This window comes from Pipistrellus kuhlii, unplaced genomic scaffold, assembly GCF_014108245.1.
Source record: "Pipistrellus kuhlii isolate mPipKuh1 unplaced genomic scaffold, mPipKuh1.p scaffold_m20_p_16, whole genome shotgun sequence".
In the NCBI taxonomy this organism is placed as follows: Eukaryota; Metazoa; Chordata; class Mammalia; order Chiroptera; family Vespertilionidae; genus Pipistrellus; species Pipistrellus kuhlii.
Genome location: NW_023425471.1, coordinates 25130152 through 25202240, shown reverse-complemented (window position 1 = coordinate 25202240; position 72089 = coordinate 25130152). Strand labels below are relative to the sequence as shown.

General features: G+C 37.8%; 1 protein-coding gene and 2 pseudogenes across 1 annotated transcript; 1 reads left to right on the top strand and 2 right to left on the bottom strand.

The window, feature by feature from the left end:
* Positions 1 to 8331: 8331 nt before the first annotated feature.
* Positions 8332 to 11466, bottom strand: LOC118720221 (annotated as a pseudogene).
* A 30333-nt stretch (positions 11467 to 41799) lies between these two features.
* Positions 41800 to 66540, top strand: LOC118719963 (putative P2Y purinoceptor 10). The gene is made up of 2 exons (XM_036439850.2): positions 41800 to 41901; positions 65490 to 66540. The coding sequence occupies exon 2, from the start codon at positions 65537 to 65539 to the stop codon at positions 66515 to 66517; it is 981 nt and encodes a 326-aa protein (XP_036295743.1). The 5' UTR covers positions 41800 to 41901; positions 65490 to 65536; the 3' UTR covers positions 66518 to 66540.
* On the bottom strand, positions 55602 to 56484 carry LOC118720220 (annotated as a pseudogene).
* Positions 66541 to 72089: the final 5549 nt, after the last annotated feature.

Genomic DNA, 72089 nt, shown 5'->3' with positions numbered 1-72089 from the left:
TTTCTCAGGAAGTGAATGAAAGCATTAATTGTGCCTTGAACTGAAAATCCAATAATTTTATATTAAGTCCAGACCCCATAATTTGAAGTTAATTTATTCATTAATTCAATAACTATTTATCAAGTGTCTGTTGTGTATCAGACTAGGTGCTAGAGATATCAAAGATGATATGATACCTCTTGTTAGGAAACTACACATCATAGTTGGAAACACATAACAATAAACAGATATTTGCAAAGTAGTAGTAAAAGTGTTATGCTATGGAAGATTCAAGATTCCAGAGGGTCATAGAGATACTAGTACATGTAACCAAGCTTACGAACTGGAAAAAGGTCTCTATTATAGCTGGAGATGAGAATATGAGATGGAATTCATAAGAGATAAAACTGAACATGGAGTATTGGTCTATGTCATGCAGAAACTTACAAACCATGCTAGGAAGTGTGTGCTTATCCTAAAGCAACTGGGAACCATTGAAAGGTCAGAAGCAGGGAAGACAGTGAAGGAATCAGTCTTTTCTGTTGGAATCTCTTGGGAGGCAGTTACCATTGGGTGAATGAAATTTACCTGAAGTAGAGTGGTGTTGGTGGGAATGAAGAAAAGTGAATGAAAGATGAATTTAAGAGACATTTTGGACGCCTAATTAAAAAATTGATGATTAACTGGGGATAATAAATGAATGGAGGATAATTTCAGATTTCTGACAGGAGCAACCACAATGTATAAAAGTGCCATTGATCACAGGAAGAAAAGAGTTTTGGGAGAAGATGGTAAATTCAAGTTTCAACATATTGAATTTGACTTTATGTGAGATACCCAAGCAGAATTTTTTAGCTGTTACTAGTTAAATATGAATTTGAAATTTAAAAAGGATCTCTTGAATATACAGGTTTGAGAATCCTTAGTCTATAATAAACCTTTCATATAGTAAAACATATATATTAGTGTTTTAAGCATCTCTCTGTTTCTGATTATATTTGACTCTATAGACTAGTCTATATAGTCAGAATGCAATGTGGAAGATTGGAAGAAAAGAGACTCAGGTCTTACATGAATTCACATAAACAAATTACAACTCTCTAGATACCTTTTTCTTCATCAGTCAAAAAGGGCAAACTAAAAGAAAAAGGGCAGATATTTATAATTGTGTTTTCCTTATTATTAGGTAATGCTATGTTTAATATATTAATAGATGAAAAGGTCTTCAAATAGTTGGTACTATGTCAATAGTTTTGTTGAATTAGAGTTCCATGAATATGCCTGCTACCCTAATTTAAGATAGCAGCAGTTGTGCCAGAATTGTTTTACAACAGAGAACTATCTTGTTGAGTATCTTTTCATTCCTATATTCATAAACAATTAAGTGAGCATTTGCTAAAAGTGGAATTATTTGGTCAATGGATATATGCATTGAACATATTTTTTAGATGTTGCAATATTGCCCTTCAAAACATTGTCTGAGTATAGCTTGTTTTCCACATCTTCACCCACACTGGGTATTATCAATATGGTCATCAGTGATCTGATGTTTTGCCCACATATTAAAATTTCCATGAAATTCGCTAAATTTTCTGGGAATGAAGGTAAAATTTTGTTGAAGTAATGATTGCTTATTAAGAATGTGATGGTATAAAGCTTAAATCCTGAAAGCTGAATAGACTAAACATTTGAAATGACTGTTTTGAGATATATTGAGTATTTTAGAGTTAGGAAAATTCTCTTTGAATAACATTTCAGTACCGTGAAATACCATCTACATACAACTAATATGAAGTAGGCTCCTTGTCCTTTCTGTGACTTTCAAAGATTTTGAATACATATGAAAATCTCCATATTTTATTCACCAAACCTAATTCACATAAGGGTGATGAGATAAATGATTAAATTACTGGAAAACTATTTTTAAGCTGCCAGATTCTATGGTAAATTCTTGAATCAGTAAGCATTTTTCTCCCCATGAGAATCGGGTATAAGTTACCGCACAGCTGTAAGAGATCTGATCAAGGAAAAGAACCAAAGATGATCTCAGCATAAGTATTACTGGCTTCCTGTTTCTGTATACTCCAAAATGTCATTAGGCTGAAATGCAAAGAGCTAGAGAAAACACTTGGAATAAAACTGGATTCAGATTTACAAGCCAGACTGACTTTTGGCAGTTTAACTACTTTGTAACTTAATTGTTTATTCTTATTTATTATTTGGTTGCTAAGATGACTTGAACAGATCAATCGTTCTGGGATATATATTCTTCAACCAAAGAAGATAAATAACAACCTTATGTGACTTAATCTAAGTATGATGTTTAATAGGTTATAATGACCTAATGTTTTTATGGAAGATTAGCAATAGCTGACTTCAGTGTCTTGTTTTGCTCTCTTTCAAAGCCATTACTTCACATGTATTCATGCCCTTTATTCTTGCAACAATATTCTGAGGCAAGGGTTATTATCTGCATTTTATAGAGCAGAACTGGAGCCAAGCTCATTTATCTTTTGTCCTTTCCCCTAGACAGATAGAAGAAACCTTTTGTAAATAAAGGCATGACAGTTGCTTTGTAAATGTAAAAAATAGGCTTAATGTAACTTGACTACAAAATAAGAAATTAACATAGTATAATTACAAAACACTTAGGAACTTAGAAAATTTACCTTTTGAATTCAGTGGATACAAAAAGTGTCCTCTAAGTTTGGATTAATAATACAATAAAATAGTGAACATTTACTTTTACGAGTAAAAGTACTCTTAGGCTAAGAATCCAGATATTTTATATTTACCTATTCTTTCCTAAAAATAGAAGGTTCCCAGGGCCATACATATATGGGTCTTGACTTAATGGCTATCAGATTCAATTCAATCCAATAAAATTAATGAGCACATTTCATATATGTGACAATAACTTAAAATCTAGTGGTGCTCAATAGATAAGTAAAGTACACATAGAACTAAAATGTCAAACAGAATATAAATGCTTTTTAAAAAAAATGCTTAATATGGTTGTGGTTCAGAGAATGTAAGGTAGAGCAACGGAGTTTGGGTAGAGCTTTGACAGATGTTAACTGAAAATAGAAAGGACAAGGAGACTCCGTAAAGATACATTGACTTATACAAAGTCTGAAGATAATGTCTAATGTGTTTGGGGAAAAGTGAGAATTCAGTTTGCTTGAGACACAGTGTAGCTTTAGGAGCATGGGAAGAAAGATATTGTAGAAAAGTAAAGACATATTGAGAAGGTTTGGGAATCCAAGTAGAGGATTTAACATGGAGTTGGAAGATAGTGAAAAATCACTGATGGATTCTGAAGAAAAGGGGCATGATTAAAGATGAACCTGAATTAAATTAAGCTGACTGCTCTGTCTAGTAGATGTGGAAGAACACTGTGTGAATAAATGGGAGACAGTTACGTACAATAATTGATCTGAGAGACAAAAAAGGACATGAGTTGAGGTAGTGGCACAGAGCAGACATAGAACACTTAAAAGAAAGAAGCTAAAGAACTTTACATCTGATTAGATGGAAGTGGCAGAGTTTGGGATTTTGAGAAGGGTAAATATGCAAAAATGATGCTAATATTTCCAATCTCAAAGAGTGTGAAACCAGTAACAAAAATAGAGAGCTTGATAAAAGATCTGGTATTGAGAAAAAGGTGATGGGTTTGGAGGGAACTTTGGAAGCATTATACTTGTCTATACTTGAGAGAAAAGTACTCCAAAAATAGACAAATGTCATTCCAACAGAGAAATAAGCACTGTAATAGTGGTGAAAATAGTGGTGCTAACCAAAAGGTTAAAGTTCTTGGTTTAGTAACTTATGACTGCTGTGAAGATAAGGCTTCTGTTTCAGAACACAAACCTAAGGCAATAGAGACAAAGTAAAAATGGCAGATTAAAACATCAGAGGCTAGAAGAATCAAGAAAAGACAAAATGGGTGCAGGAAAAAACATTTTCAAATAGGAGAATAGAGATGCATTCTGAGAACTGAGTATCCACTTCATTTGGATCAGTTTAAGCATTGCTTAGTGTTTAATACAAATTCAACAATATGAATAAGAACCAAGAGGAAATGAAGAAGAACCAAGAAGAAATGAAAAAATGGCATAACTGCTGTAAAGAACTCAATAGAAAGCATCAAAAGTAGACTAGAAGAAGCAGAGAACCACATCAGTGAGCTAGAAGACAAGATGGGGAAAAAATACCCAAGTAGAGCAGCTTCTAGAAAAAAAACACAGAAAAAACAACAATTAAAAAGCAGGAGGAGAGCCTTAGGGAACTTTGGGACAACACAAAACAAAACAACATCCGCATAATAGAGGTCCAGAAGAAAAAGAAACTGAGCAAGGGATAGAAAACTTGTTTGAAGTAATAATGACAGAAAACTTTCCTTGCCGAAACCGGTTTGGCTCAGTGGATAGAGCGTCAGCCTGCGGACTGAAGGGTCCCGGGTTTGATTCCGGTCAAGGGCATGTACCTGGGTTGTGGGCACATCCCCGGTGGGAGGTGTGCAGGAGGTGGCTGATCAATGATTCTCTCTCATCAACGTTTCTGGCTCTCTATCTCTCTGTAAAAAATCAATAAAATACATTTAAAAAAAAAAAAGGAAGAAAACTTTCCTGATATGGGGAAGAAAAAACCCACACAAATCCAAGAAGCTCACAGAGTTCCAAGCAGAATGAACCCCAAAAGACCAACACCAAGGTACATTATAATTAAAATGGCAAACACCAACGACAAAGTAAGAATCTTAAAAGCAGCCAGAGAGAGACAGAAAGTTACATACAAAGGAACTCCCATCAGACTAGCAACTGATTTCTCAACAGAAACTCATCAGGCCAGAAGGGAATGAAATGATATATACAAAGTCAGGCAAAGGAAGGGTCTGAATCCAAGAATACTGTACCCAGCAAGGCTATCAATCAAAATTGAAGATGAAATCAGGAACTTCACAGACAAAAAAAGGACTAAGGGAATTTATCACCACCAAACCAGCAATGCAGGAAATGCTAAAGAGTCTGCTATAAAAAAAAAATAAAAAAAAATAGGAAGCAAAGAAGAAACACAGGAATATAGAATAAATATGGTGACAAATAAATACCTATCAATTGTAACTTTAAATGTAAATGGATTAAATGCCCCAATCAAAAGACATAGGGTAACAGATTGGATAAGAAAACAAGACCCATAAATCTGCTGTCTACAAGAAACCCACCTCAGAAAAAAAGACACACACAGACTGAGGGTGAAGGGATGGAAAAAGGTTTTCCAGGTGAATGAAAATGAAAAAAAAAAGCTGGGGTAGCAATACTTATATCTGACAAATTAGATGTCAAAGTGAAGGACATAACAAGAAATAAGGAAGGCCACTTCATAATACTAAAGGGAGCAATCCAACAAGAAGAAATAACTCTGGTAAACATACACACCCAATACAGGAGCACCAAAATACATAAAAAACAATAAAAAACAAACAAACAAACAAACAAACAAAAACTCCTTAAGGATATCAAGGGAGAGATTGATAGCACTACAATCAAGGTAGGAATTTTTAAAAATATATATATTTTATTTATTTTTTACAGTGAGGAAGGGAGAGAGATAGAGAGCTAGAAAAGTAGATGAGAGAGAAACATCGACCAGCTGCCTCTTGCACACCCCCTACTGGGGATGTGCCTGCAACCAACGTACATGCCCCTGACCGGAATCAAACCTGGGACCTTTCAGTCCGCAGACCGATGCTCTACCACTGAGCCAAACTGGTTTCGGCAAGGTAGGAATTTTTAATACCCCAATATCACCACTGGACAAATCCTCTAAGCAAAAAAATAAGCAAAGAAACATCAATACTAAATGACTCACTAGACCAGATGGAATTAATTGACAGCTTCAGAACATTTCACCCCAAAGCCACAGAATATACATTCTTCTCAAGTGCACATGGCTCACTTTCAAAGATAGACCATATGTTGGGACATAGACAAAGTGTCTCCAAATTCAAGAAGGTATAAATTTGTCAGATGGCTACCATCAACAAATCAACAAAAGACAAGTGCTGGCGAGGATGTGAAAAAAGGGAACCCTAGTGGGAATTCAGACTTGTGCAACCATTATGGAAAATAGTATGGAGTTTCTTAAAAAAAATTAAAAATTGAGCTGCTCTTTGACCTAGTGATTCCACTTCCAGGAGTATATCCTAAGAATCCCAAAACACCAACCAGAAAGAATATATGCACCCCTATGTTCATAGCAACACAATTTACAGTAGCTAAAATCTGGAAACAGCCCAACTGCTTATCATTAGATGAGTGTATAAAAAATGCTGTGGTAAATTTATACAATGGAATACTATGCAACTGTAGGATCTCTTACCCTTTGAGACAGGATGGAGGGACCTGGATAGTATTATGCCAAGGGAAATTAATCATTTAGAGAAAGACAAGTGTCACATAATGCCACAAATATGTGGAATCTAAGAACAAAATAAGCTGAAAAACAAATAAAGATCCAGACATAGAAGCATGGAACTGACTGATGAATCTCAGAGGGAAGGAAGCAGCAGGTGGGTGAGAAGGTGGGGAGATGTTAACCAAAATAACTTATATGCATATTATAGGCCCAGTGCATGAAATTTGTGCAGGGGCAGGCGCCTAAGCCCAGCCTATACCCTCTCCAATCTGGGACCTTTACAGGGATGTCAATTGCCTGTTTAGGCCCGATCCTGGTGGGCCTAAATGGGCAGTCGGACATCCCTCTCACAATCCAGGTCTGCTGACTCCCAACTGCTCCCCTGCCTGCGTTCCTGATGGTCCCTATCTGCTTCTGCCTGTCAGCCTTATCACCCCCTAACCACTCCCCTGCCAGCCTGATCAATGCCTAACTGCTCCTCTGCCAGCCTGATCACCCCCGACTGCTCTCCCCTGAAGGCCTAGTCACCTCTAACTGCCCTCCTCTGACAACCTGGTCACCCCTAACTGCCCTTCCCTGCAGTCCTGATAGCCCCCAACTTCCCTCTCTTGCAGTCCTGGTCCCTCCCAACTGCTCTCCACTGCTGGCTTGATCACCCCCAACTGCCCTCCCCTGCCGGCCATCTTGTGGCAGCCATCTTGTGTCCACATGGGGGTGGCCAACTTTGACCACATGAGGGCATCCATCTTGTGTGTTGAAGTGATGGTTAATTTTCATATTACTTCTTTATTATATAGGATACTAGGGACCCAGTGCACAAATTTGTGCACCTTGAAAGAAACTGTGGACTGCAAGGTTGCAGTAGGCACAGTGGCAGTTCGCAGCCCATCCTCTGTGCCTCCACCTGGCCCCTCCCACTGTGGCCCTCAGTTCCCTGTCTGTCAGCAGCCACCCTCCAGCTGCTGCACCCATGCCCTGCAGGTGCTGGCCCTACTCGCACCTGATGCTGGCACCATGGAGCAATTGGGGCTGGCACTAGGAGTGGTTGTGAGTAGGGCGAGTGCTGTTAGGGAGTACGAGCAGTGGCTGCTACTCTGATCATCCCTCAGGAACAGGGGGAGGTGGAGAAACCATCAGGGACAATCAGGGCTTGCAGCCGCCACTTGCAGCTGCTGATGGTGCCATGATCGGGATCAGCGCCAAGCACCGGCAGTGGGAGTGAGCAGTGGCTCCTGCACCAGCTACAGTACAAGCTGGACCATCACTGGCAGCAGGTGAGAGCACCGTACAGGACTGCACTGTAACATGTGGAAGCAAATAATTTTCAGTAACCACCAGAGGTTTGCCCCTATGACAGCAATCGGTGCCCTGCCTTGGTCTGGCGCCCCTGTTCACCTGCTCTACATCTTGCCATGACCAATGCCCACATGTTCTGTACACGCCCTCTGGTGGTCAGCACATGTCATAGTGACTGGTTGTTTGGTTGTTCGGTTGTTTGGTTGTTCCTATTGTTCCACAGTTTGGTCTATTTACATGTTAGCCTTTTATTATATAGGATTCGTCTATCTTCAATTTAACTATATACTTACCATCACCAATGTGTTTTATATTTTCATGTTTCTAATAAGCATTCTTTCATTTAAGTCTAAAGACCTCCTTTAACCATTTCTTTTAAGTTGTGTCTTTTGGTGATGAACTCTCTCAACAGTTTTTGTGGGGAAGGAAGTCTAAGAAAGTTTTTCTCCTTCATTTCTTCTTTTTCCTTTTGAAGTAATAAACTAATATGCCAATTTTATTTTTTTAAACAGCACTCATAAAATAATGAATGCTTAGCTGATTTAATGACTATGTTCTTATATATGAAATTAAATGGGTCTCTAAAAAATAATCTGAGAGTTAGTATATCCTCTGTAAGTAGCTTAATTTACTTTCAGATCAGAACATTTTCAATGTTTCAATTTCATCTCATATTGCAGCTTTAATTTTTAAAGTATCACATTCAAACTCAAGCCAAGGCTAACTCTACTTCTGAGCATCTTTCATTTGGTCTTCAGTTAAATAAAGATAAAATCTGATTCCTTTAATATTGAATTTTGGACACTCCCAGAGTTTGGACCTAGTTTTAGCTTGGGCTTCATTTTTACTTTCCAGCTGATTAACAGGAACTTATGTGCTATATTGTTGTACTATTGGCTTCATATTAATATCAAAAGTGATGTGTTCATGAATGGCATCTTGTAAGTATAGTAAGTCATCTTCCAGCCATTTCTGTAATTTGACCACTTGAATTTCCTGGATTTTAGGATTATAAAGTTCAAAGCAAATCTCAACACTTTGTCCTTTAGTAATATTTCTAAGAATAAAAATAGCTCCAAGTTCTGTTCCTGATCTCTGGATGTTAATCCCTAGAAACTGATCTGTTTTTTCATTGGCTTATCAGTGAACCGTAGTAACACAAAGAATGCTTCCAACATAGAATTCTAGAATGTGGAGTTCTTTTCTTCTTTCTAACACATTTTTTTTTTAAATATTGAAAATATCAGAGAGTTTGTTCTTCCTCTGGGAGGAATTAATTCAAGACTCAAGAACCTGGTTTCCTGGTGCAGGGGTGGAGGGTGAAGGTGGCACTTGTCTATGATGACTGGTTTTGGAGGCAGCTGAAATGTGCTGGGCTGGGAAGGTCCAGTGCTCTGTTGTTGGCCTGGCCATGTGTAGGCCTTCAAGTGACAGAGGCCAACGCAGGGAGAAGAACTCTAGTCACGACAAGCTCTAGATCAGGCCCATTGCTGCTGCACAGCCCCCTGAATGGAGGCCACCTTGATTGCTCCTCTCCATTTCTGATAGTCAAATCGCTGGGTAAAATATTCCTGTTTGGCACTTTGTGTTTTATTTTTTGTTTAATTGTTTGTTTGTTTATTTGTGTTTTTAGGCTTTTGAATACATTGTTCTACTCTCTCCTGGGTTGTATTAACCTGTAAACTTCTTATTAGTTGAGAGCTATTGATGGGTAGAGATAGCTATTCCTTACTTGTATATCTTCCCTGTATTGTCTTCCTTGTGCTTGGCATAAAGCAAGTACTATGTAATACTTTAATCAATAATGAAAAACATAAATAAATATTTAAAAAATCTTTGTATTTACTTTTTAGTGTCATTATAATGTCATTATAATGAGTCTTGGAGAATATATTTTTTAAGTCTAATATTTATTCCGGAATGTAAAGCTCTTTTTTTAAAATATATTTCAGAGAGAGGAAGAGAGAGGAAGAAAGAGATAGAAAAATCAATGGAGAGATAGAATCATTAATTGGCTGCCTCCTACATGCCCCCCACTGGGGACCAAGCCTGGGCATGTGCCCTGACCAGAATCTAATCGTAACCTCCTGTTTCATAGGTCAATACTCAAACATTAAGCCAAACCAGCTGGGCATAAATATTTTTTTAAGCATAGTGACATACAGTATTGGTTCGGGTGTATAATGTAGTGAGATTTCACATTTATATCACCACAAAACGTTCACTATCTATCTGTCACCATACAAAATTATTGTGATATTACTGACTGCATTCCCTGGGCTGTATTTTATATCCCCATGACTATTTATGTAATAAGTTTGTACCTTTTAATCCCCTTTACCTTTTTCTTATGCCCCCACCACTCAATCCTCTGACAACTATCAGTTTTTCTGTGCCTTTTCATTAATTTGTTTAATGTTTTAGTTTTCACATGTAAGTGAAATGATAGAAGTATTTGTCTTTATCTAACTTATTTCACTTAGCATAATATCCTCTAGGTCTATACATGTTGTCACAAATGGCAATATTTTATTCTTTTGCATGATTGAGCATATATCTATATCTATATCTATATCTATATATCTATATCTATATCTATATCTATATCTATATCTATATCTATATCTATATCTATATCTATATCTATATCTATATCTATATCTATATCTATATCTATATCTATATCTATATCTATATCTATATCTATCTATATCTATATCTATATCTATATCTCTATCTATATCTATATCTATATCTATATCTATATCATCTATCTATATCATCTATCTATATCATCTATCTATATCTCCAATTCTTCATTTATTAATCTATTGATGAACACTCAGGTTGCTTCCATATCTTTGCTAATGTAGATAATGTTGCAGTAAACAAAAGGATGCATATACCTTTTTGAATTAGTGTTTCATTTTCTTTATCTAAATGCTCAGAACTGGAATTGCATATCTTATACCTTATTTAATAAAAGTTTGTAGATTTTTCTGGTGACCTTTATTCTAATCCCCCTATTGTTTTTGTTTTTGTTGTTGTTCTACAGACTTTTATTATAAATAAGGTATAAGATATGCATTTCTTATAAGGTATAAGATATGCATTTCTTATACCTTATTTAATAAAAACTAAAACAACCAAGGGATTAAAAAAAAAAGGACACCAGACAATCTTTCAGTTGTATTTCCTTATTGTCTCAAAGGAGCCCTATTTATGTGCTTATAATGTGTGGGGAAGGAGAATAATTTTTTAGTACTATAATTACGTTTTAGTATTGTAGTGAGCCTCTGTATCTGTACTGTGGATTTTGCAAGTGCTTCTTAGGTTTGATAGAATGCTAGGAGTTCTAGAATTGGATAATTCCATTCCCCAAGATTGCTTAGGTTCTGGAAGAGTCCCAGTTTTTCAGACTCTGGTACAATAGTCTCTCTTGAGTGCAGGCCTTGTTGAAAATAACAAAATGATCTGGGAATATTTCCAAATAGCTACCTCTCCCTTCCATCTGCCAAAAGTCTGAGAGAATTTTTATTGGAACCTTACAATGAGAACCTGATAGAGCTCCTGATTGTAAATCATATGAAGGTATGAAGAGCTTCTCTAACATTCGTGCCCAACCCCAGGTTCTTTAACCTCTCAAGTTTTTTCATACTTAGTATTCAGCCACTTGTAAATTATAGTTTAAAATTTCTTACCCTTGTACTGCCTCCAGTGGTGGTTTCTGCTCTCTGGTGTCTGTTCTGTTAAGCTGTGATTCTGTGCAGCCATCTTCTGTTTATCCAATATTAAAGGTATCCATTTTCCCTATGACTTCAATTCTCATTTATCTAATAAGAGTTGTTCATTTTTCAGTGCTTTCAGCCTTTTTTTTTTTTTTTTCCTTTTTGTGAGGATGTGAGTGATAACTTCTAAGTTGCTTGTTGGACCAGAGAGCCAAAGTTCTCCCATCATATTTTTTCACAATTTATAGTAAAATATCTGCTGGAATAAAGGTTGATTTTGAGTCTACTATGATATGAGGAAAATTCAGTATCCGAGGAAGAAGAAAGTGAAATGGATAATTTAAAGGAAGAAAATGAGATCAAGAGGGAGGGAAAGTCAAGCCAACCATATAAAGTGATGCTTTTATTTTCTGTCACTCAGTTTGCAAGTCACAACCTTTGTCTTTGAACAATATTCTCTTTCCAGCTGCTCCAACTTTGTTCCACCCAGTTCAACTCTTGTACTTTTTTATTTTATTTTATTGATTTTTTACAGAGAGGAAGGGAGAGAGATAAAGAGTTAGAAACATCGATGAGAAAGCATCAACTATCAGCTGCCTCCTGTACACCCTCTACTGGGGATGTGCCAGCAACTAAGGTACGTGCCCCTGACCGGAATCTAACCAGGGACCCTTCAGTCCACAGGTTGACGCTCTATCCACTGAGCCAAATTGGTTTCGGCAACTCTTGTACTTTTGATGATGACTTATCTTCCTGCCAGAAAATGCTTGAGGTGTAAATGGTATTGAGCTTGTAACAAATGGGAACAAAGTATCACTGCTTTTTCTTCCTTTACAGACACATGCTCTATTCTTGCCCTCTTGACAGACATATTTTTGTTTCCTCCCAAATCATTTCACTTAACTTTGATCTACAGCTTTAAACTGATGTGAATAGATGTGCTGCTGGCACAGGATGGATCCCCTTGGAATGTAGCGTGAAGGGTTGGAGGCTTTTAGGAACAATCACCCTGGTCAGGTTCCTCCCTCTTTATATATCTTGCCTTCTATATTTAATCATACATCTCTCACTACCATTCCCTCTTTTCCAGCCCTACTATTATTCTCTTAATTAAGATGTTTATTAGATGACTGATATAATTTTGTTCAAACAGACATTATATCTGATTTCTGCCATCTGACTCTTCTTAACACTTTCCTCAGATTATTCCTCCTATTATCCTCGTGTCAGCTTATCATAATAATCAACTTAAAACACTGCTTCTGTTATGTCACTTACATGTTTTAACTATTTCAAAGGCTTCTAATATCTACTCTATAAATTTCTCTACATAGACGAGAGTGTTTAAGACTCAGGGTAAAAGACTCTCATTTACTAAAAGTGGGATTTGAGGAAAAATCACAGTAACTCTCCTGAGTTGCAATAAGGATAATAACATACCTCATACATTTTATTTATTTATTTAAAATATTTTTAATTGATTTCTTACAGAGAGGAAGAGAGAGGGACAGAGAGTCAGAAACATCGATGAGAGAAAATCATTGATCAGCAGCCTCCTGCACACCCCTACCGGGGACGTGCCGCAACCAAGGTACATGCCCTTGACTGGAATCAAACCCGGGAACTTTCAGTCCACAGACCGACGCTCTATCCATTGAGCCAAACCAGTTTTGGCAATACCTCATACATTTTAAAGAAATTTGCATGCCAATCTCGTCAAGGATGACCAGTATAGAATTTGGCAAATGAGAATATTCTTCCACCTTTCTTCTACTCAACTGTATAGTCAAATTTTCTCCAATAAATTATTTACATATTTTATAGTATTTAAGTGTTATATTAAGTATAACAATTAATTTTTTGATATATACAATAGAATGCAAAACTTTCTTTAAAATTTATTGTATTTTAATTAAAAATTAAGTGAAATAAAGCATCATTATGAAGATTTGGTGCTTGTGCAGGGTAATATTGTATATAACAGTCTGGTTATCTTACATTTGTAATTTCTACTTCTGGAGCAACAAGAGCTTACTGTAAAAAGTAGTCATGAGGGGGGGTTGGTTGAGGTTCGACTTCAGATGGAATGAATTAAATGTGTCAATAATAAAAGAAATAGAAAGATATTGGATTTATGAGAAAATTTTAATATTCTTCTTTGGTTTGTTTACAGTAAAAACCACATATAATGCACACATACTATACCAATGTTAGGGGATTGTGAATTCCAATCCCCTGAGATGCTACTTCTTAAAATACATTTTTTTTCTTTCTTTCTTTCTTTTTTTCTTTTTCTTTCTTTTCTTTCTTTTTTTTTTTTTTTTTTTTTAAACAAATGAGGCTTGTAGCCACAGTTTTTTTCATAGTATTTAAGAAAGAGAACAGGCTCTGGAATAAGAGAATTGAGGGTTATTAAAATTATGGCCCAGTTACTTAATAACTACTTGAGCTGTCATAATCTCAATGAGCTTCTTGTATGAAATATGTGTCTTTTGAAATTTTTGCAAACCGAACTTATTCAGCAAGTATTATGTGATGTCTACTATGTGCCAGGTACTGTGCAAGACACTCAGGTAATGCCTTTCCACACTTTAAAGTCAAGAATATAGACAGAACAAGTCAGAAAACAAAAGTACATACAAAGTGTGGTGTTATGAAATAAGCCAACATGTTGCTATAGATATTGGGAATAACATAAATAAGGAACATTTGGTCAATGTAGACATTATTATATGCTATGTCGAACTCAATCAGAGAAGGGGCCAAAATCTAAAATCCAGCCTAAATCGCGGGCCGAATGGTTTACTGAACAGTCATAAACTGTCATTGTGATGGAAATGCAGCGGAGTGCAGTGATGACAGCGCGGTGCGGGCCACATTGCAAGGCCTGGCGGGACGGATTTGGCCCGCGGGCCTTGTGTTTGACACATGTGTTATAGCATGTACTTGGGTTTAGGCAGCCAGTGCAGTGAAGAACAGATCTTGGATTAGAGATGAAGAAACCTGGGATCAAATCCTAGCAATGCTGATTATTTGTTAAATAATAAAAATTATTTATATTTCTCTTTAAATAATAAAAATGAGGCCTCAAAGACAAGTTCACTGGCACTTATATTTTGACATCCCTTGAGATTTTGTCTTCTTGGTTCTTCAATGCCCCTTACTGAATCACTAGATCAGATGGAATTAATTGGACATCTTCAGAACACTTCACACCAAAGCTATGGAATATACATTCTTCTCAAATGCACATGGGACATTTTCTTTTCTTTTAAAAAATATATTTTATTGATTTTTTTTTATAGAGAGGAAGGAGAGGAATAGAAAGTCAGAAACATCAATGAGAGAGAAACATCCATCAGCCTTCTCTTGCACACCCCCTTCCGGGATGTGCCTGCAACCAAGGTACATGCCTTTGACCGGAATCGAACCCAGGACCTTTGAGTCCGCAGGCTGACGCTCTATCCACTGAGCCAAACTGGTTTTGACCACATGGGACATTTTCAAAGATAGACCACATATTGGGACACAGGCAAAATCTCTTCAAATTCAAGAGGATTGCAATCATATCAAGCATCTTCTCAGACCATAATGGCATAATATTAGAAATAAACTACTATAAATGCAATCAGCCCTGGCCGGTTTGGCTCAGTGGATAGAGCATCGACCTGTGAACCGAAGAGATCCAACTTTGATTCTGGTAAGGACACATACCCAGGTTTTGGGCTCGATCCCCAGCAGGGAACTTGAAGGAGGCAGCTGATCCATGATTCTCTCTCATCATGGATGTTTCTATTTCTCTCTCCCTCTTCCTTCTTCTCTGAAAGCAATAAAAATATATTTAAAAAAAACAATAAAAATGTCAAACATTTGGAGGCTAAATAGTATGCTATTAAATAATGATTGGGTTACCAAAGAGATAAAAGAAGAATAATGTATTTATCACTCAAGGCAGAGTAACATGGAAAAGAATAATACTTCTCTCTATGCTTACCATAAAATTGTTTTATAAAGATTGAAAATTATCTTTATAAATGTGTGCCTGTCATAAGAATTTACCACAAACTGGCTCTAAACAAGATAAATTTATTTTCTCATATTTATAAAGAAAAGAAGTCTGAAATCATTATCATTGGGCTGAAACAATGGTTACTATAGGCCATGCATCATCTGGGGACTCTAGGAGAAAAATCTGTTCCTTGCCTTTTCCAGCTTCTGCTGGCTGCTGGCTTGTTGACATGTTATTCAAATACTTATTTTATTTTTTAAGTATGGTTTTTAATGTTATACAGAATTATTTTTTGAGTTAAGTGTTTACAGCTGAGGTAGTCACATCTCCTCTACCCCATCCAGATAAAAGGACCTTGTGGTTTTGGTAGTTCAGCAAAGAAACTGTCACTTTGCATTATAAACAGATAAGACAGCAGCAGCCTTTGGAAGTACTGTAAAATGTAAGTGGCTGCCCAACACTCTCTCCCAATTTTTTATTTAATCATTAATTAAAATTTACATAGAATATTATTTGGTATTTGTTTCAGGTTAGATAATCATATACCTTACAAAGTTGCTTACATTCATCTGATCTAGTGAGTCATTTAGTATTGCTGTTTCTTTGTTGATTTTTGTCTACAGGACTTATTCAGTGATGTCAATGTGGTATTGAAGTCCCCTACTATGATTGTATTGCTGTCGATCTCACCCTTGATATCTTCCAGGTTGTTTTTTTTAATGTATTTGGGTGTTATTGCATTGGGTGCATATATGTTTACCAGAGTTATATACTCTTGTTCTATTGATTCCTTCAGTATTATGAAGTGGCCTTTCTTATATCTTGTTTATAGCCTTCACTTTGAGGTCTATTTTGTCAGATATATGTATATCTACACAGCTTTTTTTTTCTTTTTTTTCCCCCCCAGGTAGACGTATTACTACCACAGCTTTATTTATTTATTTTTATTTATTTATTTATTTTTTTCATTTGCCTGAGAAATATTTTTCCATCTCTTCACTTTCAGTCTGTGTAAGTCCCTTGTTCTGAAGTGGGTCTCATGCAGATAACATATATGGGTCATGTTTTCTTTTCTTTTTAAAAAAATATATTTTATTGATTTTGTACAGAGAGGAAGGGAGAGAGATAGAAACATCGATGTGAGAGAGTCATCGATCAGCTGCCTCTTGCACACTTTCTACTGGGGATATGCCCTCAACCAAGGTACATGCCCTTGACCAGAATCGAACTCGGGACCCTTCAGTCCCCAAGCCGACGCTCTATCCACTGAGCGAAACCGGTCTCGGCAGGTCATGTTTTCTTATCCATTCAGCCACCCTATGTCTTTTGATTGGAGCATTTAATTCATTTACATTTAAGGCTATTATTGATAGGTTCTTGTTTGTAGCCATTTCTATTCTTTATACTTGTGTTCCTTCTTCCCTTTCTATTTCTTCTTTTTACAACAGTCCCTTGAGCATTTCTCTGATTGCTGATTTGGTAAGTAATAAACTCCCTTAGTCCCCCCCCCCCCCCCCTTTTTTTTTTTATAACTATGAAGCTCCTGATTTCCCCTTTAATTTTGAATGATAGCCTTGCTGGATAGAGTAGTCTTGGATTCAGTCCCTTGTTTCACATCACTTTGTATACTTCATTCCACTCCTTTCTGTCCTGATGTGTTTTTGTTGAGAAATAATTTGATGATATAATGTGAAATCCCATGTAGGTAACTCTCTGTCTTCCCCTTGCAGCCTTTAAAAGTCTCTCTTTGTTGTTAATGTTTGCCATTGTAATTATGAGGTGTGGATCTTTTTGGGTTCATATTGTTTGGGCCTCTGTGTGCTTGTGTGATGTTTTCTTCCCCAAATTAAGGAAGTTTTTTTGTTATCCAGCCAGTTTAGAAACTGTATGACTCTTACTCTGAATTCTTTTTCTGACATATATCATGCTTCTCTTACATTTACTTTCTTTTCTGTCTATTCCTCCTTTTCTTTTCTTTTTCTTTGGGAGTTATTTCTTTGTCTCCTCATTTTCGCTCTCCCCAAATGGTTTACACACTGAGTCACATGGGGACTGTGGCTGAAGGGGCAGGCTTGGCATGAGGGGAGTGCACTCTGAGACTCATGGAAGCCTGAGACTGGTCAGGCTGGATGTCTTTGGCCATAGTGGCTGTAGGGTCCAGAATGGTGTCTGAGGCCAGTCTGGGTGGTGGTTAAGGCTGTACTCCTAGTCACAGCAGCTTTCTCCATCAAGATGGCATGGTTTCTATGCCATAGCCAGTGGCTCCAGGATTGCTTGCAGTACTAGCAGGGTCTCTCCATCTAGTAGAGCCGAGTTTGCTATCCCTCAAGACTCCTGCAGGACCTAAGTGTCACACACACACACACACACACACACACACACACACACACACCAGACACATCCACATATTCCCCTTTTGCTTCCTCACTCATTCAAATTCTGTCCTCACTGCCATTCTGCTGGTCACTATCTTGACTCCTCCCAGCATTTTTTCATATGTCTATTGGTTATTTCTATGCTCTCTTTAATAATAGTCTATTCAGGTCTTCTGCCCATTTTTAATTGGATTGTTTATATTTTTGGTGTTGAGTGTTATTAATACTTTACATTGGATATTATCTATTATCAGATACTAGTATATCATTGGTGAATACGTTCTTTCATTAAGTAGGTTTTCTGTTCTTTTTGTTGATGGTTTCCTTTGCTGGGAACAGAATTTTTGTTTGATGAGCACTTATTCATTTTTCTTTTGCTTCCTTTGCCTTAGAAGATATATCAGAAAATATATTGCTAAGAGCAACAGCAGAGAGTTTATTGTCTATGTTTTCTTCTATCAGTTTTTTTTTGTGTTCATACCTTACATTTAAGTCTTTAATTCATTTTTAGTTTATTCTTAAATACTAGAGGTCTGGTGCACAAATTTGTGCATGTGTAGGTTCCCTTGAAGTTACCTGTGGAGATTGGGCCCCAGCTCACAACCCCAGCCTTGCAGCCCCAGCTCACAGCTCCAGCCTTGCAGCCACACAGCCCTGCATGGAATCCCACCTTGGCCTGACACCTCCCTCTCACCTGTTCTACCATCCCGCCTGTCGGGCAATCGATTGGGGCCAAGCCCCCCACCCAGCTCCCTCAGTGCCTGGGAGTCAGGAAGCAGCTTTGCCCTCCACCACCACTGTTGATCACCACCTGCAGGGACATTTGTGAGGTCATTGGGCCCCTGCTCACACCCACTTTAACCTGGTGCTGCCCGCTTACCTGCTTCACCATCCCACCACAGTCTTGCTCTCATTGGGGCCCATCAGGGCTGGAAGCACCTCCACTGCCTCCAGCTGCAAGTGCCACATCACTGACACTTGCCATATTCTGTGCTGCCCCTTAGAGTCAGTGCAAGTCATAACGAGTGGTTGAACAGTTGAACTCTCTATTGAACTCCCAGTGGAACAACTGCCTGAGGTTACAATTTGCATATTAGGCTTTTAATATATAGGATAGTGTAAGAAGGTTGTCTAGTTGCATTTTTGCATGTATCTGTCCAATTTTCCCAGCACCATTTATTGAACAGACTGTTTTTATTCCATTGAATATTCTTGCCTCCTTTGTCATATATTAATTGACCATTAAGATCTGGTTTTGTTTCCAGGTTCTCTATTTTTTCCCCTTTGATCTGTATGTCTGTATTTATGCCAGTACCCAGCTCTTTGATTACTATATCAACTTCATTATAGTTAGATATCAAGTGGTGTGATACCTTCGATATAGTTCTTTTTTCTCAAGATTACAAGGCCTTTTGTGGTTCCATGTAAATTTTTGTATTATTTGTTCTAGTTTTTTGAAAAATGCCATTGGTATTTAGGTAGGAATAGCATTAAATCTATTAATTGCTTTGGATAGCATGAACATGTTAATTATGTTAATTACTTCTATCCATGAGTATGGTATATGCTTTCAATGTTCTCCAGTTTCTTTCTTCAGTGTCATATTATTCTGAGTATAGATCTTTTGCAACCTTGAATTAAATTTATTCCTAGGATCATATATATCAATTATAGTTGTGATGCCCAATATTATATTAGTTTCAGGTGTACAATCCAGTGATTAGATATTTATATAACTTGCTAAGTGATCATTCTGATAAGTCTAGTATCCATCTGATACCATGCATTATTATCACAATATTATTGTCTATATTTCCTATACGGTAGTTTACATCTCCATGACTGTGCTGAACTACCAATTTGCACTTCTTAATGCTTTCACCTTTTTCATCCATCCACTAACATCTCTTTTATCTGGAAATCATTAAAGTGTTCTCTGTATCTACAAGTTTGTTTCTATTGTGCCTTTTTTTAAAATAAATCTTTATTGTTCATATTATTACAAATGTTCCTCTTTCCCCCCACCCCTCCATTGCTCTCCTCCACCAGGTTCCCACCCCACCCTCTGCCCTTTCCCCACCCCGCATTGTCCTCATCCATAGGTGCACAGTTTATGTTCAGTCTCTTCCCACATCCCTCTCACCCCTTTTCCCCAAGAATCGTCAGTTCAAGCCCCTTCCATACCTCTGATTCTATTATATTCAACAGTTAATATTGTTCATCAGTTTTTTTTTAATTTCCTTGGTTTTTAGATTCACTTGTTGATAGTTAACATATTTGTTCATAATTTTTATCTTTATTTACTTTCTCTTCTGAAAGAACCCCCTTCAGCAGTTCATATAATTCTGGTTTGGTGGTGATGAACTCCTTTAGCTTTTTTTAATTTTTATTAGTGAAGCTCTTTATCTGGCCTTTGATTCTGAGTGATAGCTTTGCTGGATAGATTATTTTTGGCTGTAGGTTCTTACTATTCATCACCTTGAATATTTCTTGCCATTCCTGTCTGGCCTGCATGGTTTCTGTTGAGAAATCAGCTGACAATCGTATAGGTGCTCCTTTATAGGTAACTACCTGCTTTGCTCTTGCTGCTTTTAATATTCTCTCTTTGTTTTTTGCTCTTGAAATTTTAATTATGATTTGTCTTGGTGTGATCTTCTTTGGATTCCTTTTGTTTGGAGTTCTGTGCGCTTCCTGGACTTGTAAGTCTAATTCTTTCACCAGGTGGGGAAAGTTTTCTGTTACTATTTCTTTCAGTATGTTTTCAATATCTTGCTCTCTCTCATCTTCTGGGACCCCCATAATTCTGATGTTGGTTCGCTTGAAGTTGTCCCAGAGGTTTCTTACATTATCTTCAATTTTCTGGATTCTCTTGCCTTCTTGCTTCTGCGGAGGAGTGTCTTCTGGCTCTTTATGTTCCAAACCTTTGACTTGATTCTTGCGATCTTCCATTCTTTTTTAGGACTCTGTATAATATTTTTTATTTCAGACAATGTATTCTTTGTTTCTTGTTGATTCCTTATTATTTCTTGTTGATCCCTTATTATTTCTAGTTGATCCCTTTTCATATCCTCATAGGTCTCGTTTATTTTATCGGCCTTTTCTAGGAGATTCTTGAACAACTTTATAAGTGTGGTTTTGAACTCTATATCCAGTCTTTTTTTGTCCTCCATTTCTTTTGTTTGTGATCTATTTCGTTGTCTCAGCATTTTCGCAGCTTCCCTGATGGGGCGTAGTTTCAGGGTGGAGCCTACAGGCTCTTGGCTTCTGTCAGCCCCTCCCTAAGCGGCTCCTGAGTCTCAGTATTCCTCAGGGTCCTTCGGTACTCGCGGCTGCAAGCACCTCTGAGAGAAAGGTGCCCTCGATTTTCGCCTGCTACCAAACAGTCTAGGCTCTCCCCCAATGAGCCCGAAACTGGGGTTCAGTTCAGTTGGAAGTGGGGTTGGAGGTGGTGTTCAGAGCAGTCTGGAGCCCCGTTTCCTTCCTGCCAGGGCAATCCCGCTGCACAGCCAACCGTCCCTTCTCCGGGACCTCCTTTCGCCACTCCACTGGGGTTCCGCCTTGCAGCCCAGTTCCCTCTGTTTGAGCCTGGGTCCCCGGGGTCTGGCCTAGAACTGGGGTTCAGAGCAGTCGGAACTGGGGTTCAGCACAGTCGGAGCCTTTGCCTTCGTCCCGCCAGGGCAATCTGGCAGCAGAGTCAACAGTCCGTCCTCTGAGCGCAATGTGCGCACCTCCCGGGGCTCTGCCTTTTGCTGCTCCCCTGGGATTCCACCTCACAGCCCCAGCTCCCTCTCTTTGGGCCTGGGTCCCCAGGGTCTGGCCTAGAACTGGGATTCAGCGCTGTCTGGTATGGGGTTCAGCACAGTCGGAGCTTTTATCTCCTTCCCGCTAGGGAACGCCAGCCAGGCATTCAGCCTCCCCCTCCTCTCCAGCTCCGTCCTCTCCATGTGCCTCGTGTCTCCGTACCTTAGGCTTTTACAGCTCCTCCGCTCTTCCTTCTGGTTTTCTCCTTGCTTCTCGTTGTAGAATTTCCAATCAGTCGACTTTCCTGTAGTTCTGGGTAATGTCCATTTTATATTTTAGTTGTATTTTATTGAAATTGTTGTGTGCAGCTGCAGCTAGGTGTTTACCTGTGCAGCCATCTTGGATCCGTTTTTGTTTTTTGTTGTTTTTAGACTCCACATATAATTGAACTCATATGGAATTTGTCTTTTTCTGTCTGACTTTTGTCACTCAACACAATATCTACCAAGTACATCCATGTTGTTGCAGATGACAAGATTTCATTCATTTTTATGGCTGAGTAGTATTTCATTGTATATATGCATCACTTGTGCTTTTTGTTCTTTGTTATTGAATTTATTGAGATGACATTGGTTAATAAAATGACATATTCATTTGTTGGTGAGCACAGTTTGTTCCCATATCTTAGCTAGTGTAAATAATGCTGCAATGAACATAAGGATATGTATGTCTTTTCAAATTAGAATTTAGTTTACTTCAGATAAGTACCCAGAAGTGGAATTGCTGGATCCTTTCTTTTGTCTTTTTTTTAATAATTATTTTTAAAGTATAATTTGTCTGGTATAAGTATTCCTACTCCCATTTTTTTTCTTTCAATTTTTCCATCCCTTTACTTTCAGTTTTTGTGTGCCTTTTAATCTGGAGTCTTTTGTAGGCAACATATGTAAGAGTCTTGTATTTTTATTAATTTAGCTACCCTATTTCTTTTAATTGGATCTTTTAATTGATTTGCATTTAAAATAATTATTGAAATATATGTATTTATTACCATTTTATTATTCGTATTTTTATATTTATTTCCTCCTTTCTCTTAAAGAAGACACTTTAGCATTTAACACTTGTTTGGTGGTGATGAATTCCTTTAGTTTTTTCTTGTCTGGGAGCTTTTTATATGTCCTTCAATTCTAAAAGATAATTTTGCTGGGTAGAATAATGTTGGTTATAGGTCCTTTCTTTTCAGCACTTCAAATATTTCTTGCCACTCCCTTCTGGACTGCAAGGTTTCTGCTGAAAAAATCAGCTGACAGTCATATGGACATTCCCTTGTAGGTAATTAACTAATTTTTCTCTTGCTGCTTTTAAGATTCTTTCTTTGTCTTTACTGTGCGTCACTTTAATTACAGTGCGTCTTGGTGTGGGCATCTCTGGGTTCATCTTGTTTGGGACTTTGTGCTTTGTTTACTTGTATGCCTATTTTCTTTGCCAGGTAGGGAGATTTTCATCATTATTGTTTCAAAGAGGTTTTAAATAAATTTCTTATTCTACCTCTTCTCCTTCTGGCACCCTCATGATGTGAATGTTGGTATGGTTGATTTCTCCCAGAGGTCCTCTAAACAATCTTCATTCTTTAAATTATTATTATTATTATTATTATTTTTGCTGTTCTGATTTTTTTTTTCTGTTTTCTTATATTCCCAATCTTTGATTTGATTCTCTGCTTCACCTGCTTCACTGTTGACTCCTTATAATGCATTCTTAATTTCAGTTAAGTTAGTCTTTATTTCTGACTGTTTCTTTGTTATGGTTTCTAGTTCTGTTTTCTTTTGTTTCCCATCTATTTGTTGAAGAATGTTCTCATTAAATATATCCATTCATCCCCTAAGTTCATTGGTCATCCTCATAACCCACATGTGTCAAACACAAGGCCCGCGGGCCAAATCCGTCCCACCAGGCCTTGCAATGTGGCCCGCACCGCGCTGTCATCACTGCTCTCCGCTGCGTTTCCATCACAATGACAGTTTATGACTGTTCAGTAAACCATTCGGCCCGCGATTTAGGCTGGATTTTAGATTTTGGCCCCTTCTCTGATTGAGTTCGACACTCCTATCATAACCAGTATTTTGAACTCTGCATCTAGTCGATTGCTTGTCTCCATTTTATTTAGATTTTCTTTTTCTGGAGTTCTGTTCTTTCATTTGGGACATGTTTCTTTTTACCCTCATTTTGACTGCCTCTCTGGGTTTGTTCTATGTATTAGGTAGAGATGGTACATCTCAAAGTCCTAGTAGAATGGCCTTATGTAGCAGGTGTCCTTTGTGGCCCAGTGGCACTACCTCCCCAGTCACCAAAGTTGGGCACTCTAGGTGCAACACCTGTGTAGGCTTTGTGCACCCTCATGTTGTAATTGAGCTTTAATCAATGTTGGCACATCAACGGGAAAGAAATATCCCCAGGCTGGTTTAATGCAAGGACTGGTTGTGACTACAATTAAGGAGTTGTGGTGCAAAGGCAGTGTGTAACTCATGGTGGTGTTTGGCTGATACTCTGGCATGGTCTGAAACTGGTTACTGGGTGCACTGACTTGGGGGTCTCCAGGGACATGCCAGCCAAGATGAATTTCCACCTGTGCCATTCATAGAGCCACCAGGCATGAGCTATAAAGCAATCTGCAAATGGTTGCTACTTGCACTGAGCTTGGATGTGCCTGGGAAAGGCCAAGCTGTGAACCATGATCAGCTTCCACTATCTCCAGGCCCAGGACCACATGGCAAGTGGCACAGGATACACTGAGGCCAGACACTTTGTTTTGTGTTTGTGAAACTTTTAGGGACCATCTGTCAACATAATAAAGGTCATATATAATAAACCCACAGCTAATAATGTATTTAATGAGAAAAAACTAAAAGCATTTCCTTTTAGTTTGTCCTGCTACATAAGGCCATTCTACTAAGACTTTGAGATGTACCATCTCTACCTAATACATAGAACAAACCCAGAGAGGCAGTCAAAATGAGGGTAAAAAGAAACATGTCCCAAATGAAAGAGCAGAACTCCAGAAAAAGAAAATCTAAATAAAATGGAGACAAGAAATACCAATGATGTACTACAGTTATTTAACATAGTACTGAAAGTCCAAACCACAGCACTCAGACAGGAAGAAGAAATAAAAGACACCCAAACTGGAAAGGAAGTATTAAAAGTGTTATTATTTGGAGGTGACATCAAACCCTAAATATTCTTCAAAACAAGAAAACAAAAAACAAAAAACAAAACAACTAGAAGTGATAAATCCAATAATGTGTGAGATTCCAATATAAACACACAGAAATCAATGGCATTTTTATACACTAATTATGATATAACAGACAGGGAAACTAAGAAAACAATCCCACTTATAATTATATCAAAATACCTAGGAATAAATTTAACCAAGGTGATAAAAGACCTGTACTTAGAAAATTATAAGATACCAAATAAATAATTTGAAGAAAGTACAAATAAATAGAAGCATATACTGTGCTTATGGATAAGAAGGATTAACATTGTTAAAATTCATACTATTCAAAGCAATCTATAGATTTATCACCATTCCTATAAAAATACCAATGATGTATTCATAGAATTAGATCAAATTATTCATACCTTTATAAGGAATCATGAAAGACACCAACTAGCCAGAGCAATCTTGAAAAAGAAGAACTAAATTGGAAGTTTCACACTACCTGATATCAAACTATACTACAAGACCATAGTAATCAAAACAGCATTGTGCTGGCATTAAAACAAATATATAGTTCAAAGGAACATAATAGAGAGCTCAGGAATGAACCCACAACTACATAGTCAATTAATATTTGACCATGAAGGTAAGAACATACAATGGACCAAAGACACTCTCCTCAATAAATGGTGCTGGGAAAATGAGACACATACATGCAAAAAAGTGAACTAGACTACATTCTTACATCATATACAAAAAAACTAAAATGGATTAAATACTTAAGTGAAAAAGTCAAAACCATAAAATTTCTAGATGGAAACTTATGCAATAAAATGTCTGACATTTCCATTAGAAGTGTCTGTTATTATAATCCCTCTAACTTTGTTCTTCTTTCTGAATATTGTGGCAGCTATTTGGGGGTCTATCTTCATTCTATATGAACTTTTGGAGTGAATGTTCTAGGTTTGTGAAATATGCCTTTGGTGTTTTAATGATTATTTCATTGAATCTATATATTGCTTTGAGTATGGACATTTTAATGATATCGATTCTACCAATCCATGAACATGGTATATTCTCTCATTTGTTTATGTCTTCCTCTAACTCTTTTTTCAATGTTATATAGTTTTTCCAAATACAAGTCTTTTACCTCCTTAGTTAAGTTTATTCTTAGGTATCTTAATTTTTTCCCAATGCAATGATAAATAGCATTGATTTTTATTTGTTTGTTTCTGTGAGCTCATTTTTAGTGTACAAACAAATCAATAAATTTTTAGGTGTTAATTCTGTATTCTGCTACATCGTCAAATTTATTAAGTCTAATAGTTTTTAAATGGAATCTTTAGGGTTTTCTATGAACTATATGATGTCATCTGCAAATAATGACAGCTTTATTTCTTCTTTTGCAATTTGGATACCTTTTATTTCTTTTTCTTTTCTGATTGCTATGACTAGCACTTCTAGTTCTATGTTGAATAGGAATGGTGAGAGTGGGCATCCCTGTCTTATTCCTGTTCTTAGAGGAAATGATTTTAGTTTTTTCCCATTGAGTATGATATTGGCTGTAGCTTTGTCATATAAGGATTTTATTGTGTTAATGTATGATCCCTCTATTCCCACTTTGTTGAGAATTTTTATCAAGAAAGGGTGTTGGATTTTTGTCAAATGCCTCTTCTCCATCAATTGATAAGACTATGTGATTTTAGTCTCTCAATTTGTTTATGTGGTGTATCCTGTTTATTGATTTGTGGATATTGCACCATCCTTGCATCCCCAGAATAAATCCCACTTGGTCATGGTATATGATTTTTCTAATGAAATGCTGGATCTGGTTTGCTAGAATTTTGTTAAGGATTTTAGCATCTATGTTCATTAGGGATATTGGTCTGTAATTTTCTTTCATTGTGTTGTCTTTATCTGGTTTTGGGATTAGGGTAATACTGGCTTTTTAGAAAGAGCCTGGAATTGTGCCTTCCTCTTGAATTTTTTGTAATAGTCTGAGAAGGATTGGTTTTAGTTCTTTGAATGTTTGGTAAAACTCCCTTGTGAAGCCATCTGGTCCAGGGCTTTTGTTTGCTAGAAGCTTTTTGATTACTATTTCAATTTCATCAGTAGTTATCGGCCTAGTCTATATTTTTTATTCTTCCTGATTGAGTTTTGGAAGCTTGTATTTTTCTAGGAATGTGTCCATTTCATAGATGTTGTCCAGTTTGTTGGAGTAGAGTTGTTCATAGTATTTTTTTTTTTTTTTTTTTACAATCCTTTGTATTTCTGTGAGTTCTCTTGCTATTTTGCCTCTTTCATTTCTGATTTTGTTTATTTGGGTCCTCTCTCTTTGTTTCTTGGTGAGCCTATCTAGAGTTTCATCAATCTTGTTTATCCTTTCAAAGAATGAGCTCTTAAGTTCATTGATCGTTTGTATTGTGTGTGTATATGTGTGTGTGTGTGTGTGTGTGTGTGTGTGTGTGTGTGTGGTCTCTATTCATTATTTTCTGCTCTGATCTTTATTATTTCCTTCCATCTGCTTTTCTTATTGCTCTCTTTCGAATTCTTTAAGTTGTAGAGTTATATAATTTATTACCAATTTTTCTTATTTTTTTTATGTAGGCCTGTACTGCTATGAACTTAACTCTCAGGACTGATTTCACTATGTCCCATAGATTTTGGATTGTTGTCTTTTTATTGTCATTTGTTTCCAGGATCATTTTTATTTCTTCTTTGACATCTTTCAGCACCAAATTATTATTTAATAACATGCCATTTATCCTCTGTTTGATTTTTTTTATTCTTTTATTATAATTTAATTCTAATATTATGCCATTGTGATCTGAGAAGATGCTTGATATGATTTCAATCTTCTTGAATTTGAAGAGACTTTGCCTGTGTCCTGCTATATGATCTATCTTTGAAAATGTTTCATGTGTACTTGAGAAGAATGTATATTTTGTAGCTTTGGGGTGAAATATTCTGAATATGTTGATTACGTCCATCTGATCTAGTGAGTCGTTAAGTATTGCTGTTTCTTTGCTCATTTTTTGTCTAAAGGATTTATCTAATGATGTCAATGGGGTACTAAACTCCCTATTATGATTGCATTTCTGTTGATCTCTCCCTTGATATCTTCCAGATTTTTTTTTTTTTTGTCTCTCATGTATTTGGGTGTTCCTATACTGGGTGCATATATGTTTACAAGATTTATATCCTCTGACTGTATCAACACTTTTAGCGTTATAAAGTGACCTTTCAACCTTTCTTATCTCTTCTTTATAGCCTCCACTTTGAGGTATATTTTGTCAGATATATGTATTTCTACACAGCTTTTTTTTTTTTTTTCCCCCATCTCCATTTGCCTGAAAAATATTTTTCATCCCTTCACTTTCAGTTCACTTGAGTATCTTGTTCTGAGGTTGGTCTCTTGTAGACATTATATATATATATATATATATATATATATATATATATATATATATATATATGTATATATGTATATATATATATATGTATATATGTATGTATATATATAATGTTTCTTATCCATTCAGCCCCTCTATGTCTTTTGATTGGAGAATTTAATCCATTTACATTTAAGGTTATTATTGATAGGTACTTGTTTGTCGCCATTTCTCTTCTTCATGCCTGTGTTCCTTCTTCCTTTCCTATTTTTTTTTTTTACAATAGTTCCTGTAGCATTTTTTTTTTTTTTTTGCATTGCTGGCTTGATAGTGATAAAATCTCTTAGTCTTTTTATTTTTTTGTCTGTGAATCTCCTGATTTCCCCTTCAATTAATTTATTTTTCTTTCTACACTATCATGTGTAAACTCTTTATTGTGTTTCAAATAACTTTTAGTTTCATGCCCACTCTCTTCTGACTGTATGTAAATGCATTTAAATTTTTAGTTATCAGATAAAAATCGCTTGTGATATACAAAGTTTCATGGTTCAGCTATGTTGAAATGTGCTTGTGTTGCGTGCCACTGAGTCAGTTCTGATTCTTGGTAACTCTATGAATGATGACCACACATCCTGTCCTTTAATAGCCGTGCTCAGCTCCTGCAGACTCATGCCTGCAGTTTCTTTGTTGGAATCAACCCCCCTCATCTCTGGTCTTCTTTCTTCCTTTGGCCTTCTATTTTTCCCAGCATTATGGTCTTTTCCAGGAACCCTGTCTTCTCATGATGTGCCTGAGATAGGATACCTTCAATATTGTCATTTTTGCCTCCAGCAATGTTTCAGGATTAATTTGTTTTTAGACCCACTTGTTCATTTTTCTGGTGGCCCAGGGTATCAGTAGAGCTCTCCTCCAACACCATGTTGGCATGTCTCACTGCTAAAAATAGCCATGGTTCATGGCCTATTGGTTCAGAATTTCACTCTCTTCTAAAGTACTAAGGGGTATATTTGTCTCCTTACTGTGATCAAAGTTAATTGAGTCCCCACCAGAGTTTTTGAGTCAACATTCAATCACAGTGTGGACTTGTGGTTGAGCTCCCCTCTTATGATGTAAATATGTGGTCAGATATAACTCAGTCTGGTTGGTGATAGGTGAGAAAGGGAAGCCTGGAACCTCAAGGTACTGGTATTCTCAGCTTTCTGGAATTGTTCAACTCCTGCCTTTTGTTTCTCATAGGCAAAGTACTGTACTTTTTTTGGTTTGTTTTTAAATCTCACAATTTACTCCCCAGGAAGCCTTTTATCATCCCCTCCAATTTTGAATGATGGCCTTGATGGATAGAGTGTTCTTGGATTTAGTCCCTTGTTTTGCATCACTTTGTATACTTCCATTACCTTCTGGGCTGATAAGTTTCTGTTGAGAAATCATTTAATAATCTAAAGGGAGATCCTTTATAGGTAACTCTCTTTCTCTCTCTAGCAGTGTTTTAGATTCTCTCTTTGTTGTTAACATTTGCCATTATAATGATGATGTGTCTTGATGTGGGACTTTTTGGATTCATCTTGTGTGGACCTCTCTGTGTTAGTGTGACATTTTTCTTCCCCAAATCAGGGAATTTTTTTGTAATTATTTCTTCAGGTATGTGTTCTAATCCTTGCTCCTCTTCTTGTATTTCTGGTACCCCTATTATACATATGTTACTTCATTTCATGTTATCCCAAATCTTACTTAGACTCCTGCTTTCCAAATTTTTTCTCCAATTGCTCTTCTGATTGAGTGTGTTTCTGTGTCCTATCTTCTAACTCACTAATCCTGACCTCCACTTCTCCTAATCTAGTTTTGAAATTTTACATTGCATTTTTATTGTAGCTATATCATTTTATATTTCCTCTTGATTCTTACATAAGTTGTTGTTTTTCTTATCCATCTGATTTATGAACTGCCTGATTCTTACTCTGAATTTTTTGATATATTGTATGACTCCATTTCATGAAGTTCCTTTTCTGGAGAGTTATTTTATTTTCTTGGAGCATTGTTTCTTTTTCTCCCTATTTTTTCTGTCTCTTTTTGGCCCTGGGCACCCTGCTTGGGTTTTTAGAAGTTGGAGACCCTATCAGGGCAATGTTCCAGAAATTGTTAGCCCAGAGGCTGGGTCTGCCTTGAGTCTAACGCCTTTATTGTCTGCTCTGATTTGTATCCCCTTCTCCCACAGATCTGGTCCCTCAGTTGTCTGCTTCAGATGCTTGGGGTGGTGGGAGAACATGTATAGTTCCTCCAATGTGTGACTCCCTGTGAGGACTCAGTGCCCTCTAACATGCAATGTGCTGTGCAGCCCCAGTACCCTTGGCAGGGTGGAACATTAAGTGCCTCTGGTAGAGCACTGTGGCAAGGTCCTGTGGCCCTTGGTTTGAGACACCAGCTTGCTCCAGGTCACTCCAGCAGTGTTTTCCTATGAATGGGACTGAGGCATGTGCTGTGTTGTTCTGGGTATCAACTGAAGGACTGTCCCAGGGGCCAGGGAGAACCAGTTACAAGTTTCTCTGGGTAGAACAGATAGAGCTCCCCTGTGGTCTGAATAGGGTGCATTCTGGGTTTCTCCAGGTTGCCTTTCAGTTTGGAGCAGGGGTGGTTTGCCATGGGTCACTCAGTCCACATTCCTCTGTCACCTGGGTTGAGGTGTCCATTGAATTGTTCTGGATGGCCCCAGAAGGATTGTCCTGGTAGCAGTGGTGGAGCAAGCATGATTGCTCTGGGTTGCACAGTCAGAGCTACCCTGTGGCCTATACTGGGGCATGCTCTGTGTTGCTCCCAGTTTCACTAACACCAGGTCCTGGGGCTGGGGTTGGAGTGGGAGCTAGGTGGCTTTGGGTCAGGCTGGCAGCATGTTTCTGGGGTCAGAGGAAGGGGTGGAGAACAAAGTTCTCCCTGGCTTGCACTCACTGTGAGGTCTTGGAGCCAGATCCTAGGATCCTGGGTCCCAGCAGGCTGGTGAGCAACAATAATTTTTTTTCTGAATATAAAAATATAAATATAAATATAAACATAAATATAAATATAAATATATATCCAGACAAGGCAATCAAAAGTACAAAATAAACAGATAGGGCTACATTGAACCAAACATTTTGTACAGCAAAGGAAACCATAAATAAAATGAAAATATAATCTCCTAAAATTGGGGAACATATTCACCAATGATACATCTGTTAAGGGGTGAATATCCAAATTTTATAAAGAACACATTACATTATAACAAAAATAAAACCACCATGAAGATAACCTAATTAAAAAATATCACAGGCCCTGAATAGACATTTCTCCAAATAGGATATTCTGATGACCAGTAGACATAAGACAACATATTCAGCATCCATAATTGTCAAAGAAATGCAAATTAAAAGATGAATGAAATATCAACTCAAACCTGTTAGAATGGCTACCATGAATGGTTATTACAAATGGCAAGTGTTGATGAGGATGTAAGGAAAAGGAAATCCTTGGGTACTGTTGGTGGGAATGCAAATTGGTGCAGCTACTGTGGAAAATTTTATGAAGGGTCCCCAAGTAATTAAAAATGGAAGTGCATTATGACCCAGAGATTCCACTTCTGGGTATATATATGAAATAACTTAAACCACTAATTTGAAAGAATATATGCACCTCTATTTTTGTTGCAGCATTATTTACAATAGCCTTGTTATGGAAGAAACCCAAGTGTTCATCAATAGATGAATGGATAAAAAGCAGTGGTACATATATACAATGGAATATTACAAGGCCATAAAAAACAATAAACATTTTCCATTTGCAACAACATTGATGGGCCTACAGGATATTATGCTAAGTGAAATATGTCAGTGAGAGACAGACAAATACCATATATTTTCACTTATATGTGGAATTTAAAGGACATTATAAAGGTACAAACAAAATAGAAGCAAGTGCATATAGGCAGAGAACAGACTAATGATTGCCAGAGGGGAGGGAAGATGTGGAACTGGTTGAAAAATATTGAATAGACTGAGAAGTACAGATTGGTAGTTACAAAATACTCATGGAGTTATAACGTGCAGCACAGTTAATAAAATCAATTATATTTTAATACCTATGATTGGTGTACAGCATAGTGCTTAAATAATTCACATACTTTACAAAGTGTTCTGTCTAATATTTCCAGACAGAACACTTTGTAAAGTATGTGAATTATTTAAGCACTATGCTGTACACCTAAATATAATCCTACCTGATAAAAGAGTAATATGCAAATTAACCATCACTCTGCTACACCCACCAGCCATGCCCACCAGCCACACCCACCAGCCAATCAGAGTGAGTATGCAAATAAACCCAACCAAGATGGCTACAGCCACAGAGAATAGGAGGGAAGCTTAGGTTTCCCGGGCAATGGAGGAAGCCAAGCTTTCTGCCTGCCCTTGCCAGCCTAAGCCTCCACTCAAGGCTACAAAGTTTCAATTATAGAAGGTAAACAAATCCAAACAGAAATGGCGGCAGTTGCATAGCTGGAAAGAGCGGGAGGTTAAAGTTGCCCCCAGCAATGGAAGAAGCAAAGCTTTCCACACACCCTGGCCAGCCCAGGCCTACACTTAAGGCTACAGTTTTAGTTATAGAAGATACACAAACTCCAAAAGAAATGGCTGCCAGCCATGAAAAGCAAGAGGCTTGGCTCCCCTCCAGGCTACAAAATTTCAATTGTAGAAGGTAAATAAATTCCAGATACCAGAACCTCCACTTGGGTCACCAGGGCGTGTGGCTGGCCTGCAAATTACCATGCCCCATGCCCCAAGGGAACTACCACCCTTCAGGGCAAACCAGCTGGCCCCCACCAATGCACCAGGCCTCTATCCTATTTAATAAAAGAGTAATATGCAGACTGACCCTCACTCCAACACACAATATGGCTGCCCCATGTGGTCAAAGAGCCTGCCCCCATGTGGAAACAAAATGGACACCACAAGATGGCCAGCAGGGGAGGGCAGTTGAGAGGGACAAGGCCTGCATGGGAGGGTAGTTAGGGGTGATCAAGCCTGCAAGGGAGGGCAGTTAGGGGTGACCAGGCCAGCAGAGGAGGGAAGTTCAGGGAAAGCAGGCTGACAGGGGAGCAGTTAGACATCAATCAGGCTGGCAGGGGAGTGGTTAGAGGGTGATCAGGCTGGCAGGCAGAAGAAGTTAAGGGCCATCAGGAAGGCAGGCAGGTGAGCAGTTGGGAGCCAGCAGTCAGACAGGCAAGGATGTCCGACTGCCCAGTGGGATTGGGCCTAAGCAGTCAGTCGGACATTCCTGGAGGGGTCTCAGATAGGAGAAGGTGCAGGCTGGGCTGAGGGACACCCCTCGGCCCTGTGCACAAATTTTGTGCACCAGGCCTCTAGTACCAAATAATATTTAATGTAAAAATAAAACCACAAATATTATGTTTATTCAGATTTTGCTATTTGGTAGACATTTATTGAAAATGAGTGAAGTGTACCTGTCACTTTAAGAAAAACAACTGACAAGTATTTGTTACCAATGTTAAAATTTGGGTTTTCAAGTTAAAATTAGAACTTTGGACAACTTTCACACATCACCATGTGCTTGACAGCTTCCTATATTTTGTGGACTTCTCTACTGAAACCAGTGGTTATAATAACAAATGTGATGCATTTTTGATTCTGTGTAGTAAATTGTATCAACAGGTGCACAAACTCAAACAATATTTTCCAAAAGTCTAACAAATGTTGTTACAAATAATGCATGGTTAAAAGATACACTTAAAGTACATGACAAATCAATTAATTTAGAGAAAAAGAATATGAAATGTTCCTTGATATGCTTTCAGAATTCATATTGTAGTTATCCTTTAAATAAAAAAACCCTACTATTTCTCTAGTTTTAGTGTTGTATCAAAGAAAAATATGCACACTTACACAAAATATTATTAAAATGCTCTTTCCTTTTTCTTTTTAAAATTTCTTTATTGATTAAGGTATTACATATGTGTTCTTATCTTCCCTCTTTCATCAATATATCTATGTTACCCAGATATTTTTCTCCTACATTACAACTAAAGCAATATATCACAACAGATTGAATGAAAAAAACATATAGGAGCATCCAAATATCATCCAGCAAGAAGAACATTTAAGAGGTATGCAAAATTATAAAACAATGACTGGCCAGTGTGACTTGGTGGTTGAGCACAGATCCATGAAATAGGAGGTCACTATTTGATTCCCCATCAGGGCACATGCCCAGGTTGCATGCTTAATCCCAAGTAGGAGACAGCTGAGCAATGATTCTCTGTCACCCTTTCTTTCTTTCTCTCTCTCTCTCTCTCTCTCTCTCTCTCTCTCTCTCTCTCTCTCTCTCTCTCTCTCTCTCTCCCTTCATTTCTGAAATCAATAAAAAATATATTTAAAAAAAAGTAAAATAGTGTCACTTTTCTCAGTATTTTATAAGTTAAGTAGAGCTCGGTGCATGAAAATTCATGTACTGGATGGGGGTTTCTCAGTCTGGCCTGTCCCATCTCACAGTCCAGGAGCCATTAGGGGTGGGAGGCAACCCAGTGATCAGGGGAAGGTGACATCCCCATCACACCTGTGCTGCTGCCACTGATGTTAGCGCCCTGATTACCTGAGCCTCAGGCGGCCCTAAGTGTCTGGGCAGCTACCATCCCAAGCTTGTTTGTGCCTTGGGCTGGCCCTAGGCAGTTAGGAAGTCAACATCCGACGCTTGCCTGTGACTTGGGTGTTGATTGGGCAGCCGCCATCAGAGGCTTGCCTGCACCTCATGTCAGCCCTGGGTGGCTGGGTAGCTGAGGGGACTGGGGGACTCTGGAGGCAGGCATGCAGCCTTGCTGCACACCTGCCACTCCAGCAGAGCTGAGGTGATTGGGCACTACTATATTTGACAGTGGGGCAGTCAGTTAGCATACTCCTTCCTTATAGGCTTTAGGTGCCATCATCTTTGAGGGCAGGGCAGTCAGTTAGCATATTTTCTCCTTATTGGCTATGGATGCTGCCACCTTTGTGATGGCATGAGGGTCAATTAGCATATCACCTCTTTATTAGACAGGATTATATCTATTATTTATATTAACATATAATGGATTCATTATCATTTTAACTTAATGAATTAATAAATTAACATTTTAACATCAATTTTTAATGTCTAATGTGGTAAATATTGATGGATGCAACTCATATAAATGGAAGCCCTGGGGATTCTAAATAATTTTTAAGAGTGTAAAGGAATCTGATACCAAAAATCTTGCTAACTGTTGATTTGAGGAATGGGATTAATAGCTAATTTGTGGAATGTTGATTTAAGAATATCTTGCTGGTTATTACAGACATTTAGAATCTATATTCTTGTTTTTGCAGTGCTCAGTTCCTAAAAATTCTTCCTGTTTTAGTTAAGAATTTACCCAGAACACATTCTTTTGTGACAACAGAAACCCAGAAGGTCTGGGAAAGCACCATATCCCTTGGAGAAAAAGCTGAACCAAAAAAGCCAGCAAAGGAAAGTGGGGCATAAATATAGTCTTCTCCTATTATTCCATTTTCCCTATTAATCTTAGTGACATGTATGAAGTTGGTAAAACTCATAGTAAGGAGCCAGAAATAAACTAAGACAAGATATACCTTTTCCTCATCCCTTTCCTCTTGCTCAAGCATAGGATGATGTGACAAGATTTATTGGAGCAAAACAAAGGACTACCACTAGATGCCTGATGTCTTAATAGTCCAGCCTTTTGGGCTAAAGACTTGCACCCACATCCATAAGGCCCAAGAGGGCCAAGACCCAGAGATGCAAATTTCTCTGTGTCCCATTTCCCTATCTGGATATTCAATGTCAAGGCTTTAAGGCTCCTGAGCTACAAGGGGTTGCTGTGCTTGGGTCTCTTCTTGACTCTGTGCTTGAGACCCACTTTGGCCCACACAGCTGCCAGGCCCACATGGCTGCTTGAGGGAGAGAATGTGTAAAAGAACGAATCCCAGGTCTTTGTTAGGTTTTGATTAATCTTTTTTGGTTTGGCTTTCTTTCAAACTAACCAATCTTTCCATTTCTTTGTGGGCTTTTTACTGGTGCCTGCCCCTATCTAATCCCTTTCCTGCATCTTCTGTGGTTTCATATCCTTATCCTATTTGGTCTTTTTCCCTAGATTTTCCTAGGCTAGACTCCTCACTTTCATGGTTGGTTGCCATTTTGGCTCCTACTCCATATATGCTTCAGTAGAAGAACCTCCTCCCCTTGCTCCATCTTGACTTACTGCACATGTGCCCAGCAAAGAAATTTCCCCCTTACTGTATTATCCCACCCCTGGCAATTAATTGGAAGAAGCCAGTTGTGTCCTGGGGAGACTGAAAAGCCGGTCTTCCTTCCCTACATGGGTGGGAGGGTAGGAGTGGGGGGAGGCAGGATGTGGAGGAACATTACTAGTGTTTGGAAGTTGCCCTTTCCTAGTTAATCAGGCTTAATGTCTGATTCCATTTGCTCCTTTCTTTTGTTAACTAACTACATACTAACTGTGATATAATCAAATAAATCACCAAGCATTGGGGGGGGGGATTCCATCATCCAAGTTAATTCACTGCATGTATATACAAATACCCAGTTGTTTGTATGGAAATTATCTGTAATACATTTATGTAGAAATTCACATCCTGTGAGAGAAAACCGTAAACCATTTCCCTTTTTAGGACTTCAGGTTCCTCACAGAGTGGCTTAAAATTTTGTCCTGTGTCTTCAAAACAAACCTCTAGGGTTCACAAAAATGAACCCCTCTTCTAGCTGTAAGATATTTTTTCATTGAAGGAAGATACTTCAGTGTATGACTCAAAAAAGTTTTAATGAAAAAATATGCACATTAAATCTCTTAAAGACTGATTTGTTCCTTTGACTGAAGATTCATTTCCTCCTTCATTTTAGTTATTACATTTTAAGTGCTCTTTTGAGAAAAATAATTAAATAGAAATTACCTTTTATCTTCATTTGTACAGTCACTACCCTAATCCATGCTCTTATCACCTTAAATGTAAATTATTGATGTATTCTCCAATAGGGCCCTCCACCTCCTGTTTTGCCCTTATTCAATTTATTTTGTGCACCTATGTCTCAGCAATTTTTCTGGCACTGGTAGAAAGAACATCAGGCTCTGGGACAGAGTTAGTATGAATCTTGCTTTTCCTACTCTTGTATGATCTTACAGAGGGTAATTAACCTCTCTGTGCTTTGTTTAACTCATGGTTAAAGTATGATATAATATTAACCTCTACTCCATAGGATAGTTCTAAGAGTTAAATGGGATGATGTCTATAAATTTCCTAGAATAATGACCAGGACATAGAAAGTACTATGATATATATTTTTTTATCTCCCTTCCTTAAGTATGTTTAAAACCCTTCGAAATTTTTCTGTATCCTATGGGTTCTGTAAGCTAAGATCTTCTTTGTATGGTTCGTCCAAGCTTTTTTGTCATTCCTTAGCATGCTTTGTGCTTTCGTAAAAACGTTTTCCCTCACTATCACACAAATAGTATATGTTACTCTTAATTCATATCCTTGGGAATATTCCTTCTCTCTTCTGAAAAGCATGCTTTCTCTCCTTTCTTTAACTGGTATATATCAAATTTCAGATATTCAGATGTTTCATAGTTTTTGCTGTCTATACCTTTATTTGTTTGTGTTTGTTAAATCACACTTTTTGCATCTTAACTACCTGCTTTAGCCTTATCCTAAGTAATAATTTCCATGAAATAAAAAATATGAGTGCTAATTATGCTATACATTAAAATCTTAAACAAATATATAACTTCAAAATATTTAAAAAGTTTTTCCTTGTACTATCAAAAATAACATTGCATGCCTCCAGTGAGACATATTTAACCCATTGGGGGCACTGCTTAAACAAAACTTGTAGATTGAGCAAAGACCACCCAACCTTTTCCAAACAGGTCCAGCCCATAGTGAACTCTTACCTTTATCATAATTTAATAATAAATCATTTACTCTGCTATATTTTCTAATTATTTTATGAGTGGTCAACTTGTCACTTAAAGTATAATCTTGGAGGATAGGGGATATACTTTATGCTTCTGAATCCCACCCTTTCCACTCATCATCCAACAAAATTGTTTATTGTTATAGCTCTTTAAGTGCTTATTGAATGATTATTTCCAAAAAGTACAGAAATAATATGTGGATATAAAAGCAGATATAGAAAACTCTTGAAGACAGTTTATCTAAAATAATTAATATTCACTATACTGAGTGGCAGATTGTTATGATCTCTAAATGCATAATAATCTGGCCACTCAATGTATATCCTATATAATAAAAGGCTAATATGCAAATTGTCCTTTTCCCCCCATTGGCCGTGGTTTCTTAATGAAGTTCTTTTATGTGCTCACAGAGGTTCATGCTGCTTTGCAAGGCTCACACTACAGTCCCTAAGTATATGACTTTTCTTTATTTGCATACCATCCATGTCCCTTCTCCCTGGCTGGGATGGCCGGACCCCAACAGTGCATGAATTCATGTACCGGGCCTCTAATATATATATATATATGCACTGAGTGGCCAGATTATTATACTTTCAAAGATAATAATAATCTGGCCACTCAGTGTATTTCTAATGCAAAAGAAATTGAGGTTTCCTTTTTAAAAAATATTGTTTGTCTCACTCTTGTTCCAGAAAAGATCAAAGGTGGTTTGGTAGGATTCATACTATAATAAGATAATACAAAAAAAATAGTAAGATGAAAAATTAATAAAGAAAAGATGTTTAAGAACATGAGAAAATATTCTCATGACCCATACATTTTGCTGCAAATGACAATATTTTCATCTTTTCTTATGATTGAGTAGTATTATATTGCATATACTAGTATGGCCTACATTCTAAGCAAAATAAGTCAGTCAGAAAAGGTCAAGAACCATACAATGTCATTCATATGTGAAAGCAACAAACAAACAAATAAGTAAACAAATAAGAACTCATAGACTCAGACAACAGTATGGTGGTTTCCAAAAGGTAGAGGGGGAGGAGGTAGAAGATTGTAAAAGGGGTCAAATATATGGTGATGGAAAGAGACTTGACTAGGTGGTGAAGACACAAACAATATATAGATGATGTATCATAGAATTGTACACTTGAAACCTATATAATTTTATTAACCAATGTTACCCCAATAAATTTAATAAAAAATGTTTTTTAAAAAACACATTATAAAAAGATTTCCAAAGTTTATACCAGTAGACAACAAATTAGTTCCAATTTATTCATCAGAACATGTAAAAAGAGACATTTAACACAATTATTAGTATCATAAGAACCAATTCAAACAAATTATTTAGAAAAAATGTAGTTCTTCCTAATATTATGATCAGGTATTACCCTTGGGTTTTCCAAAAACAAACAGACAAACAAACAAACAAAAACCCCAAAACAACAACAGTGTTTTTTAATGAATAATGTCCTCAATAATAGCTATCTACTGTTACAGTTAGAGAAGACCGAAAAGCCACTGAAGTACCAATTTTTAAACTTTACTCAGCCTAGGAAATATATGATGCACCAGTTAAAGTATACTTTGAGGGAATACACAGAGAAAGTAAAGAGTTCAGAACTATGGATAAATTATTTCAGTTGTACTGTTTTTTGGACTCATTACAAGTGGATATTTTTTTAATTGGGTTGAGATGATAATGATTCCTAGACTGTCAGTCATATTCAGTAACTAGTAGACTCTCTCCTAAGAACTAATCAGAGATTATTGTTAAATTATCAGCTTTTTGTTTTAATTAACACTCAGAACTTTACCTGAGTTGAAATTCCTTATGCCTAAATTGGTTCACTGACTTCTGAGATAATTTTGCTTCCCTTTTTAGGGCCAATGAAAGGAGAGGATACTTGCATGCAAGAGAGAAATGAGGTAAGCAGGCAGGCTTTCTTTTTAGCAATGATAAGGTGTCTGTGAAATGAAGGTAGGAGGTAGTGTTAATAGCTAATTGTCAGAAAAGCATTCCTTTTCTCTTTCTCTCCCAGGGTTTGGCTTTAAAGCTAAAAAGTTCTGGAATTTTCTTTGTCCAGAGTAAAAATCATACCCTAGGAAAATTGGCTTATGGTGTCCAAACTCACAAAGGATGAATTTGTACCAGAAATCCAGTTTAATAATTTATAGTAAGAAACAGAACTGCCAAATAGACTGAAATGTGTGTTGGCCTGACAGTGTATTTTCTTTTCAGTAGGATGCCAAGTCAGAATATTAAATTAATAACAGATTAGGGCTGGATAAATATATGAAATCAGAACTAAGAAGGGGGTTGCGGGATAAAACATGTTTCATTTGATATTCCTCAGCCAGGAGGGGTATTTTCTCCCTTTGCCAATCATGGCTTTTTCATCAATCAGTTCAAACTCTTAGTTTCTAGTGCTAAAACTGTCTGTTTACCATTCCTTGTACCCTTAAATTTTGTATTAGACATTTCTGAGTATTAGGCATGTCTCCATCTAGTTCTTGAAGGGTGCTGGTTTTATAAGGAGATGTTGCAGGTCCAGTTTGCCCTTTTACAAAAAATTGTTGTCATCCACTTCCTTCTTTATTTAATCTTATCCAAAAATCCAAATGCTACTGTTTAACCTAACACATAGTACTTCTTTTGTTTGTTTGCTATGGCTATTACCCAGAAGGCTCTTTGCAGTTCCAGGCTATGGTTCCTTTTTTTAAAATTCTTTATTGTTGAAACTATTACATATGAATCCTTTTCCCCCCATTGGCCGTGGTTTCTTAATGAAGTTCTTTTATGTGCTCACAGAGGTTCATGCTGCTTTGCAAGGCTCACACTACAGTCCCTAAGTATATGACTTTTCTTTATTTGCATACTTATAAAATCCCCAGAGATATTATACATAAAAACCAAAATCTTAGTAATCTGTAGAAAGACTCTGTTATCAACATTGTTCATTTTTTTAATTCATGCATTATTTGAACGTTCATTTTTTTATTCATCCCTTTAATTTGTCATTCAACAAACATTCATGAAAGTGCCTTGTGCTGGACTGGTTGGGACAGAGATAAGTCAGCCATGATCTTTGCCCTCAAGCAGTTTACAGTATACTAAGAAAGTAAAAAATGTACAAAAATAACCAAATTACACATTAAATTTTAAGCCTTGAGATAAACTGAGAGAAGCACACTCCAGATAAAAGGAACAGTTTAAGCAAAGCTAGTCCTACTGCTCTTAGTTCTGGCTTGTATTCTTGAGATTTCTTCACCCTTTGCTCTTCATGCTTGAAGGAATTGCAGCTTTCTTGTTCTTAGGTAAACTCCCTGTAGATTTGCCTCAAAATCCCATCTTGCCATGAAGCCTACTGGAATCTAGTAAAAAAAAAAAAAAAGGCATATGGGTTGTTGTAGAAAGATATAATGTGAGGAACAGTGAGTAAGGCTGATACACATATCATTTTTAAAATTTTATTTTGCAGTCTTTTGTTCCAAGCACTTTGAATTTCTTTGCACCAATGAAGTAGAAATAAAACAAACCTTTAGTAGCGTCATCTGCTCAAGGGACTTACCTTTGGTTTGTGCAAATAAGGTTTCTGTGGTGAGATGCAAACTTCACTCAACTTCCTCTTTCAACAACAAATTTGTCAGCTATCAGCAAGATCCGTGTTACCCAGTTATATTTTTCATCCCCAGCTTCCTGCAAAGACACTAGAGTGCTAAACCCTGCAAGTCTCCAGGGTAAGTTACAGTATAGTATCTGGGAATTGATGGTTTTGTGTGGGAAGATTGGTGGGGGCATGAAGATGCAGGACAGGGGCAAATGTGGGACCATTGTTTAAACTAAAAATGGTCCCTGGTTTATTTATTTCAGATTTTTTGCAGCAAGAGTGATGTTTTCTCTTGAGTAAGACTAGAGTACAGAGTTAGTTAATGCCACCAGTCCTGACGATAACACAATAGCATGAAGCCTGTGATTCAGCTCACTCTTTCCTGAGGGCTCTCTGTTTCTTCATCGACCTAGGATGTTGGCACAAGTGGTAAGAAAATAATGTGTTCGGTGAGATTGTTGTAACAACTTTACATATTCATCCAGATAAAGAGGATTTAAATTCTTGTTCTGTATTATTTACCTAGCTGCATAATGAAGTTTTTATGTATAATCTCATTGCTTTGGTAAGTTTAGCTCTCATAGGTACAGCAAAAGAGAAGAAAAGAACTTGAGATCATAGATTCGGTGGCTGAAAGAGCTCTAAGAGATCAAAATCCTTCACAATACAGATGGAAAAACGAGAGCCAGTAAATACACTTAGGAAGACACTTAGGCTAATTCATCTAGTTAGTGATAGAGCTGGAACTAGAACTTGTGTCTTCTAAATCATATTCCCTTCCCTGAGAACAGCCTGCATCTCTAAGAGAATACTGTGGATGTATTTATAACTATGTTGGATTTTATGTTAGCAAAGGAGGTAATATCTCAGGTGATAAGCTCTGGTATAATGATCTCAGTCTGGTCAGAATCATTTTTTTTTGAAAGGTGACTTTTGACTCAAGTTCAGCCCTACTGGACAACAGAGACCCAAGTAGAGACACCTATCTCTCAGTGATTCTTGTTATCATTACTCTGAATGCTTGCAACCTCTTTGGTTTTGAGCCAAGATGACTGAGTAAAAAGAAACATCTTTCAGTTGTGGAGTCCTTATAGGTAGACTGTGTCACAGCAGTTGGTATCAGGATCATTTCATTCTGAATAGAATAACAAGTTCTGTTGTGCTTTATTTGGAGTGGGGGGTAGTCTCAGTACCAATGATCCTGCAAGTGGGACATTTTTATTTTGGTTGTTAAAATAGATGGGGTGGCCCTAGCCGGTTTGGCTCAGTGGATGGAGCATCAGCCTGTGGACTGGAGGGTCCTGTGCTCCATTCCTGTCAAGGGCACATGTCTGGGTTGCAAGCTCAATCCCCAGTAGGGGGCGTGTAGGAGGCAGCCAATCAATGATTCCCTCTCATCATTGATGTTTTTTTCTCTTTCCCTCTCCCTGCCTCTCTGAAATTAATAATAAAAAAAAAATGGATGGGGTGTCATGACCATTCCTATTAATTGAGTTTATCCTTTAGCAATTGTGACACAGTAAAATTATTCACTGCTAAAAACAGGTGAGATCCTGGTATACTGAGGCAGGAAATAGCCTACAGCATATACTTAATCAGGTCATGCATTCACGGTAATTGTCTTTGTAATGGTTTCTGTTGAACACAGGTCCTTTTTTGGTCAAAAGTAGTTCCATTTTTGGGCTCTTTTGGGCAAGTTGTTGAGTTCAAGTTATATAGTCTGCTCAAATTCTGGCAGTGATGGAGCATGTGATGTCACAAAAGTGAGCATACTTCTAGATGGTTTTAGGGGGGCCTTCATACATCTGTATCAGAGTTAAGTCCATTGGTTTATTATTTATTTTGTTTTATTTATTTTTAACTGAATTTATTGGGGTGCCACTGGTTAACAAGATTGTACAGATTTCAGGTGTACATTGTGCAACACATCATCTGTACACTATATTTTGTGTTTACCATCCAAGCCAAGTCTCTATTCATCACCATTTATACCCTCCTTCATGTTCCCCTAGTCCTCCTCCCACAGCAATCACCACACTGTTGTCTGTGTCCATGAGTTTTTTTTAACCATTTCTTTTTCATCTTCTTTGCTCAATCTCCTCACCCCCTCCAAGCTACCCCACCACAATAGCTGTCAGCCTGCTCTCTATCTATGAGTCTGCCTTTATTTTACTTCTTAGTTCATTTTGTTCATTAGATTACACATATGAGTGAAATCAGATTTGTCTTTCTCTTACTGGCTTATTTCACTTAGCATAATACTCTCAAGGTCCATCTATCCTATTGTAAAATGTAAAATGTCCTTTTTAAAAGAGCTGAATAGTATTTCATTGGATAAAGAGAACACAGCTTTTTTTTTTTTATCCACTCATCTATTGATGGACACTTGGGCTGCTTCCAAATCTTGGCTCCTGAAAATAATGCTGCAATGAACATAGGGGTACATATATTTTTTAAATTAGTGTTTTGGGTTTCTTTGGATAAATTCCCAGAAGTGGAAACACTGGGTCATAAGGCAATTCCATTTAATTTTTTGAGAAAAACTCAACACCATAGTGTTTTCCACAGTGGCTATACCCATATGCATTTCTACCAACAGTACATGAGGGTTCCCTTTTCTCCACATCCTTGCCAGCACTTGTTGTTTGTTGATTTGTTAATGATAGCCATTCTGACAGGTGTAAGGTGATATTTCATTGTGGTTTTAGTTGGCATTTCTCTGATGAATTGTGATGTTGAACATATTTTAATATGTCTATTGGACATTTATATGTCTTCTTTGAAGAACTGTATTCAGGTTCTTTGCCTGTTGTTTTTTTAATTGTTTTTTTTTTTTTTTGTGTGTGTGTGTGTGTGTGTGTGTGTGTGTGTAATTGTTTTTATTATTAAAATTCTTTATTGTTTAAAGTATTTCATGAGTCTCCTTTCCCCCATTGTATATATGTGTATAGTTTTAAATATTAAGTTTGTCACCCATTCTAGAACTATTTTTTATTTTTAAAATTTGTATTGATTCTCAGAGAGGAAGTGAGAGGGATAGAGAGACAGAAACATCGATGAGAGAGAAACATTATTAATCGGCTGCCTCTTGACCACTCCATATTGGGATCAAGCCCACAACCCAAGCATGTGCCTTGTCCCCAGTCTACCCAGGACTGAACCAATGTCCTGGGTAGACACTCAACCACTGAACCACACTAGCCAGGCTGGTGTTTAGTTTCACAAATTCTTTGTAAATTTTGAATATTAATCCCTTATATGATGTATCATTGCTGAATATGTTCTCCTATTCAATAGGTTGTCGTTTCATTTTGTTGCTGGTTTCCTTTGTTGTGCAAAAACTTTTTAGTTTGATGTAGCTCCATATGTTTATTTTTTCCCTTGTCTGAGGAAATATTAGAAAAATATTGCTATGAGAAATGTTTGAAATTTTACTGCCTATGTTTTCTTCTGGGATTTTTATGGTTTTGGGTATAACAGGTTAGTCTTTAAACTATTTTGAATTTATTCTTGTGTATGGTATGGGAAGGTGGTACAATATTCACAAATCAATAAATGTGATGCAGCACATAAACAAAATGCAGGATAAAAATCACATGACTATACCAACAGAGGCAGTAAAAACATAAGACCATATCCAATACCCATTTATGATAAAAACTCTCAGCAAATTTGGAATAGAGAGAATATACCTTAATGTAATAAAGGCCATATATGACATACCCACAGCTAACATCATACTCAATGGGCAAAAACCACAAGCAATTTCTTTCAGATCAAGAACAAGACAGGTTTATCAGCTTTCAGCACTCATTCAGCTGGTATCTTAAGAAGCAGGGAAATCTAGTCTTCTGTCACAGCTCTAACAAAGAAAACAAATTTGCCTGTTGCGAAACCACCCTTTCTAAGAATTCTAATAATCAGGGTAATTACTGGAAGTTAACCTATACTTTATTTTAAAAATATTTGGTCAAAAGTCTAATTACAATCTAAATCATGGATTTTGCAAGACATTTCATCAAGTTTGGTTTACATGTATCAGTGGTGAGTGATGAAGTAGATGGATCAATATACAGAGAGCCAAGAAGTATTGATTCTAGCTCAAGTCCTCCTAGTGACTCACTGTGTGGCCTTGAGCAAATTCCTTTATTTCTCTAGATTTCAATATTATAATCTATAAGATGAAAAGCTTGAAATAAAAAATTTTTAATTTCCTTCCTAGCAATACAATGATTTGACTCTACACACTTAGGCACCTTAGAAGAGCTATATATCATAAAGTGATAAATAACAAAACCATATTATTGAAATTAGCTAAAGAGAATATTTTGGAAATATAGTCTGTATCATTAACTTTTGCCAAGGACCCTTATACTCTTTTCAGAATAATTTTACTATGAGATCCTCAACTTTTAGCCCATTGGCAAGTGTTTTGCAAGTAAATTCTTTTTTTTTTCAAATGATAAAATCAAACAACAAATAAGGGGAATGATTCTGAAATCTGATTTCCACAATGACAATGTCATCCAAACAGTATTTCTTAATCTTTTGAAACCAAACTTTCCTTTGAAAAACATAAAAATATTTCACAAGAACTCCTAGAAAAACCTACTCCATCAAATTGAAGTCTTCCAAGTGCAGCCAAAAATATTTTGTAGACCTTTATTTTAATCAGTTTGTATTTTAGGAAAAGTATTTTGATTTCTAGATATATTTTCTATAATAAGAAATATTATTTTTTTAAAGTAACACATGCTTTCAACCCTTAAACTTTAAGAATTATTGCTTTAGTACTGCTAGCCATCTCTCATAACTCTACTTTTTGGGGCATTTGCTAAACCTAGAAAAGTATAGAATTCACCAAAGGCCCATGGATATTACTTTTTACAAGTAAAGGTGAAATGAACTAACATTTATTTAATGTCTACTGTGTACCAGACATGAAAATTGTTACTTTTTTATAAATGAGGAAACTGAAGCCCAGAGATATGATGTGAGTTGTTTCAAGCTAGAGAGCTGATAACTGCATCAAGATATGGCCCCATATTTTCCCAAATGTCATAATTCTTTCTATTCTCAAAATGCTGCCCCAACTGCCAAAATGATACCTAATTAGGCCTTTCAAAATTTTTTATAAATCTGATAAAGTTACATGCAAGCAAGTTTAATTCAAACTTCGAGGTATTAGTTTGTGAATAGTCTAATTTATCTTAATTCATTTCAAGGATAAAAATAATTTTAATTTCTTTGAATTTATAGAAGGATGTATGTAGGCTACATAATATATCCAAATGTTCATAGGTTATTTAGAGTTGATTTTAATTAATTCAGGAAACAGTAGATTTCCAAATTTCAGTTGCTCTTTTTTACTTACATTTGTGAGTGATTGAATGAAGGACACCATGTTCATGGGTGTCAGATTGCCTTGAGGAATTCATGTGAGATTTTTTTGTTTTGTTCAAAGAAGAAGAAAAAAATTTTAAAGCAATTTAGTTTCCAAAATTGTAAAAAGTTGTCTCCTAGGGAGTGAGAAGAGCCCCCATCAACAATATTTCCCTATTTAATTTTCCTTTTCCCCCAAAACTGATAAGCCCACATATTGGTACTATCATCAAAGAAAATAAGATAAGCAAATTTGACAAACATCTTTACTTGGTAGTATTAATGACATATTAATAATAAGGAATGAAAAGGGGGGGAACTGTTGGGTAAAGCTTTGCAAAGTTGTACTAGAAAAAGACCATTCACCCTGATGCCAGAGGTCTAGGTTTTACCCTATTTATTCTGTCATTTGATAACCTTATGTCTACAGGTAATTAAGTCACTTTTTGAGCCTCTTTAAATGAGGATGTCTTCTGAACATATTATTTATAATGATAGAGGCCTGGTGCATGAAATTCATGAACAGGGTGGGGAGAGGTGTCCCTCAGCCCAGCCTGCACCCTCTTCAATCTGGGACATCCTTCTCACAATTCAGGATGGCTGGCTCCCAACTGCTTGCCTGCCTGCCTTCCTGATTGCCCCTAACCACTTCTGCCTGCCAGCCTGATTACCCCCTAACCACTTCCCTGCCAGCCTGATTGATGTCTAACTGCTCCCCTGCCAGCCTGTTTCCGCCCAACTTCCCTTTTCTATCTGCCTGGTCACCCCTAATTGCCCTCCCCTGCAGGCATGATTGCCCCCAACTACCCTCCTTTGCAGGCCTGGGTCCCTCCCAACTGCCCTCCCTTGCAGGCCTGGTGCCTCTCAACTGCCCTTCCCTGCTTGCCTGATCGCCCACAACTGCCCTCCCTTGCAGGCCTGATAACTCCCAACTGCCCTGCTTTGCTGACCATCTTGTAGTGGCCATCTTGTGTCCACATGGGGGCAGGATCTTTGATCATATGGGGGCAGCCATATTGTGTGTTGGAGTGATGGTCAATCTGCATAATACTCTTTTATTAGACAGGATAGAGGCCTGGTGCATGGGTGGGGGCCAGCAGGTTTACTACAAAGGGTGTTCTGATTCAAGGTGTGGGTTCCCTTGGGGTGTGGGGCGGCCTGGGCCAGAGGCCTATAGTGGTTTTCAGGCCAGCCACGCCCCCCAGTGACCCAAGTGGAGGCCCTGGTATCTGGAATTTATTTATCTTCTACAATTGAAATCTTGTAGCCTGAAGTGGAGCCAAACCTCCTGCTTGCTCCCTGGTGGCAGCCATTTCTGTTGGAATTTATGTATCTTCTATAATTGAAACTTTGTAGCCTGAAGTGAAGGCCTGAGCCTGCCAGGGCTGCAGAAGCTTGGCTTTCTCGGTCACCGGGGGCAACCCTAGCCTCCTGCTCTTCCAGGTCCGTGGCTCCCTCCATTTCTGTTGGAATTTATTTACCTTCTGTAATTGAAACTTTGTACCCTTGAGTGGAGGACTGGGCCCACCAGGGTGTGTGGAAAGCTTGGCTTCTTCTATTGCCAGGGAAACCCAAGCCTCCCTCCTGCTCTTTGTGCCCATAGCCATCTTGGTTGGGATTAATTTGCATACTCACTCTGATTGGCTGGCAGGTGTGGCTTGTGTGCATAGCGGAGTGATGGTTAATTTGCACATTACTTTTTTATTACATAGGATATACTTTAATAATAATTAAGAGAAGTTATAGATCCTACTATACAATAAAAGTGTAATATGCAACCTGACCAAACATTGGGATTACTGGTTGCTATGATGCTCACTGACCGCCAGGGGGCAGACACTCAACACAGGAGCTTCCCCCTGGTGGTCAGTGAGCTCCCATAAGGGGAGCATCAATCATCCAGAAGCCGGGCTCAGAACTGGAAAGCCCAGTGGCAGGGAGCCTCTCCTGCCTCTGCTGCAGGCAGGCAGGTAAGGAGCAAGGGGTACCGGATCTCAAGAGCTCTGGACTGAGAGAAGGATGTCTGACTGCCAGGGATCAGGCCTAAACTGGCAGGCAGACATCCCCAATCCTGGACGGTGACAGAGTATAGGCAGGACTGAAGGACCCCCCACCTTCCAGTGGACAAATCTCATGCACTGGGTTTCTATAATAATAATAATAATAATAATAATAATAATAATAATAACAACAACAACAACAACAACAACTTTGTGAAGAGTGAATTGTCAGCTTGCTATATCAATGATGGCTATGTGCTGGTGGTATTAATGTCAGGGGTTGAGAGGAGCCATGTGCACAAAGTCTTGGCAAGTTAGAGCTAGATGGACTTTAAAGATCATCTAGTTAAAAAATAAATGAACAAACAAAATTAAAGTAGACTCATAGACACAGACAGCAGACTGGTGGTTGCCATGAGAAGAGGGGTTGGAGGACTGGTGAAAAAGGTGAAAAGATGAAGGGATTGATAAGTAAAATTGGTAGTTATAAAATTGTCAGGGATTTGCAAATTAAAGCATAAGAAATGTAGTGGACAATATTGTGATAACTAAGTATGGTGCCAGTTGGGTACTGGAAATATTGATGGGACACTTTATACTAGTAAAGTATATGATTGTCTAACTTCTCTAATCTACACCTAAAACCCTGTTCTAATGTTAGGGAGAAGGAGAATGATAAATAAATTTAGGGCATGGCCCCTGACTTCACAAGCTCACAGTCCACTATGGAGAGATCCATATAGTTAGCAATATAGGAGTTATCATAAGACAGACTATTTATTAGGTTAAGGATATCTACTGAATGACTATGTGCCATTCATCCTGCTAGGTTCTACAGTCTTAAAGATGAGTAAGACATGATTTCTGCCTTCAAAATTATCATAGATGAGTAAGAAATACAGAGATACAAATGGGAAAATACAATATAATGCAGTGAGTATACTGTTAAAAGAAATTTCTGTGGTGGGCATGGTAGGCCAGATTTGCACTTTTGATACATGATTTTGGTAGCAGAGTAGAGACAGATTTTAGGAGGGAAATACTTGAGTCAGATAGATCAGTTAATTAGTATTTTAATCTAAAGAGAGAGGAGAGAGAAAGAAGGTGAGAGAGAGGAGAGATACAGGTTTACAAGTGTTTTAATAATTCAGAGAGATGGAGAATTCAGAGGAAGAGGAAGAAAGAAAAAACATGGTTGATTGAATGAAAGAGAAGAGGAGGCCTGGAATTATTCTAAGGATTTTGGGTCTTGTAACTGGATAGATGGTGGTGGATATATTAAAAATCAAGGAGTATGATGAGTTTTATTTTGGACATATTCATTTAGAGATTCCTGGGAGATACTCAAATAGGAAGTCTCAGTTGGAATTTGGGAATATAGGTTTAACATAATGGGCATAGAGACATGAGAGACATCAAGATATGGCTGGAAATTGAAGCCATAAAAGTGGATGATGTTGCTCAGTATAAGAGTGTTGAATAAAAAGAAGTGATGAAAACCTAGGGATGACAAACATTTAAAGGACATACAGATATAAAAGAAAGCATGAGATAAAAAAAGTAAACAATCAGTGTAAATAACTCGAGTTTATTTAGGAAGAAAATGTGTCAAAAAGCTGGAATAAGATGCCCAGACCAGATGAAAAGATATGACTGAGAGTAGAGGAGAGCATGAAGATCTATGAGTAAAATGAAATAATTAATTTTAAATAAAATGGATTGAAAGCATGGGAATTTATCTTAAGCAACAGGAAAAGCAGCTGTATTGGGAAGTAAGAAGAATGTAGCTGTAGATTATGTTTTAGCAGAGGACAATAAATAAAATTGAGTTGTTTCTCACTCAACAACCTCAATTTTCTCTGATTTAATAAGTACCTTCTGCAAAGTTGGGTGATGGGAAAACAGGAGAGAAGATGAAGCTTTAGTAAGTTGTGAAGGTGCTGAATGGCTGCTATGAGAACAGGCAAAAATACTAATCAGAAGTGTGTAAAAAAAAGGCTGGAACAAAAAAAAAAACAACAACACAAATCTTAGACTGGAAATAATAAATTTCTAGTTTGAGCATTCCAAATAGAGCCTGATATTTTTAATGGGTATTTAGCAATTTAGATAGTGAAAAAGTGGATTATGAACATGATCTTGGACTAAGGCCTTGCCAAGCTGGTGCAGCAGAAGAATTGTGAACAAGGAAGTTAAGGGTTCTTGTGTGAGAGTATTTAAATTGACCACTTAATCTAGGCTGGGCAGAGGAGGAAGTAAAAAATGGGAGGGTGCTAGGTCAGACCTGCAAAAATGGAGAGATTTAAAACTTTAAGGTCTCTGAGAGTGTATGGTACAAATTAGTATGCTGAAATTTGCTGTGCAACTCAGTGATTATGTTAGAGAAAGAAAATGATTTGAAAAGTAAGAAATTCATAAAGTTTGGCAGTGAGAACAAATTTATAAAGCTTAGAAGAAGGAAGGGGCTAATTGGATCAGATTGTCAGGGTGGTTGAATGTTATAAGCTACTGATCTGAAAGGGATTTGGAAAAATGCAAAATGTGGTGCTTATTAAATTTATGTTAAGAGATGGCTTCCAAGGCAGCCAGAGTCCTTAAAAAGCAATGGGAGAAAGTAAGTAGGGAAACTTATTTTTCCTCTATATGTACTTTTTCATCCACTGAGAGCTTTAGGGACTACAGATGCAGCCATCTCACTCTCATTCCAGGTCCCATCATAGGTAAGTAGGAAGTCATTTGCTGATGAGATGAGAAAGGTATTCTCTTTATAGAATAACAACTAAATAAATAAATAAACAAATAAGGGGTTGAGATGGTTTTGGAAGGAGATTAGAAGTACTACCCTCTCCTCGAGTTTCATATAAAAGTGTTAATGGTTCTGTGAGACATTGGGTTGTGCTAATTTCTAATCATAAGATATGCCTGACACTTATGATTCTTAAATTGAGTATTTTTTTTATTTCTCTCTGGGTTCTACAGGCATGGCTTTTTATTTTTATGAATTTGTATTAGAGTATTAAGACATTGAACAAAGTAGATCCAGAGACATAGAAGCATGGAACAGATTGTCAAATCTCAGAGGGAAGGCGGAGGTGGGTGGGTGGGAAAAGATCAACCAAAGAATTTGTATGCATATATGCATAACCCATGGATACAGACAATAGGATGGTGAAGGCCTGGGGTGGGGGTGAGGGGGGTGGACAAGAAGAAGTCAATGGGGGAGAGGGGGGAAGGAGGGCATAATGTAATACTTTCAACAATAAAGATAAAAAGACATTGAAAGTAATACACATTCACAACAACAAAAAAACATTATTTCCTTTTCTTTTTAAAAAATATATTTTATTGATTTTTTACAGAGAGGAAGAGAGAGGGATAGAGAGTTAGAAACATAGAGAAGAGAGAATCATTGTTCAGCTGCCTCTTGCACACCCCCTACTGGGGATATGCCCACAACCAAGGTACCTGCTCTTGACCAGAATTGAACCTGGGACCTTTCAGTCCACAGGCTGACGCTCTATCCTAGGGGTGTCGAACTCAATCGGAGAAGGGGCCAAAATCTAAAATCCAGCCTAAATCTCGGGCCGAATGGTTTACTGAACAGTCATAAACTGTCATTGTGATGGAAACGCAGCGGAGTGCAGTGATGACAGCGCGGTGCGGGCCACATTGCAAGGCCTGGTGGGACGGATTTGGCCCGCGGGCCTTGTGTTTGACACACGTGCTCTATCCACTTAGCCAAACCGGTTTCAGCCATTATTCTATTTTCTTGATGTGTACATGATATTGTGGATAAAATGGGCATATCTCATAAATGGATTCAGAGCAATATGTCAAACTCTGTTTATGAATACCATAGTGTATTTTGCATATATTTACTTAATTTAATTTAGTTTTAAATGCTTTAATTGATTTTTAGAGAGAGAGGAAGGGAGAAGGATAGAGAGATAGAAACATCAGTGTGAGAGAAATATCATTGATTGGCTGCCTTCTGTACACCTCCCTCTTGGGATCGATACCCAGGCATATGCCCTGACCTGGAATTGAACTGCGATCTCTTGGTTCCTGAGTCAAAGCTCAACCACTGAGCAACACCAGCCAAGCAGATTTTAAAATTTTATTTTAACATTTCCAAAGTTAATGTTAAGTGCCTGGTGCATATACTGTTATCAAGCAGTTACTCTCATTTCCTTCTCAGATATGCAAACCTTTTTCTAAATATACATCTACAAGTATTGTGGCTGCATGTATTTCAGAAGTGGTCAGAAAGAAACTCACTACAGACTGATACATATGCCTTTCAGCATAACGATTATTGTTTATCTCATTTTTGATTCTTATAAGTATATTTCCAGTAGGACATAATCTCACTCATTTAGGGGAAATGGTGAATAACATAGACTGATGAACAAGAACAGGCCCAGAGATAAGGAGCCATGGGTCAGACTGTTGGACCTCAAAGGGAGGGTGGGGATAAAGGGAGAGATCAACCAAAGAACTCATGTGCATATATATGAGCCTAACCAGTGGTCAAGGACAATAGGGGGTAGGGGCATGAGAGGTGGGGGTGGGGGATTGGAATGGGGGGTTGAGGACAAATATGTGATACCTTAATCAATAAAGAAATTAATAAAAATAAAAAAGAAAATAAATAAAAAGCTAAATAGAAAAAAAAAAGAAGTGGTCAGAACAGAGGAGGATATTGGAAAGTTTATTTAATTTTTGATCTCATATGCATACTAGGGCCCAGTGCACAAACTTGTGCACTTTGAAAGGAACCCTGAGCTGTGAGGCTGCAGTGGGGACAAGGGCAGGTCTGGACCCATCCTCTGCACTCCCAGACAGCTCCTCTTGCTGCAGCCCCCAGTCCCCTCTCTGCCTGCAGCCCCATTCCTGCTGTTGCTCCCACACACGGACAGTGCTAGCCCTGCTCAACTGCTGATGGTGCTGTGCCGAGTGATTAGGGCTGGTGCCAGCAGCAGTGTGAGCAGGCCAGCGTCATCAACTGGGTATGAGCAGCAGCTGCTGCCCTGATCACCCCTCAGGAGCACAGGGAGGTGGAGAAGCCTTTAGGGGCGTTGGAACTAGCGCCAGGCACCAGCAGCAGGTGCGAATGGCAGCTCTGGTGCTGGCTGTGGGTGCGAGCAGGGTTGTCACCGGCAATGGATGCGAGCGACAACTGCTGGCCCCATCACCTCTCAGAAGCAGGGGGAGGTGGACAACCCTGAAGGGCAATTGGGATTGGCAGCTGCCACTCACACCTGCTGACATTGCTGAGTGATTGGGGGGCCAGCTCTGGGCACCCAGTGCAACCACGTCGTGCAGATGCAAAGAATTTTCAGTAACCACCAGAGGCTTGCCCCAATGACAGCGACCAGCATCCCACCTTTGTCTGGCACCCCCTCTCATCTGCTCCACCATCCCACCACTGCTATGCCTGCCATATTCCGCACTCTGCCACCTGCTGCCAACACCCACCATGTTCCCTTGGTGGTCAGTGCACATGATAGCAACCAGTTGTTCCAGTGTTCTGCCATTCAATCTAGTTGCATATTAGAGTTTTATGTGTATAGATATGCATAACCCTTGGACATAGACAATAGCCTGGGAGGGATGGTGGGGGCAGGGTGTAAGGAGGTCAATGGGGAAAGAAATGGAACATCTGTAATATTTTCAACAACAAAGACAAATTAAAAACAAACAAACAAATGATTTTTATCTTTTTTTCTCTAATTTCAAAGCAGTGGCCCCATTCCTTCAGGGTGATGTGCTTATCCTTGCTGTGATCACACTTATCAAATAAGCAAGTTATTCAGTGTTCCATGGACACCAGAGATGCTCACAAAGGAACTACTTGAAATGTGACAAGACTCTGCCCATAGGATGTTGGTCAAATTTAATAAATTGCCAGTGAACAGGATACATATACATGTTGTAGTTTTTTTTCTAGTCCCTTAAGAGAAGGTAGATGAAATGGTCCACAGCTAAAATCTCTTTTCATCAAGGTATATTTTCTTGAGTTTATTTCTCTGCTTCTCATTTAAATATCCAGCATATTTAGGATTAGGCTCATACAGTTGCATGAGGATATTCTTAGAGTAAACTGAGTCACTGCAAAATCCATACAAGCAGAAATAGATTTTTAGGCTCCAAAATAATCCAGCTGTAGTTGGTGCCCCCGCCCCCCCCCCTTTTTTTTTTTATCTCCTCCAGTCTGTACCTAGTAACAAACAGATGACAGGAGCTAGCATAGGTCAGTGCCACAAACTTGGTTAAGGAGTTTTGTAGGCAATCAAATCATTGCATCTTAGCAAACACAGTGGAATTTCCCTGTTGGTCAGCATTACATATGTGTCCTCTTTAAAACTGGAAGTTCATACAATATTATACATTGTACACCTCATAGAGCCTTTACTTAAACTTTCATCTTCATTCAATAAGCTCTCTGCTAATGTTCTAGTTTTCTTTGCTTGTCATATTTTATGTGATAGCAATTGGAATGAACTCTTTTAACCTCTTGGAAGACCTCCCTTGGCATGAAGTAGTTGTCACTTGCACTATATTTGGGGCCATCATCACCATCTACAAGGAAAGCCTCAGAAATTTTCTCTCCATCTCCTCAAGGTTGCTGATGATCTCAAGGGCAGGTTCTCCCTCTCTGCTCTGCCATTCAGTATCTTGATTGTGCTTATTGATTTTTGATGCAGTTTCTTCTTCTATTTCTTCATTGGAGTTATCACCTTCTTGTCCCCAAATCCATCTTTTTAAAAATTTTTTCTTACTTGAGTTGATTGGTTGCACTATTCCAAAGTATCATCATATTTAGTACAGTCTTCTCCCTGTTAGAATGCTCCTTGTGAAATTCTCTCTCATTTTCTTGATGATTAACGTTTGTACCAACTTCACCTTAATCTTTTCTCCCATCCTCTTCTCCATTGGAAATGTTTGGATCATGCTCTTTGTTTTCTTGATCACTCAGGTCTTTGCCAAATTTTCTGCTCCTGTTAAACTGAAGATGTGTATCATTTACAGGCTGTTTTTGGTTTCCCTCTGTCTTTGTGATACTTTATTGTTGATCAGAATCTACAATGGAACTAAAATCAGGAACAAGAGAATCAATGTTCTTTAGGAGTTTTTTTTTTTTTTTTTTTCTTTTGAGGCTCACTCATATCTTGGTCTAATGTACCCACAATTGGTCTATAATCCATATTCTCACTTAAGCCCCTTTTACTTTCCTCTTGATCCTGTAATCCCAGTTATTGGTTGTAACTCTGGTCCTGATCTGCTGACTGGTCATGGTTTTTCTCTTTTGACTGTCATATCAAAGTTTTTCATCCTTATTTTAAAATGGTCTCATATGGATACTATAATTTACTTTTAATTTTCTGCATCTTAAAACTTTAAAATGGACACCATAATGTTGTCAGGCATTACTAACACTTCAGCCTGTTGGGTAGAACTTAAGTAGTCCGCATTTGGTTGGGAATGATCAGATAGGAAACTTGCATTTTTCCTGTGCTCCACTGGAGAGAGGGTGGAGTGGAACAGTGTCCTGTGAAGAGAGACTGGGGTTTGTGGCTCAGGAGAGAGAGCTGAAATGACAGCTACCATGGTCCCTATATGCTTAGTCTCTCTCCCACACTGCAGACTCTGTTTTTCTTGGATAGAATACTCAGGCATGACTTTTACAAGTTGTAAAGGATGTGTAATGATAATAACCCATTAGAAAATAAATTTTTTGAAAAGAAAAAGGCAGAAAAAATGTATTTGTTGACATATTAGGGTGTGTGTGTGTGTGTGTGTGTGTGTGTGTGTGTATATATATATATATATATATATATATATATATATATATATATATTGCATAATGCTTCCAAATAGGGACTTTAAGCTATCCTGTATGTAATTCAATTCAATCATACTATTGCATAATTTTCTTTGAGTGCTTACTAAGTAGCAGCCTATGTCTTGCCTATATGATGATGAACTGAACAGATCTTGTTATGGCACTAATGGAACTAAGAGCACAGTTGGAGAAATAGCTAATAAACATGTAAAAAATCTAAATTATAATTGGTGCTATGAAGAGTAAGAATATATATAATTATGTGTAGAACTACCTAGATAGGACTGACAGTGAAAGTCTCTCTGACTGGAAAACTGAGATTAAAAGGAGTCAAATATCTGAAGATCTATAGGAAGATAATTCCTGATAAAAGGAGTATCATGTGCAGAGGACTTAGTCAGGAACAAAAACTTGGCTTGTTCTAAAAAGTTAAAGTTAAAACATAGAGGATGAGAAAGAGAATGGCATGAGGTGATGTCAAAGGGAAAAAGAGCCATATTGGTATGGCATTAAGGCCACAGTGAGAAGTTTGCCTTTAATGAAACAGAGAATCAGTGAAGGATTTTAGGCAGGAGAATGATAAAACATTTCAAAGAAAAATCACCTGGGGCACAATGTGGAAAAGATAAGAATAGGCCAAGCAATGACATAGTCCTATCATCAAGAAGTGCAAAATTTAATTAAAGAAACACCTCTTAACAGAACCTCAATTAGTGTGGTAATTACCATGATAAAGGTAAGAGAGTATGGAAAGGGTTCCAATTTCAATACACCATCACTATAATATTCTCTCTCTCTCTCTCTCTCTCTCTCTCTCTCTCTCTCTCTCTCTCTCTCTCTTTACTTTAGTGCAACTTATTTAACCTCCCTTAGTCTCAGTTTTCTCATTTGTAATATGGAAATAAAAATAAGGCTTCTATGAAGATTGATTATATGATATGTGAAAAGTGCTTAGGCTATAAATAAATGGCAGTCCTCAATAAATAGTAGTCATAATTAATGTTAGTGTTAGATATGGAATGAATTACACAGGTCAAAATTGGGATACATGGGGTTTACTAAGGCATCTGTCACAATAGACAAGAGGAATGATGACTGTGGCCTGGATTAGGATGGCTATAAAGTACACATGGAATTGGTATGAATTTAAGGGTTTTTAAGGAGAGAGAATCACTTGGTTTCTGATTGGGTGTGGGTAAAATGTAGTGATAGGGATTGTTTAAATTCTGTTTCCAGCTTGATTGTCTGAGAGGAGAGTAATGCACATATGGAAAAAGGGAACTCAGGCTTAAGAGTGAGTCACCAATATCACACTTCATTCTAAAACAGGAAACAAAAAAAATATAACTAGATTGAAGGGGAGATAGATTGGCAACACAATGGGCAAAGTCAAACCAGAAATAGTCAACAATAGAACCAGCACCAAAGATAGAAAAAGGCAGAGGCAGAGACATAGAGAAGGCACATACTCCAACTTTAGCCATTCAGCATTTTCCTGTTAAAGGCTTAGTTTATTCTTCTCTCTTAAATTTTAGAAATTTCACAGATTGTCCACAGCAAGCTAAATCTTTCTTCTCTAAGAGTTGATGTGTCTGCCTTACCACAAACAAATTTCACCAGCATATCCATACTATGGGGATTTTACATATAATTGTCACCAAAAATGTTTGGGGGAAAAAACCTTCCTACTTCCCTTTCAGTCTGAAGAAGAGAAGAGATTTTACAAAGCAGGACATGCAAATCTCTAAACTCACAATAAAATATTAACTGCAGAGGTATAAGAACCTACAAAAAAATGTGTAATGTGTAAACTTGACCTCTAGCTTGCTGTTCTGGCCTGATAGAGCTCCATTATTTAATACAAAAGTATTAACAGAATATGTCTCTTTAGTAAGTGAAACTAGTATACCAGTGAAGCAGAAACAAATACCCATATCTGTAAAAGCAGAAGTAGAGGTGTGATTTGGGTGTGTGCAAGCTGTTCTTATTTTGTTTTTAATTGAAATGCATTTGATGCATCTTCTGTTGCTCTCTCACAGCCTCTGCATAGATGATAGATGAGAGAAGAAACAGTGCCAATACTAAAGTCAAAGTGGGTGGTGAGGAGGGATTGGCTTAATGGGTGGGGACAGGGTTTAGTTATTTCTTGATAGCATAACTAGAGTAATGGTAGCCAAATGGATAAATGAACAGGCTACATGGGGCAACCAGGCCAGCAAGGGGGTTAGTGAGGGGTGACCAAATGACTGAACAGCAGGCTGGGTGGGGTTACCAGGCTAGCAGGGGGGTCAGTGAGGGACAATCAAACGATGGAGCAACAAGCTGCATGGGATGAGCAGGCAGTCAGGGGGGGTCAGTGAAGAGCGACTAAATGACAGAACAACAGTCTGCGTGGGGCGACCAGGCTGACAGGAGGGACAGTAAGGGGTGACCAGGCTGGCGGGGGCAGTTGGGGGAGACTAGGCTGGCAGAGGGGCAGTTAGGGGCAATCAGGCAGGCAGCCAGGTGAGTAGTTAGGAGCCAGTGGTCCTGGATTGTGAGAGGGATGTCTCACTGCCAGTTTAGGCTCGATCCTGAAGATTGGGCCTAAACCAGCAGTCAGACATCCCCTGAGGAGTCCCAAATTGGAGAGTGTGCAGGCTGGGCTGAGGGGAAGCCCACCCTCACCCCCCATGCACAAATTTTGTGCACTGGGCCTCTAGTAAGATAATAAGGTTCTCTGTTATTAAAAGAGTTCTGAATCAGTCTGTAGTGAGTGGGGAGGGGGATGTGGGGCATATTTAGGGAGGGGTTTGGGATGGGAATGGGGGAATAAGGACAATTATGTGAGACCATAATCAATAAAAAAAAAATCTTAGCCAGTATACAAAAAAATAAGAGTTCTGACATAATGTACCCTTCAAGTGCTATGATGAACCCCATATCTATTGCCTGAGGAAAAAGAGGCAAGTGGTGTAGTGGAAATAGCATACTGTAGACTTTGGATCAAGTCAGGTGTGATAGTAAATTTCATTTTTATCATTTTGTTACCTCAGGAAATTTACTGAACCTCTCTGAACTTCAATTTCCTCATCTACATGATGACAATAGTAATAGTACCCACCTCTGAGGACAGCTGTGAGAATTTAATTAGATAATACATATACAAAATGTTATTGCAGATTCTGTGGTATATCACCAATAGTCGAACTATGGTAATTACCAGTATTTTCTGTCTTTTACCTGTGATTATTCCTTAACCCTCTTTTCTAAGTCATGCATTCATAAGCAAGAAGACTGCATGATTTTGTAGAACATAGCAAATATAGTCCAAATAGAAAGAATGGAATACTAGTATAAGGGGCAGAAAAATGAAAAGCACTGTTTAGAGCACATGTGTCAAACACAAGGCCCGCGGGCCAAATCCGTCCCGCCAGGCCTTGCAATGTGGCCCGCACCGCGCTGTCATCACTGCACTCCGCTGCGTTTCCATCACAATGACAGTTTATGACTGTTCAGTAAACCATTCGGCCCGTGATTTAGGCTGGATTTTAGATTTTGGCCCCTTCTCTGATTGAGTTCGACACCCCTAGTTTAGAGTAATGGTAGCTAATAATGTGGGCCCTCTTTTATCTGTTAATTAATCACTTGGGATCCTGTTCTTTTAGCCAATTTCCTGGAGCAGGACTTAAAAAATATAAAAGGCAATCTGCTACTTACAAGGAGAATCTAAAAGCAGGCCTGTCCTGTTTTGTTAATGACATTTTAATTTTATTTTTCAATTATAATTAATATTAATATTGTTTTATATAAGTTTTAGTTGTATAGCATAGAGGTTAGATATTTAAAAATTTATAAAGTGATCCCCCAATAAGTCTAGTACACTCTTAACATCATACATAGTTATAACAATACTAGAGGTCTGGTGCACAGATTCGTGCACATTGAAAGAAAATTAATTAGAAGGTGGCCATCGAGGTCCCTTCGTAGATGGGGTCCTTCAGCCTGGCCTGTGGAGATCAGGCAGAAACCAGCAATCCAACATCCTCTGAGGGTTCCTAGAGTACGAGAGGGCACTCTGCAAAGTTGCTGCCATTCGGCAGCTCCTGCATTGAGCATCTGTCCCTCGGTGGTCAGTGTGCATTGTGTCTACCGGCTAGTTGGCCATTGGGTTAGTTGCATAGCGTTTTATATAGAGAGACTATTGATTATAGTTCATATGCTGTATTTTACACCCCATGATTATTTATAACTTACCCTAAAGATTTCATCAAAACACTATAGAACTGATAAATGAACTCAGTAAAGTAGCAGGATAGTTGCATTTTATACTCTAATAATAAACCATTAAAAAGAGAGATTAGGACAGCAATCTCACTTACAATCTCACTTAAAATTGTGTAAAAATTAAAATAAATATCTGCCCAGCCAGTGTGATCCAGTGGTTGAGCATCAACCCACGAACCAGGAAGTCACGGTTTTTAATTCCTAGTCAAGGCACATGCCTGGGTTTTGGGCTTAGTCCTCAGTAGGGGGACATGCAGGAGGCAGCCACTCAGTGATCCTCTCTCATCATTGATATTTACATATCTCTCTCCCTGAAATCAATAAAAGCAGATTAAAAAATAAAATACTTAATAAATTTAACCAAGGAAGTAAAAGTAATATACTCAGAAAATTATAAGACAATAAATAAAAAAAATACAAATAAATGGGAGCTTATAATGTGCTGATGGATAGAAAAAATTAACAGTTAAAATGGTCATACTTCCCAGAGCAATCTATAGATTTAAAGCAATCTCTATAAAAATAAAAATGGAATTTTTCACAGAAATACAACCAATAATTATAAATGTATATGCAACCACAAAAGATGCTGAATAGCCACAACAATCTTGAGAAAGAAGAACAAAGTTGGAGTTATCATGCTACCTGATATAAACCTATGTTACAAGGCTATAGTAATACAAACGGCATAGTACTGGGATCAAAACAAGCATATAGAACAATTAAATAGAATAGACAGCCTAGAAGTAAACTTACATATATATGGTCAATTAAAATATGAAAAAGGAGGCAAGAATGTACAATGGGATTAAGACAGGAATAACTATGTATTGTATCTGATTTATTTTGATGATCACTTAGTGAGTTATATAATGTCTAATCTCTGGAAATTATATCTGAAATTAATATGATATTGTATATCAACTATAATTGAAAACTAAAAATGATTTAAATAAACAAAAAAAAGAAAAAGAAAAATGGTGTTAGAAAAACTGAATAGATAGGTAAAAATAAAATAAAATAAAACTAAACCACCTGCTTATACCATATACAAGAATAAATTCAAATGAAATAAAACCTTACATGTTAGACCCCAAACAATATACTCCTAGATAAAAAACATAGGCAGTAAACTTTCTGACATTGCTCTTAGTAATATTCTTTCTGATATATAACCTTTTGGCAAGAGAAACAAAAGAGAAAAAAATAAACAATTGTGACTACAGCAAACTAAAAAATTTTGCACAGTAAAAGATACCATTAACAAAAACTAAATTTCAACCTATTGAATGTGGGAATATATTAACCAATTATACTTACAATAATGGGTTAATATAAAAAATTGATAAAAAGACTCATGCAACTCAACACCTAAAAATCAAACAATCCAATTAGAAAATGTCCAGAGGACTTTATTAGACATCTTTCCAAAGAGGACATAGAGATGATCAATAGACATATGAAAAGTTGCTCAATATAACTAATTAGCAAAGAAAAGCAAATTAAAACCACAATGAGACATCACCTCACACCTATACAAATGTCTGTAATCAATAAATCAACAAACAAGTGTTGTGAAAGAGTGGAGAAAAGGGAATCCTCATGGACTGTTGGTGGGTATGTAGATGGGTGCAGTCATTATGGAAAATAGTATGGAGAATCCTCAAAACAATAAAAATGGAACTGTCTTATGACCCAGCAATTTCACTTCTGGGTATACACTGAGTGGCCAGATTATTATGATCTCTGAACACATAATAATCTGGCCACTCAGTGTGTGTATATATATTGATATTAGAGGCCCGGTGCATGAATTCATACATGGGTGGGATCCAGCCAGCCTGGCCAGGGTTGAGGGACATGGGCAGTTGGCCGGCCTGCCTGCTGGTCAAACTCCTGGTGGATGGGACAATTTGCATATTAGTCTTTTGTTATATAGGATATATCAATATACTGAGTGGCCAGATTATTATGCCTTCAGAGATCATAATAATCTGGGCACTCAGTGTATATCCAAAGAAACCCAAAATACTAATTCAAAATAACAGACTGACAGTTGTTAGAGGGGAAGAGGTTTAGGGGACTGGGCCAAATAGGTGAAGGGATTAAGAAGTACAATTGTTAGTCACAAATAGTCATAGGAAAAAAAAAAGCAAGCAAAAAACAAAATAGTCATGGGGTTATAAAGTACAGTATAGAGAATATGTCAATAATATCGCAGTAACTATGTTGGTGGCAGAATTAGCAGGGTCAAACCAGAAAGGTTTTGTACAGTAAAGAAACCATCAATAAAATGAAAAGACAACCTATCAACTGGGAGAAGATATTTGCCAATGATAAATCTGATAAGGGGTTAATATCTAAAATTTATAAAAACTCATACAACTAAAAACCAAAACAAACAAACAATCCATTTAAAATGGTCCTGGCTGGTTTGGGGGATATAGTGTTGGCCTACAGACTGAACGGTCCATGGTTCCATTCCAGTCAAGGGCAAGTACGTTGATTGCAGGATCCTCCCTGGCTCAGGCCTTGGTCAAGGCTCATGCAGGAAGCAGCCAATTGATATCTTTCTCTCACATTGATGTTTTTCTCTGTTTTTCCCTCTCTCTTCCATTCTCTCAATGGAAAATATCAATGGCAATATCAATATCAATAAAAATCAATGGAAAAATATCCTTAGGCGAGAATTTAAATAAATAAATAAATAAATAAATAAATAAATAAATAAATAGGGCAGAGGGCCTGAATAGACATTTGTCCACTCCCTTTTTATAAACTTAAAGTAATCAAAACAACATAAAAACATAAAAACAATAACAACAATAAACCTTACTTCACCTGAAGAATAACCTCACTGCATTATTTCTTCCACTTCTAGCTCTAACTGTAATAAACATTCTTGCAAATTGGAAAGAAGCTATGCTTGTGAAATTTTTCTTTGAAAGAAAAAGGAATGATGAAGAAAAGAATGTGTATAAACTTTGGGCATATTTTCCTCCTATTAGAATTCCCAGATCTCTGTTCATTGGCTTTGTGGCTTTAATGACCTGGGCCTTGCTTCTTCTACTGGTATTATGTGCAGATTGAATTAAATGGTTTTCAAAGTTCCTCTCCAGTCTAAAATTTTATAAGACAGGTAAAGTAAAATATTAAGTTTGCTGTTTTTTAGCCATTCTTATTTGCAGACAGCCTGCATAAACCCAATAAATCCACAGCCAGACCTTGAGAAGTCCTAAATAGTCTATATTTCCCAGGCCCTATACATGATACAGAATAGAAACCATACTAAATCATAAAAAAGATTAAAGAAGTCCAAAGGTCTTTTACTCCTTATGATGATTACTTCGATGAAAAAAAACACAACAAAAACCAACATTAACTTTTAAATTGTTTCCAAGAAATGATTTTGGTGGCCTGTTTTGCTGGTGCCTTAATCAATGTTTACTCTGACTGTTAGATAATCTGTCGTGTTCATGATGTTACACCAATACAGAATTCCATTACACAAAGAATTACTCTCTTCTCTTCCAGACCACATAAGGGGAAATATCCCAGTTCAGCTCCTAAATTCATATGCTATTACTAAATTTTTAAGTGTAAATTTCAAATTGGACCTAAGCCTAGAGAAAGACAAAGTGCATGAGAACCATAAGCTATTGTGATAGAATAAGCTAATGAGGAGATAACATTTTTAACCATTGAAAATCAGCTGGGATACTGGAAATGCAGGCTAAGAAAAGCAGGGCCATTTTCCAAGTATTATGGTGTCAAGATATAAAGTCAATGTCCAATGGGCAAGGTAGCAGACAAAGGAGAGGCAAAGGGACATAAAGGTGAAGCTAGATTTCTATCATTACAAATGAGAATGACTGAGCAGTATTCACTTTAACCAAGGCTTTTGCAAGATAAATTTGGACACAAAAGAAACAAACTCAAATGTCACACCTGTTTTGCTGTGGTGAGAACAATAGACTGACTATTTCAGGACATCCTTGCCTGCAAAAGACAACTTTCAATATTTGGGAAAGCAGTCTGGGGGCAATTCCACTGATTCATTGGGTGATGTTAGATCAATAGTATATTTTCCTTGAGTATTTGTTTATTAATCTGCAAACAAGCTTCTTCTAATTATAATATTCTATGTCTTTTTAAATGTGAAAATAAATCTTGAGTGAAAGAACTGGTTAACCATTAAACTTTTTTTTCCTTTGGTTTGGGCAGGGATTATAACTACGACTTACCTTAATGAATATACCGAAATATTCAAGATGTATAACAACAGTGTTATCGATGCTGAGCCTAAGTGCAGTGCCAATGTGACATTTCAGTCCACTCTCTATGCAACCACCTACATCCTCATATTCATCCCTGGTCTTCTGGCTAACAGTGCAGCCTTGTGGGTTCTGTGCCGCTTCATCAGCAAGAAAAATAAAGCCATCATTTTCATGATCAACCTCTCTGTGGCTGACCTAGCTCATGTGCTCTCCTTACCCCTCCGGATTTACTACTACATCAGCCACCAGTGGCCTTTCCAGAGGACCCTTTGCCTGCTGTGCTTCTACCTGAAATATCTCAACATGTACGCCAGCATTTGCTTCCTGACCTGCATCAGCCTTCAGAGGTGCTTCTTTCTCCTCAAGCCATTCAGGGCCAGAGTCTGGAAGCGTAGGTATGATGTGGGCATCAGTGCTGTCATCTGGGTCATTGTGGGCACTGCCTGTTTGCCATTTCCCATCTACAGAAGCGCAAACTTAGCCAACAATACTGAATCCTGCTTTGCTGATCTTGGATACAAGAAAATGAATATAGTGTCTTTTGTTGGGGTGATCACAGTTGCTGAGCTGGCAGGATTTGTGATTCCAGTCATCATCATCACATGGTGTACCTGGAAAACCACCATATCCTTGAGACAGCCAATGGCTTTTCAGGGAATCAGTGAGAGACAGAAAGCATTGCGTATGGTTTTCATGTGTGCTGCAGTCTTCTTCATATGCTTCACTCCCTATCATATTAACTTTATTTTTTATGCCATGGCAAAAGAAGATATTATTAGCAGTTGTTCCATTGTCAAAAGCACGCTGTATTTTCACCCTTTTTGTCTATGCCTTGCAAGTATTTGCTGCCTTTTGGATCCAATTCTCTATTATTTCATGGCCTCAGAGTTTCGTGACCAACTCTCCCGCCATAGCAGTTCTGTGACCCGTTCCCGCCTCATGAGCAGGGAGAGTGGTTCATCAATGATTGGCTAAAAATAAAATAACTTCAATTATGACTTTGTTTAACTATGTTTTCTGTTTTATTATGTGCAATGACCACCAGGGGGCAGACGCTCAATGTAGGAGCTGCTGAGCTGAAGTGACTTGGAAGTGGTAGTTTCTCTGGTGACACACCCCAGAACCAGAGAGGACAGAGCCCAATTCCTTGGTGGGCTGTGCGATTCCACCTTGGGCCATGGGTTAGTTGCTGCTGGGGCACTGTTGGCCCCGAATTTGGTTTACTGCACACTTGTGTTTGTGTTCATGTATGACAGCAACTTTGCAGAGTGCACTCTCATACTCTGGGACCCCTATCTATCTATCTATCTATCATCTATCATCTATCTATCTATCTATCTATCTATCATCTATCTATCTATCTATCTATCTATCTATCATCTACCTATCATCTATCTATTATCTATCATCTATCTATCTATATCTATCTATCTATCTATCTATCTGTCTATCTATCTATCTATCTATCTATCATATATATATATAAGACTAAGTGACCAGCTGTATGTCCGACACGCACTGGCTATTTAAAAATATTTCTTCTAATTAATTTCCTTTCATTGTGCATGAATCCATGCACAGGGCCACTAGTTTAAAATAAAAGGCAGGTAAATGGGAGGTAAATGGGAGGCAGAGCCTATATGTCCTTGTTTAAAATGTATTCTGTGTTATTTCTAAATTTTGAGCCATTATTATCCAAGTAATTTTGCTCCTTGTCTTAAGTTTTGTTTTTATGCATCCAGTATAACATTTATATGCCAGGAACAAAAGCTACAATATTAAGCCAGTAACATTGATTAGGAACAGAAAAAAATGTCTAACACTAAACAAGGAAGGGTCCAAAGGAAACAAGCATCCCAGCCAACTGAAAAACCCTTTACATGTATTATTATTTTTATTAAGCTAGTTATATGTTTTTTTCCTTCATCCACTGTAACTTGTACTTTATGATATGTTTGGTTAGATGAGTTAAAACTTTCTACTATTTTATCATCTAGAAACTCTAATTTTACTTCTGGGCAGTTAGTTTCATTCATTCCTATATTTAGACATTACTCATCTAAAATACTCATTTAGAGTAGATCCATATATAATTCTCCTAGAGGAATTATTAGGGAGGTGTTCTTGAAGGTGTTTGTCTAAGATGGGTCCTTTATAATAAATATAGCCAGAAAAAAATGTAATGTACCAGAGCTTATATTGATAATAGAAGTCCAGTGTATGCCCAACAAAGCATTCATTCATTATCATAGCTGATAATCAGAATATTAGTTTAGTAGGTGGGAAAGATTTACAGGTACCTAAGTTAAAATTTTTCATGTCTAATAAGGGAAGGGATCTGGAGAGACAGATATTGTTTCCACTAGGAAACCATAAGAAGGATAATAAAAATCACTTTATATACATTCAGTCAATAACAATTAGGTGATATAAGAACAAAGTTTGAGCATCATTAATTTGTGAGCATACAGGCCTTGTTGAAGTCTTGGAATAGCTACCTGCCTTCTTCAAGGCTGGTAGCTTCTCATCCTTGAGATGAAGGCCAGTGTTAGAGACAGGGGCAAATGTCTATCTGTGGTTAGGCACCTGATAAGGTAAAGTCTCTTTAACACTGTTGTAGAGAGTCTTTCATTAATGTCTTTCCCAATGGACAAAAACCTCCCACTTGTAAATTGTGGTCTTTGAATCTTTGTCTTTTGGGAATACTGTGAAATGAAATGTTGCTAATTTATCAGTTCCTTTAATGCAGAATGTCTACTTTTTAGTTCCTTATATTGGGAGAAACAAAACATTTAAAAATCATCAATATTTTAAACAGAGTCATAAGAATAATAATTCATTTAGTCCCATAACTATTTTTGTTTATCCTGGTTATTTGCCAGTATTTTTAAAAATGAATTTAGTTATTCTTTAGAGTTCTATAAATCTCCATCCTGGTAAAATATATGACCAGCTTAGGAGCCTGTAACTTGAGGTCAGGGTCCTTTTCATGGATTTTTCTAAAGACATAACATATGCATCAGAGTAAAACAATTTCTTTCTATGAGTGACAAAACTTAAAGTGGCATGGTTATAGATTTTATTGTAATATAATTGATAAAAAAAACTTTGCTTTTCTATACGATATAACATTCCAAGACAATAATTTCTTGGTAAATAATTATTGTGAAATGGCATGAGAATAATATAAGGTCTATATATATTTAGTTACAATACATAATGTCAGCATATAGAAAACAAATAACATGTAAACATTTAAAACGTTACATATGCCTTTTTGGAAGTATTCATTGAGCATTGGAAATAATTCATAAACTCCCAATATGGAGCACAAATATCCGGAGTATCAGTGCTGGACTCCCTCCACAGGAAATCATCACTTTTGGCTTCCCTGGTGTTGCTGACTGAATACCTGCTACCACTGAATTTCCTGTTTTCCTGTTTGAACTTGGCTCTAAATCCTTGCAAGTTCCTTTCTGAAGATCAAAATTTCTATTATATAACATCCATTTTAACAAAATATATGTATTTTGGAGTTATTATTAATTTTTATTGGGCAAACTTCCCATGTAATTGCAAATATATTAAATAGGCCCAATTTAGTTTAAAAATATTTTTTAAGATGAGAGAATAAATCCTTGAGGCATTCTAGGGCCGATTGGAATGACTAAAAGTCATCCTCTCAGTTAAAAGTCTCTTAAAATTCAAACTTTGGGGAGGTTTCAGATATACTTAACCAAAAGATTGTATCATAAACTCTTTGTAAATCTAGGTAAAAACATATTTTAAGGTAATAACTCTAAAAGACTAAAAATAAAAATATATATTTTTATTATTCAAATTTAAACCACTTTTAATATTAAATATTTTGTCCAGACCACAGACTTCTGCTTAATTTATAGCATTTAATCATTTTTAAATTATGACAATAGAATAATATATCCAAGTAATGCCATCTGCAGGCTAAAAAATTACCACACATAATACACAGACAAATAATATCACACAAAGAACATATATACGAACACCATACACACAAATCAAATTACTACTTTTTCCAAAGAAAATGCAAGATTTAAAAAATATATATTTTTTTATTGATTTCGGAGATGGTGAGGGAGAGAAAGATAGGAACATCAATGATGAGAGAGAATCATTGATTGACTGCCTCTGACACGCCCCCTGCTGGGGATTAAGCCCACAACCCAGGCATGTGCCCTTGACCTGAGTCTCTCCTTATCAAGTGAATAGGGCCTGATTTTACCAGTAAAATATGTATTGCCCCATAAAATGCCCTAGTTGAAAGAGAACAGGTTCTGATTTTAAAAGAGCCATTGATTGCTAAGATTTGCACAGAAGCCTTACACTGAGGGAGAAGGAAAGTTAGTTGGGTAGTGTTAAGAACAGATAAAATAGCCCCAGTATCTACAAGGGCTTTAGTAATTCCCCTTTTATGATAATTTCAATTTATCCTAAAGTATTAATAAGGAGAAAGGGAAACACCTTCTCACAGTCCTCAGAACATCCATATTTTCACTTGTGTTCATTTACTCTTTGTAAATCCAATTTTAGTTTTCTGCAATCTTTCTTATGGTGACCTGGCTTTCGACAACAAAAACAGAATCATCTGCAGTTACACAGCAGACTTTATTTAGTAATTCTTTTGCCTTGCTCTCAGAAAGCAGGAGGTGAAATAATTGGAACAGATCAGAATAGCCAATTTCCAAATCAAGATATACTTTATATATATTCATTCACTTAAATTTAAGAGATAGCCTTTTTCTAATTTTTGCATGCAAAATATTAATTTTGGTACCCAAAGACAACTGCATTTTGGCCATTTTTAAAGTTAATATTTTGTAGTTAAATCTTCTCATTTCTGTAAAGCACTTGCAAGTAACAGCTTCCTATTAGGAGAATCAAATGAGGGCTGGGGTTTGGAAGCTTTGGGCCATGTTAATTTTAAAAATTTTATTTTTTGGATATCTGCAGTCTGATTTGTCATTGCCACAGGCTTGGATTAAAAGCTAAGGCAAAATAGGTGAAGGGAGTTGAAAAGTATAAATTTTTAGTTATAAAATAAATAATTAGAGAAGTGAATAGGGCAGCTAGCAGGATGAAGGTGAAGGAGAGGGGGTGAGTGAGGGGGTGAAAGGAGAGTGGTGTGTGTGTGTGTGTGTGTGTGTGTGTGTGTGTGTGTGTGTGTGTATGAGTGAGGGACAGTTAAATCCGGCAGGAGTAGCAGGGGTTGACAGACCAGGCTCTCTGGGACAGGGGGCACCAACCACTTCTATAGGCACTCCGCAGCTTCAGGGCTCAGGCACAATGCCCACATCCATCTTGAAGGGCAGAGGGGCCTCTTCTAGGAACTCATCAGCACCACCACTCAGACAGGCCTTGGACACTACCTTCAACCCTGAAGCCACTCCAGCCAAAATCCTGCTGCCCCACCTACAGACCTGCAGATGCTAGGATGTCCACCTCCAAAGGTGCATAGCTCCTGAAGCAGTAAGTGCGACTTCCCCCTCCCCAGCTATTTGACTTCTGGACACCTCAGTCGCACCTTTCCAGCATGCAGGCTTCCTGAGCCCACCGCCCCACAGGCCACTCTTGGGTACCGCTGTGAGCCCCTGCTAGGCGTACTCATATCCAAACAAGGGCACCCAGAAATTCTGAATCCCCCCTTCCTAGCTGCCTGCCCACCAACACCACGGTCACGTGGCTTCAGCGCAACGGCCCGGCCCCTCTCAGTGCGTGAGTGTGCCACCCTGACAAAGGACCCATGGTGCCTCTGTGAGCTGCCATTGGATGCGCATGAATCCAACCAAGGGTTCAAGGCCGCAAGACAGCAAAAACAGTCTTCTCACTCCACAACTGCCAAATCCTGACACCACAGTTGCACTTTTCCAATGTGCAGGGTTTCTGAGCCCTCCACCCCACAAGCTGTTCTTGGGTGTGTGCCTCTGTGAGGCCCCGCTGGGTGTGCTCATATCAAAACAAGAGTGCACAGCCCCAGGAGTAGAAATTCTGACTTCCTCCCCTCCCAGCTGCCTACCCAGAGACACAATGGTCATGTGGCTTCAGCAGCACTCTCAGTGTGTGAGTGCACCACTCTGGCAAAGGGCCCCAGTGCCTCTGTGAGCCACCACTGGGGAAGCATGAATCCAACCAAGGGTGCAAGGCCCCGGCAGCAAAAACCGAGTCTTCCCACTCCACAGATGCTGACCATTGGCCACCACAGTTGCGCTTTTCTAGTCCACAGGATTCTTGAACCCTAGCACCTGACAGGTGGCTCCTGTAAGATTCTGTGAGGCCCCACTCAGCACGCTCATATCCAAACAAGGGTGCACAGCCCCAGCAGTAGAAATTTGGACTTCTTCCCCTCCTGGCTGCCTGCCCACAGACACTGCATCACGTGGCTGCAGTGCAGGGGCACCTCTAGTGCACTGCCCTGACAAAGGGCCCCAGGTGCCTCTGTGAGCTGCCACTGGGAGCACATGAATCCAACCAAGGGCACAAGGCCCCAGCAGCAACAACTGAGTCTTTC

What these genes read in the sequence shown, in the direction of transcription:
- LOC118719963 (XM_036439850.2), top strand. Translation starts at nt 65,537, where the DNA reads ATGTATAACAACAGTGTTATCGATGCTGAGCCTAAGTGCAGTGCCAAT.